This window comes from Bombina bombina, chromosome 2 (assembly GCF_027579735.1).
Source record: "Bombina bombina isolate aBomBom1 chromosome 2, aBomBom1.pri, whole genome shotgun sequence".
Lineage (NCBI taxonomy): Eukaryota > Metazoa > Chordata > Amphibia > Anura > Bombinatoridae > Bombina > Bombina bombina.
This window is the reverse complement of record NC_069500.1, coordinates 69508414-69580502: the sequence shown is the minus strand read 5'-3', so window position 1 is coordinate 69580502 and position 72089 is coordinate 69508414.

The window sequence follows — 72089 nt, the reverse complement described above, 5'->3', positions numbered from 1 at the left end:
TTTTTTCACCTCACACATTTTATTTATCTTTTACAGTGTGATAGGCTGAGTGTTTGGTTGTGATTGTGTGTGATTGAAGTGGGAGTCAGTGTGAGTGTGTGAGTGTGTGTAGTTTGAGGATGACAGGGAGAGGTAGGTCATAGGGGAGGAGGGGAGTTGCAGGGAGAGGATTATGGATAGGAGGAGCAGCAGGGTCCCCGTCAGGGAGTAAGTGGAGTGGGAAGAGGGAGAGCCAGAAGGGATGATGGGAGTGGGGTTGCCCTGAGACCAGGCACACTTAGAAGAGGCATAGAGGGTGCACATGGGGACAGAAGGGGGAAGATGGAGAGGATAGGGAGGAATCCACACCAGGGACATCCCAGGGAGGAAGCCAGACGGCCACGGACGATGAGCGCATGAGATGCCCAAACCTCTCGTTCGCAGAGAATTTAGCGCTAGTCCAGGCCATCATAGAGAACCACACTGCCCTCTTTGGCCAGGAGAAGGGCAAAGGAGTTGCCCGTCGGCGTAAGGATGCATGGCTGTTGGTCGAGGAGGCAGTAAACAGCGTGGCCCAGCAGAGGAGGACTGTCGACGGCCTAAAGAACAGATGGAATGATTGCAAGAGGCGGGTGAAGGAGAAAATGGGCCAAGAAGCCATGCACCAGAGGGGGCGGTGGTCCTCCCCAGGAGGCTGAATATAATAAATGGCAGGAGATAATATGCAGGTCCCTGAGCGTCACAGCAGTCCATGGACTTCCAGGGGCTCGTGACTCAGAGGCTGCAACATCAGCACAGCATGCTGGTGAGTAACATCCCACACACCAGTATTATATGTATTTGAGATATAACATCCTTTAATGTCACATATTCATGTACACAATGAGGAGCATGGTATTTGGCCTACTAAAAAAACATCTACAATTATATTTCACATTAAAGGGACATTAAACCAAATCTTGTTATTTCATTATTCAGATAGAGAATACAGTTTTAAACAACATCCCAATTTACTTCTATTATCTAATTTGCTTCATTATTCTGATATTCTTTGTTTATTAAATATCAATGCACATGGGTGAGCCAATCACATGAGGCATTGATGCGCAGCCACCAATCAGCAGCTTCTGAGCCTATCTAGATATGCTTTTCAGCAAAGAATATCAAGAGAATGAAGCAAATTAGGTAATGGAAGTAAATTAGAAAGTTGTTTAAAATTGCATGCTCTAGCTGAATCATGAAAGAATAAAAATGGGTTTAATGTCCATTTAATGCTACGTAACACATTGAAATTCATGATATGAGGTGGAATAGTGAAATACTAACATGTCTCAGAGTAACACAGGCCACAAGCCACATGTAGAGTTTTCAGTAAATGGACACTATAGCCATCACAATACTTTTAGCTCAAGAAAGCACGTTATGTGCCTACATCAGGCTAAAGGAAATTGTGTGACCATAGTGTCACTTAAAGAACACATTTTCTCCATCACTGACATGTACACATAACTATTGTATGAAACACATACATGTATACTTTGCATATTAAAAACCCTCATATCACAAATCACAATGTGCACATACATGTTATAGAGTTTGACATGAGAATGAGTATAGGCCCTAGCATGTATCAATGTACATTGTATGCCCACATGGACATATATATGATTGTACTAATCCCTCTCATCATTTGACTCCTCCACAGAACCTCCTGTCACCAGGGTGCAAACGGGCATGCATCCACCTTCACCACCAGTCCAAAGAATGCCTCCACCGCAACCACCAGTCCAAAGAATGCCTCCACCTCCACCACCAGTCCAAAGAATCCATCAACAAGGACAGTATGCTCCCAGGCATGAGCTGGGTTGGACTGCCTCTGTTGAGGACCCAGACGTGATGCCACCAACATTGGCAGACGAGCCCTGGCAAGATACCTGGCCGGAGGATTCATTTTTTTTGTCTTTGAGGGGGAGCCAAGTCAGCCCCAAAGGGTACATGTCTTTACCCCCCCCCCCCCCCAATATCAGGGCAGTCAGGGCTTTTACTCCAGCGTTCCATTGAGCTGCAACGGGACATGGCAGCATCTTTAAATGGAATAGTCCAAAACCAGTCTCAGATGATGAGAGTTATTTTGGATATGCAGATGCAGATTGACAACAGATGGCGGGAACAAAACCAACTGTTGGGTGTGTTGGTGGAGCACTTCACACACCAGCAGGACACTGCCTCCAGCCTCTCATCTGTCGCCAGCACTCCAGCTGAATCATCTGAATCCGCCCAACCCAAGAGAACCAGGAGATCCACTCCAGGCACCTCAGAACCCTCATCCAAGAAGCAAAGAAAAAAATAAATATTCTTATAGTTGACCATAAATCTTGTCCTCTGTTATTTACCATATAATTGTCATCCACATCCATGTTAGGCGTGTTTTAGTACAGTAATATTGTTAAAACATATAATTTGCATACAAAGAGAGAAGCGAACAACAGCTCAGTGGCTTGTTCTATGGCGATTTACCACCCGGAAGCAGCCTCTTTTAGACCAGTGTGCTTTTCACAGAAGAAAACTTTCCTGAAGTATATCAGTCTGATCCCGCCAAGTAAGGTCAGTCCAGCCCCGAAATACCAGGCAATTCTCCTCTGAACAAGGAACATGACAACCCCAGACGATCGTTTCGGCCTCCTATGGGCCTCGTCAGTGAGGTGCAGCCACATTCCTCTAAGCACACTGGGCAAGGAGTCCACGTCTGGTTTCCCCCATCACCCATAGGGAGACTTCCCCAGGGTCATAATAATTTGCATACAAAGAGAGAAGCGCTCTAACAGGAACGAACAACAGCTCAGTGGCTTGTTCTATGGCGATTTACCACCCGGAAGCAGCCTCTTTTAGACCAGTGTGCTTTTCACAGAAGAAAACTTTCCTGAAGTATATCAGTCTGATCCCGCCAAGTAAGGTCAGTCCAGCCCCGAAATACCAGGCAATTCTCCTCTGAACAAGGAACATGACAACCCCAGACGATCGTTTCGGCCTCCTATGGGCCTCGTCAGTGAGGTGCAGCCACATTCCTCTAAGCACACTGGGCAAGGAGTCCACGTCTGGTTTCCCCCATCACCCATAGGGAGACTTCCCCAGGGTCATAATAATTTGCATACAAAGAGAGAAGCGCTCTAACAGGAACGAACAACAGCTCAGTGGCTTGTTCTATGGCGATTTACCACCCGGAAGCAGCCTCTTTTAGACCAGTGTGCTTTTCACAGAAGAAAACTTTCCTGAAGTATATCAGTCTGATCCCGCCAAGTAAGGTCAGTCCAGCCCCGAAATACCAGGCAATTCTCCTCTGAACAAGGAACATGACAACCCCAGACGATCGTTTCGGCCTCCTATGGGCCTCGTCAGTGAGGTGCAGCCACATTCCTCTAAGCACACTGGGCAAGGAGTCCACGTCTGGTTTCCCCCATCACCCATAGGGAGACTTCCCCAGGGTCATAATAATTTGCATACAAAGAGAGAAGCGCTCTAACAGGAACGAACAACAGCTCAGTGGCTTGTTCTATGGCGATTTACCACCCGGAAGCAGCCTCTTTTAGACCAGTGTGCTTTTCACAGAAGAAAACTTTCCTGAAGTATATCAGTCTGATCCCGCCAAGTAAGGTCAGTCCAGCCCCGAAATACCAGGCAATTCTCCTCTGAACAAGGAACATGACAACCCCAGACGATCGTTTCGGCCTCCTATGGGCCTCGTCAGTGAGGTGCAGCCACATTCCTCTAAGCACACTGGGCAAGGAGTCCACGTCTGGTTTCCCCCATCACCCATAGGGAGACTTCCCCAGGGTCATAATAATTTGCATACAAAGAGAGAAGCGCTCTAACAGGAACGAACAACAGCTCAGTGGCTTGTTCTATGGCGATTTACCACCCGGAAGCAGCCTCTTTTAGACCAGTGTGCTTTTCACAGAAGAAAACTTTCCTGAAGTATATCAGTCTGATCCCGCCAAGTAAGGTCAGTCCAGCCCCGAAATACCAGGCAATTCTCCTCTGAACAAGGAACATGACAACCCCAGACGATCGTTTCGGCCTCCTATGGGCCTCGTCAGTGAGGTGCAGCCACATTCCTCTAAGCACACTGGGCAAGGAGTCCACGTCTGGTTTCCCCCATCACCCATAGGGAGACTTCCCCAGGGTCATAATAATTTGCATACAAAGAGAGAAGCGCTCTAACAGGAACGAACAACAGCTCAGTGGCTTGTTCTATGGCGATTTACCACCCGGAAGCAGCCTCTTTTAGACCAGTGTGCTTTTCACAGAAGAAAACTTTCCTGAAGTATATCAGTCTGATCCCGCCAAGTAAGGTCAGTCCAGCCCCGAAATACCAGGCAATTCTCCTCTGAACAAGGAACATGACAACCCCAGACGATCGTTTCGGCCTCCTATGGGCCTCGTCAGTGAGGTGCAGCCACATTCCTCTAAGCACACTGGGCAAGGAGTCCACGTCTGGTTTCCCCCATCACCCATAGGGAGACTTCCCCAGGGTCATAATAATTTGCATACAAAGAGAGAAGCGCTCTAACAGGAACGAACAACAGCTCAGTGGCTTGTTCTATGGCGATTTACCACCCGGAAGCAGCCTCTTTTAGACCAGTGTGCTTTTCACAGAAGAAAACTTTCCTGAAGTATATCAGTCTGATCCCGCCAAGTAAGGTCAGTCCAGCCCCGAAATACCAGGCAATTCTCCTCTGAACAAGGAACATGACAACCCCAGACGATCGTTTCGGCCTCCTATGGGCCTCGTCAGTGAGGTGCAGCCACATTCCTCTAAGCACACTGGGCAAGGAGTCCACGTCTGGTTTCCCCCATCACCCATAGGGAGACTTCCCCAGGGTCATAATAATTTGCATACAAAGAGAGAAGCGCTCTAACAGGAACGAACAACAGCTCAGTGGCTTGTTCTATGGCGATTTACCACCCGGAAGCAGCCTCTTTTAGACCAGTGTGCTTTTCACAGAAGAAAACTTTCCTGAAGTATATCAGTCTGATCCCGCCAAGTAAGGTCAGTCCAGCCCCGAAATACCAGGCAATTCTCTTCTGAACAAGGAACATGACAACCCCAGACGATCGTTTCGGCCTCCTATGGGCCTCGTCAGTGAGGTGCAGCCACATTCCTCTAAGCACACTGGGCAAGGAGTCCACGTCTGGTTTCCCCCATCACCCATAGGGAGACTTCCCCAGGGTCATAATAATTTGCATACAAAGAGAGAAGCGCTCTAACAGGAACGAACAACAGCTCAGTGGCTTGTTCTATGGCGATTTACCACCCGGAAGCAGCCTCTTTTAGACCAGTGTGCTTTTCACAGAAGAAAACTTTCCTGAAGTATATCAGTCTGATCCCGCCAAGTAAGGTCAGTCCAGCCCCGAAATACCAGGCAATTCTCCTCTGAACAAGGAACATGACAACCCCAGACAATCGTTTCGGCCTCCTATGGGCCTCGTCAGTGAGGTGCAGCCACATTCCTCTAAGCACACTGGGCAAGGAGTCCACGTCTGGTTTCCCCCATCACCCATAGGGAGACTTCCCCAGGGTCATAATAATTTGCATACAAAGAGAGAAGCGCTCTAACAGGAACGAACAACAGCTCAGTGGCTTGTTCTATGGCGATTTACCACCCGGAAGCAGCCTCTTTTAGACCAGTGTGCTTTTCACAGAAGAAAACTTTCCTGAAGTATATCAGTCTGATCCCGCCAAGTAAGGTCAGTCCAGCCCCGAAATACCAGGCAATTCTCCTCTGAACAAGGAACATGACAACCCCAGACGATCGTTTCGGCCTCCTATGGGCCTCGTCAGTGAGGTGCAGCCACATTCCTCTAAGCACACTGGGCAAGGAGTCCACGTCTGGTTTCCCCCATCACCCATAGGGAGACTTCCCCAGGGTCATAATAATTTGCATACAAAGAGAGAAGCGCTCTAACAGGAACGAACAACAGCTCAGTGGCTTGTTCTATGGCGATTTACCACCCGGAAGCAGCCTCTTTTAGACCAGTGTGCTTTTCACAGAAGAAAACTTTCCTGATATACTTCAGGAAAGTTTTCTTCTGTGAAAAGCACACTGGTCTAAAAGAGGCTGCTTCCGGGTGGTAAATCGCCATAGAACAAGCCACTGAGCTGTTGTTCGTTCCTGGTAGAGCGCTTCTCTCTTTGTATGCAAATTATTATGACCCTGGGGAAGTCTCCCTATGGGTGATGGGGGAAACCAGACGTGGACTCCTTGCCCAGTGTGCTTAGAGGAATGTGGCTGCACCTCACTGACGAGGCCCATAGGAGGCCGAAACGATCGTCTGGGGTTGTCATGTTCCTTGTTCAGAGGAGAATTGCCTGGTATTTCGGGGCTGGACTGACCTTACTTGGCGGGATCAGACTGATATACTTCAGGAAAGTTTTCTTCTGTGAAAAGCACACTGGTCTAAAAGAGGCTGCTTCCGGGTGGTAAATCGCCATAGAACAAGCCACTGAGCTGTTGTTCGTTCCTGGTAGAGCGCTTCTCTCTTTGTATGCAAATTATTATGACCCTGGGGAAGTCTCCCTATGGGTGATGGGGGAAACCAGGCGTGGACTCCTTGCCCAGTGTGCTTAGAGGAATGTGGCTGCACCTCACTGACGAGGCCCATAGGAGGCCGAAACGATCGTCTGGGGTTGTCATGTTCCTTGTTCAGAGGAGAATTGCCTGGTATTTCGGGGCTGGACTGACCTTACTTGGCGGGATCAGACTGATATACTTCAGGAAAGTTTTCTTCTGTGAAAAGCACACTGGTCTAAAAGAGGCTGCTTCCGGGTGGTAAATCGCCATAGAACAAGCCACTGAGCTGTTGTTCGTTCCTGGTAGAGCGCTTCTCTTTTTGTATGCAAATTATTATGACCCTGGGGAAGTCTCCCTATGGGTGATGGGGGAAACCAGACGTGGACTCCTTGCCCAGTGTGCTTAGAGGAATGTGGCTGCACCTCACTGACGAGGCCCATAGGAGGCCGAAACGATCGTCTGGGGTTGTCATGTTCCATGTTCAGAGGAGAATTGCCTGGTATTTCGGGGCTGGACTGACCTTACTTGGCGGGATCAGACTGATATACTTCAGGAAAGTTTTCTTCTGTGAAAAGCACACTGGTCTAAAAGAGGCTGCTTCCGGGTGGTAAATCGCCATAGAACAAGCCACTGAGCTGTTGTTCGTTCCTGGTAGAGCGCTTCTCTCTTTGTATGCAAATTATTATGACCCTGGGGAAGTCTCCCTATGGGTGATGGGGGAAACCAGACGTGGACTCCTTGCCCAGTGTGCTTAGAGGAATGTGGCTGCACCTCACTGACGAGGCCCATAGGAGGCCGAAACGATCGTCTGGGGTTGTCATGTTCCTTGTTCAGAGGAGAATTGCCTGGTATTTCGGGGCTGGACTGACCTTACTTGGCGGGATCAGACTGATATACTTCAGGAAAGTTTTCTTCTGTGAAAAGCACACTGGTCTAAAAGAGGCTGCTTCCGGGTGGTAAATCGCCATAGAACAAGCCACTGAGCTGTTGTTCGTTCCTGGTAGAGCGCTTCTCTCTTTGTATGCAAATTATTATGACCCTGGGGAAGTCTCCCTATGGGTGATGGGGGAAACCAGACGTGGACTCCTTGCCCAGTGTGCTTAGAGGAATGTGGCTGCACCTCACTGACGAGGCCCATAGGAGGCCGAAACGATCGTCTGGGGTTGTCATGTTCCTTGTTCAGAGGAGAATTGCCTGGTATTTCGGGGCTGGACTGACCTTACTTGGCGGGATCAGACTGATATACTTCAGGAAAGTTTTCTTCTGTGAAAAGCACACTGGTCTAAAAGAGGCTGCTTCCGGGTGGTAAATCGCCATAGAACAAGCCACTGAGCTGTTGTTCGTTCCTGGTAGAGCGCTTCTCTCTTTGTATGCAAATTATTATGACCCTGGGGAAGTCTCCCTATGGGTGATGGGGGAAACCAGACGTGGACTCCTTGCCCAGTGTGCTTAGAGGAATGTGGCTGCACCTCACTGACGAGGCCCATAGGAGGCCGAAACGATCGTCTGGGGTTGTCATGTTCCTTGTTCAGAGGAGAATTGCCTGGTATTTCGGGGCTGGACTGACCTTACTTGGCGGGATCAGACTGATATACTTCAGGAAAGTTTTCTTCTGTGAAAAGCACACTGGTCTAAAAGAGGCTGCTTCCGGGTGGTAAATCGCCATAGAACAAGCCACTGAGCTGCTGTTCGTTCCTGGTAGAGCGCTTCTCTTTTTGTATGCAAATTATTATGACCCTGGGGAAGTCTCCCTATGGGTGATGGGGGAAACCAGACGTGGACTCCTTGCCCAGTGTGCTTAGAGGAATGTGGCTGCACCTCACTGACGAGGCCCATAGGAGGCCGAAACGATCGTCTGGGGTTGTCATGTTCCATGTTCAGAGGAGAATTGCCTGGTATTTCGGGGCTGGACTGACCTTACTTGGCGGGATCAGACTGATATACTTCAGGAAAGTTTTCTTCTGTGAAAAGCACACTGGTCTAAAAGAGGCTGCTTCCGGGTGGTAAATCGCCATAGAACAAGCCACTGAGCTGTTGTTCGTTCCTGGTAGAGCGCTTCTCTCTTTGTATGCAAATTATTATGACCCTGGGGAAGTCTCCCTATGGGTGATGGGGGAAACCAGACGTGGACTCCTTGCCCAGTGTGCTTAGAGGAATGTGGCTGCACCTCACTGACGAGGCCCATAGGAGGCCGAAACGATCGTCTGGGGTTGTCATGTTCCTTGTTCAGAGGAGAATTGCCTGGTATTTCGGGGCTGGACTGACCTTACTTGGCGGGATCAGACTGATATACTTCAGGAAAGTTTTCTTCTGTGAAAAGCACACTGGTCTAAAAGAGGCTGCTTCCGGGTGGTAAATCGCCATAGAACAAGCCACTGAGCTGTTGTTCGTTCCTGGTAGAGCGCTTCTCTCTTTGTATGCAAATTATTATGACCCTGGGGAAGTCTCCCTATGGGTGATGGGGGAAACCAGACGTGGACTCCTTGCCCAGTGTGCTTAGAGGAATGTGGCTGCACCTCACTGACGAGGCCCATAGGAGGCCGAAACGATCGTCTGGGGTTGTCATGTTCCTTGTTCAGAGGAGAATTGCCTGGTATTTTGGGGCTGGACTGACCTTACTTGGCGGGATCAGACTGATATACTTCAGGAAAGTTTTCTTCTGTGAAAAGCACACTGGTCTAAAAGAGGCTGCTTCCGGGTGGTAAAGCGCCATAGAACAAGCCACTGAGCTGTTGTTCGTTCCTGGTAGAGCGCTTCTCTCTTTGTATGCAAATTATTATGACCCTGGGGAAGTCTCCCTATGGGTGATGGGGGAAACCAGACGTGGACTCCTTGCCCAGTGTGCTTAGAGGAATGTGGCTGCACCTCACTGACGAGGCCCATAGGAGGCCGAAACGATCGTCTGGGGTTGTCATGTTCCTTGTTCAGAGGAGAATTGCCTGGTATTTCGGGGCTGGACTGACCTTACTTGGCGGGATCAGACTGATATACTTCAGGAAAGTTTTCTTCTGTGAAAAGCACACTGGTCTAAAAGAGGCTGCTTCCGGGTGGTAAATCGCCATAGAACAAGCCACTGAGCTGTTGTTCGTTCCTGGTAGAGCGCTTCTCTCTTTGTATGCAAATTATTATGACCCTGGGGAAGTCTCCCTATGGGTGATGGGGGAAACCAGACGTGGACTCCTTGCCCAGTGTGCTTAGAGGAATGTGGCTGCACCTCACTGACGAGGCCCATAGGAGGCCGAAACGATCGTCTGGGGTTGTCATGTTCCTTGTTCAGAGGAGAATTGCCTGGTATTTCGGGGCTGGACTGACCTTACTTGGCGGGATCAGACTGATATACTTCAGGAAAGTTTTCTTCTGTGAAAAGCACACTGGTCTAAAAGAGGCTGCTTCCGGGTGGTAAATCGCCATAGAACAAGCCACTGAGCTGTTGTTCGTTCCTGGTAGAGCGCTTCTCTCTTTGTATGCAAGTTAAAACATATAATAATACCCCAATGCCCAAAAAGGTATTATTATCATGTTTATGACATATTCATGTTCTATAAACCACATCACATAGTTGTGTATGAAGGGTACATATAGTAATATTCACTTATAAGATGTAAATCAAGGTTTCTTACATCTAATATAAATTGACACATGGGTATCTAACTAATAATGTATTTACAGAAGGTGTGAACATAAGGTATAAACATCCATTTTCATCATTCTTAATGCTAGTCAATAAATCATAGTGACCTAAACATGAATTAAACAAATGAGAAATATACAGTAATTAGAGTGGTTAAGGGAAGGGGGTTGGGATGTAGTAGTTTCACTTACATGCAGTGGAAATCCGCAGTATGTAATTCTGCAAGACCTGATATATACACATGCAATGGTTGGTGAGGTACTGTCAAACATCATAATACATGTGAATGTTACGGTTTACTGTACTTATGAACAAGTAACTTACAGGTGAAGTATTCCCAGATGACATAATCCCTCACTTCATTCCCCCTCAGTGTCCCCCTGTCCACATCCTCAGGTACAGGAACCAGCTGCTGCTGCTGCTCTTGGTCAATGTCCCCCAATAAACATGTGTCTACAGCAATGTTGTGTAGAATACAACATGCATTGACAATGGAATACACTTTGTTGGGGTTATACTGTAAAGCTCTGCCTGTAATATCCAGACACCTGAATCTGGTTTTTAGTAGGCCTTTCGATTACATTTCTTGTTCGTATATGGGCCTCCTGGTACCTGAGTTGTGGCTCTGTAAGGGGGTGCACCAAGGGTGTTAATAGCCATGGTCTGCAGCCATACCCTGCGTCACCTGTCATGTAACATGTATTCTGATTACTACAGGTACATCATGTGCTTAAAGGGACATAACATGGATTTCATTTAAAAGATATATTTAACAAAAACATTAAATTGGTGCATTGTGAGCAATCTACTTTTATGCCAGGATTAGTCTAGACCAAAATTCTATTTTAAAGGATCAGTCAACACAGTAGATTTGCATAATCAACAAATGCAAGATAACAAGACAATGCAATAGCACTTAGTCTAAAATTCAAATGAGTATTAGATTTTTTTTTCAGACAATTTTAAAAGTTATGTCTTTTTTCACTCCCCCTGTACCATATGACAGCCATCAGCCATTCACAAACGCATACACACTTATTCTTGCACATGCGCAGTAGGAGCTGGTGACTCAAAAAGTTTAAATATAAAAAGACTGTGCACATTTTGTTAATGGAAGTAAATTGGAAAGTTGTTTAAAATGGTATGCTCTATCTGAATAATGAAAGTTTAATTTTGATTGAGTGTCCCTTTAATGATTCAGATAGAACATGCCATTTTAAGAAAATGTCCTTTTAAGTGAAAACCTATTTATAGTATACTGTCCCTTTAAAGGGACATGAAACACACATTTCTTGTTTCATGAGTTAAAAAGAACCTACAATTTTCTGCAACTTTATAATTTACTTCTATTATGTCATTTGCTCCATTCTCTTGATATCATTTGCTGACAAGCATATTAGATATGCTCATTAGCTGCTGATTGGTGGCTGCACATAGATGCCTCATATGATTGGCTCATCTATGTGCATTGCTATTTTTTCAACAAAGGATATCTAAAGAATAAATCAAATGAGATAATAGAAGTGAATTGTAATGTTGTTTAACATTGTATTCTCTATCTGAAACATGAGATAATTAATTTGTGTTTAGTGTCCCTTTAGTAGAAATATACAGACAGAATGAAGGTAGTGCATACTTACTCACCAAGCAACCAACCTCCCGAGAGTGTTCCATTTTCAAACAGCTGGAATAAGGAGGTCTGGCGCAGGATGTAGGAATCATGTGCACTCCCCGGAAAGCCTGCATACACATGTGTGAATTTTAGAGTGGTATCGCAGACCATCTGGCAATTCAATGAGTAAAACCCTTTCCTGTTAATATAGAGGAGTGGCTCCTCTTGTGAGGCCACGATACGCACATGTGTGCAATCAATTGCCCCCATGACATTGGGAATAACCCCCAGTTGATAGAAACCTTGTTTAAGATGGTTCCATTCCTGAGGGGTACGGGGGAAATGAATGTATCGCTTTGTCTGGTTATCTAGAGCAGTCAAAACCTCCCCTAGAATCCTGGAGAAGGTAGACTGCGCTAGGCCAGACGCAAGCCCCTCTGTTGACTGGAATGAGCCGGATGCCAGGAAGTGTACAACACACAACAGCTTCTGCATACCAGACAGAGCTCGGTTCCTATTCGCTTGAGGGTCAATATCATCCTTCAAGACCTCATATAGGTCAATGAGGCTTGCAGAAGTCAAGCGATATTTTTCCCTGACCTCCACTTCTGTCATCCCAAACAGGGTGACCCTAACCCTGTGTATCCTTGGTGCTCTTCCCCTCTGCTGATGCCTTCGTCTTATAGGCCCTGCTGGCCTATGGCCAGCTGCAGCAACAGCAGCAGGGGCAGCACCAGGAACAGGGACAACAGCAGGAGGAGCAGGGACAGCAGCAGCAGCAGGAGCAGGGACGGCTACAGCACCATGACCAGGGACGTCAGCAGCAAGAATATCATCCAAAAAAGGGGCTTGTAGGGGTTCCAGCACCCCTTGTGCCCCACAACGCTGTCTCTCTAAGAACGCAATATATTGCAAGGGAAACATGGTGGCTAATGAGGGTGTGCATTGGCAGGTGTTTTAAGGCTGCAGGTGAGAGGTTGTGCTGTTTGTGATTGGTTTGACACACTTGCAGGGGGAGGAATTATGAATGCTTAGAAGATGTTTAACTGTTTGAAATCTGCTGCTGATATGTATGTGATTATGTATGTGTTTGTTAAGCCCTCAGAGAGTTTCGTTGGTTTGTTAGTCAGTGCAAGGGTTACTGCGCCTGCAATTTGTGGCGAGATGAAAATGGAGTAGATTTTCTGAAATCTGTGCGCGTAAGTCTTTACGCTGTATATTGGATACCAAACTGCGCGTGTTTTGTATGTCAGTCTATGGGCCAAAAAACTATGGGCGAAGGCAGAAATATACTAGCGTAACTTCTAAGTTACGTCGTATATAGGATACCAAACCCGCGCAAAATTTGGCGTTGCCGGATTTTGGGGGCGACTATTTTTATCGGATTGCGGCCCATATGTGAGTATTCATGGTTACTTAATATAAGCAACATACATTTCTCACCTCATCATTTTTTTGTTTGTTTAATGCAAAGAATTATGGTTTATTTAGGTATTTTTAGAAATAAATATCTGAGTCTTCTATTAGAAAAGTATCAGTGGCACAGACAGGTTTAGTATAATGTAACTAAAATAAAGAACAAAGTTTAAAATGAAACAAACAAAAAAAAAGTTACATTTTTTTCCTCCACCCACACCACAAATATTTGTTTATCTTGTATTTGTAAATTGACTTTAAAATTCAACAGATGACCTTAACTATGTGTTTAACTCAACTACGAGGGTTAAACATATAAACCTTAAATAGTGCAGTAAAATGTGTCAGCATTATATGCTAATTCTTCTTACAATATGCCACTGTTACAAAAAGGAGTCGTTATTTATCATTATTATTATTATCGGTTATTTGTAGAGCGCCAATAGATTCTGAAGCGCTATAAACATAGGGGGTTTACAAGGTAGCAATTATAGGAATCAAATGGGTAGAGGGCCCTGCCTAGCGTCGCACTGTTGTAGTCAGCTCTTGTGAAGGTGATTTGCAAGCAGTTGGGCTTTTAGGTTTACATGCTAAGGGGGTTCATGGCGGATAGCAATGAAGGAGAGGAACTGATATTAGGAGAGTTTTATAGCTCTCTCTAGGTGAATAAAATAATGTCCTGGTATAAGCTGCAATAAGTTCACTGGATATTTCCATTTCTAAGTGTTGACCTCTGTGATGTATTTTTCTCAGTAAAAAAAAAAAGTTCATAATAAAAAGACAATGCTAACCTCTTCTATCATGTGACAGCCATCAACCAATCACATACTCATATCCGTATACACTGTGAATGTCGCAGCTGAAATTGAGACTCATCAGACCAGTAAATGTTTTTCCAATCTTCTATTGTCCAGGTTTGGTGAGCCTGTGCAAATTGTAGCCTCAGTTTCCTGTTCTTAGCTGACAGGAGGGGCACCCGGTGTGGTGCCCTTCTGCTGCTGTAGCCCATCTGCTTCAAGGTTCAAAGTATTGTGCATTCAGAGATGGTAACCTTGGTTGTAACGAGTGGTCATTTGAGTTACTGTTGCCTTTCTTTCATCGCAAACCATTCTGACCAATCTCCTCGTCCTCTTACATCAACAAGGCATTTTCGCCCACACAACTGCCGCTCACTGGATATTTTCTCTTTTTCAAACCATTCTCTGTAAACCCTAGGGATGGTTGTGTATGAAAATCCCAGTAGATCAGCAGTTTTTTAAATACTCAGACCAGCCTATCTGGCACCAACAATCATGCCACGTTCAAAGTCAAATAAATCCCCTTTCTTCCCCATTCTGAGGCTCAGTTTCAACTTCAGCAAGTCGTCTTCACCACGTCTAGATGCCTAAATGCATTGAGTTGCTGCCATGTGATTGGCTGATTATCCGTTCGTGTTACCAAGCAATTGAACAGGTGTACCTAATAAAGTGGCTGGTGAGTGTGTGTGTGTATATATATATATATATATATATATATATATATATATATATATATATATATATATACATACATACAGGTGGCCCTCGGTTTACAACGGTTCAATTTGCACCGTTTCAGAATAACAACCTTTTTTTTCAGTCATGTGACTGCTATTGAAAAGCATTGAGAAGCAGTGCATTGATTAAAATAGCCAGTAGGTGGAGCTGTCCGCTTGTATTGCAGCAAAGATATGCAAGCCAAGCAAGCTGAAATTAATCAGTTTAACCAGACCTAAGCTATCGAGCAGCTTGCAAAGGAACAAGATCTTCCTGTCTATAAATCAGTCCAGATTGGAATGCATAGAAAGAACTGTTTGCAGAAAAATGCAAGTAAAGTCTGTGTTGTGTGATTATTTTCATAGGTTTATAATGCTGTTTAGCAAATGTTTTTGTTCATTTAAAGGGACATGAAATCCAATTTTTTTCTTTCATGATTTAGAAAGAGCATACAATTATAAACAACTTTCTAATTTACTTCTATTATCTATTTTGCTTCATTCTCTTGTTATTCTTTGCTGAAAAGCATATCAAGATATGCTTAGTAGCTGCTGATTGGTAGCTGCACATAGATGCCTCCTGTGATTGGTTCACTGTGTGCATTGCTATTTCTTCATTAACATATATCTAAAGAATGAAGCAAATTAGGTAATAGAAGTAAATTGGAATGTTGTTTAAAATTGTATTCTCTACCTTAATCATGAAAGAAAATGTTTGGGTATAGTGTCCGTTTAACTTAGTTTAATTATATATTCTGTGTTGTGTGATTATTTTATTAGGTTTATAATGCTGTTTATCATTTAAAGTCTTCATTTCAAAGCTTTAAAAATAATGTATTAGGTGTTACTTATGCCAATTTTGAGAGAGGCCTGGAACCAAACTCCCTCACCTCCCATTTTGATTAACAACCATTCCCTCTGGAACCTAATCCTGGCGTAAACTGAGGGCTACCTGTACTGTATAGCTGTTCAGGGATGTGCACTCATAGGAGGCAGAGAAGGCAGTGCTTCCCCTGCCATATGGTGCCAGAGTTTAATTACATTTCAATAAATTAAAAAAAGAAATGGTCAAAAAAAAAATGTTACCATTTTTTTTCTCCCCCCATGTAACACTATGGAGAGGCAGGTACAGGACCGCTTCTCTATATAGAGCTGCATGGGTCATAACATTACCCGTGCTGAAGCGCCACCTGTTTGCTGTCTATATATCAGCACAGGCAATTTGAACCAATAAGAAGCAGCCCTCTTCATGCCTCCTAGCGAGGGAGCCAATCAGAGACGATCATGTTCTCCTGGTGATTGACAGCACCAGGAGAACGTGACCAGTGCTGATTATCTCCCTGTGCAAGTGCAAGGAAACCGCATAGACTGCAACTCAGAAAGGTACTGGCGAGAATTTGTGTAAAGTCGACTGCTGCCACTTGAATAATTCCAACTTCAAGATGCTCCCCTGCCGGGTCCTACTGTTGAGGAACTTGAGGACATCGATGGTTTCACTTTCAGGCCGGTAAGTAACTCAGCTTCAGTCAGAGCAGGAGCAGATGTTTTACTTGCAAGGCCCAGAAAATGTAAGAAGTTTCCTTTTTCTAATCGTATGTATGAGAAATGTTGGCAAGAACTTATGCTGAATAGCTAATAATAAGTTGCTAACATTTTCGGATTTCCTAACATGTTAAAAAACAAAAAACAAATCCGTTATAGCCGGTGGTGGGTGGAAGCAGAGCAGGCTATAACTGATTTGTGTTTTTTTTTAACATGTCAGAAAATCCGAAAATATTAGCAAATTACTATTAGCTATTCAGCATAATTTCTTGCCAACATCATGGGGCGGAGCTACCAGTGATACAGCCGGGCCCCCAGGAGGTCCCCCATCAGGGCGGCCTCAGCTTCATTAGAACAATTTGTTTTAAACTTTTTTTTATCCCCATGCCCCCCCCCCCCGTGTGCACTCGCCCGCCCCTTCTTCATCTGCCTGTGCCCTACTCCTGACAGTTTTAAATCAGTGTTGCCATGGTAACCTATACAGAAGGTTAGAATAAATTGTGTGTTACCCTGCGCAGAATATTCTAAGATACCAATATACCAGTAGGTAATGGAGAACCCCTTTCTTCACAAATAAAACAGACAGCTAAAAAAAATATGAGACCTCTTCTATATAAATTAAGTGATATCACATTTATTCAATTTTCTATATACCAATTTTAGCAGCATTTTTTTGCAGCGCCAGAGGTTTTAAATATCTTATCTCTTTTTTGAGGAAGTTATTTTATTAGCTGCCATGGTAACCTGCAATGCTCTGATTTAGAACTGTCCTTTCCAGCTGAAAGAAGGAGCTTCCTGTGTAACCAGTTCACTTGAGTACTGTCAGTCTGTATCATGGCAGGGGAGCAGAGGGTGCCAGTGTCACCATGGATAGCAAAGCTAACACCAGGCACAGAAGACATAAAGAGCTGCAGTCTGCACTCAGATAAAGAAAGGTATGTACTCAATTTGTATATGGTATTGTACTCACTCTCTCCCTCAGTGTCACCATGGCCAGCAAAGCTAACACCAGGCACAGAAGACATAAAGAGCTGCAGTCTGCACTCAGATAAAGAAAGGTATGTACTCAATTTGTATATGGTATTGTACTCACTCTCTTCCTCAGTGTCACCATGGCCAGCAAAGCTAACACCAGGCACAGAAGACATAAAGAGCTGCAGTCTGCACTCAGATAAAGGTATGTACTCAATTTGTTTATGGTATTGTACTCACTCTCTCCCTCAGTGTTACCATGGCCAGCAGAGCTAACACCAGGCACAGGAGACATAAAGAGCTGCAGTCTGCACTCAGATAAAGGTATGTACTCAATTTGTTTATGGTATTGTACTCACTCTCTCCCTCCCCTGTGTCTCTCTCCCTCCTCCCCTGTGTCTCTCTCCCTCCTCCCCTGTGTCTCTCTTCCACACTCCCCTGTGTCTCTCTTCCACACTCCCCTGTGTCTCTCTCCCTCCTCCCCTGTGTCTCTCTTCCACCCTCCCCTGTGTCTCTATCGCCCCCTCCACTGTGTATCTCTCTTCCACCCTCCCCTGTGTCTCTCTCCGCCCCTCCACTGTGTATCTCTCTTCCACCCTCCCTTGTGTCTCTCTCCCCCCCAACCCTGTGTCTCTCTCCCCCCCTCCCCTGTGTCTCTTTCCCCCTCCCCTGTGTCTCTCTTCCACCCTCCCCTGTGTCTCTTTCCCCCTCCCCTGTGTCTCTCTTCCACCCTCCCCTGTGTCTCTCTCCCCCTCAATCCTGTGTCTATTTCCCCCCTCCCCTGTGTCTCTCCCCCCCTCCCCTGTATCTCTCCTCCCCCCCTCCCCTGTGTTTCTCTCCCCCTCCCCTGTGTCTCTCTTCCACCCTCCCCTGTGTCTCTCTTCCCCCCTCCCCTGTGTCTCTCCCTCCCCTGTGTCTCTCTCCCCCTCTCCCCTGTGTCTCTCTTCTACCCTCCCCTGTGTCTCTCTCCCCCCCTCCCCTGTGTCTCTCTCCCCCCTCCCCTGTGTCTCTCTCCCCCCTCCCCTGTGTCTCTCTCCCCCCTCCCCTGTGTCTCTCTCCCCCCTCCCATGTGTCTCTCCCCCCCTCCCCTGTGTCTCTTCCCTATGGTTCTTGCACCCAGACCTGTCTGGGAATAACTGCCTGTGACTCTGGGGTCATCACAGCTTCCTGTGAGTGCCAGTGAGCACCCAGGGCTGAGCATGTTGCAGGGTCATTGGATGTTTACCCGGTCTGAGAGTGCAGTCCCCTTCTGTGTTTTTTTTATATATATATATATATATATATATATATATATATATATATATATATATACATATATATATATATATATATATAAATAAATACACACACACACACATAATAAATATATATTATATATGTAGACACACAAACATTATATATGTATACATACACACACATAGAGTATATATATATATATATATATATATATATATATATACAAACACACACAATAAAAAAATATTGCTAAACTCCAGTCACAACCGGTTATTAGCAGCAACAGCCATTTACTGCCAGCTAAATAATGTCAGCCAAATGATGTCATTATAAACTCCAGTCACAACCTGTTATTGGCAGCCACAGTCAGTAATAGTAAAGTGCCACATCTTGCCATTGTGATGTCATAATATCCCAGGGTATATAAAGAGCTGCAAGACAATATTTTAGTTATCTTTTTGTAGCATGTCTGCAAAAAAGGTTGTGCGTATTGTCATACTAATTGTGCTTCTTGTTATCATTTTCTCTTAGGTGAGGAGATGATCTGAGAGGCCAATTAGTTGATGGACGAGGTAAGGGCGGGCGGGCGGGTAATATAAATATTGTTATACTAATTGTGCTTCTTTTTATCATTTTCTCTTAGGTTGGTGGAGGAGGTTAGGGCGGGCGGGCGGGTTATAGCAACTAAACATCCCTTCAGCAGCTAAACATCCCATCAGCAGCTAAACATCCCATCAGCAGGTAAACATCCCATCAGCAGCTAATCATCCCTTCAGCAGCTAAACATCCCATCAGCAGCTAAACATCCCATCAGCAGCTAATCATCCCATCAGCAGCTAAACATCCCATCAGCAGCTAAACATCCCATCAGCAGCTAAACATCCCTTCAGCAGCTAAACATCCCTTCAGCAGCTAAACATCCCATCAACAGCTAAACATCCCTTCAGCAGCTAAACATCCCATCAGCAGCTAAACATCCCATCAGCAGGTAAACATCCCATCAGCAGCTAAACATCCCATCAGCAGCTAATCATCCCATCAGCAGCTAATCATCCCATCAGCAGCTAATCATCCCATCAGCAGCTAATCATCCCATCAGCAGATAAACATCCCATCAGCAGCTAAACATCCCATCAGCAGCTAAACATCTCATCAGCAGCTAAACATCTCATCAGCAGCTAAACATCCCATCAGCTTCTAAACATCCCATCAGCAGCCAATCATCCCATCAGAAGCTAAATATCCCATCAGCTTCTAAACATCCCATCAGCAGCTAAACTATGTGAAGATTTACACAGTATTATGCAATGATGTTTTTCTTCCTTTTGGAAAACAATGTTTAAATTATTTGTATTTATGTGATTATTTCCATTAAAGACTCTTTTCACTTTGAATATATTATTACATACTGGTTGGTCTGTATTATTATTACTATGTGTGTGTGTGGTTTTTCTTACACATTTTTTCATTTTATATTTATTTCTGTGTTAACCACATTATTGTGATTTTTGTATTTATTAAAAAATAATAATAATTACATATATAAAAAACCCTAAAACCTAAAGAGACGTAAGACTCATACATAACCTAAAGACACATAAAAATCATGCGTAACCTACAGGTATACTGCAGTAACGGTATAAACCTATAGTACAGTACTGAGGTATACTACAGTAACGGTATAAACCTATAGTGCAGTACTGAGGTATACTGCAGACACGGTATAAACCTATAGTACAGTACTGAGGTATACTTAAGTAACTGTATAAACCTATAGTGCAGTACTGAGGTATTCTGCAGTTACGTTATAAACCTATAGTACAGTGCTGAGGTATACTGCAGACAGTAACGGTATAATCCTATAGTACCAGGGCCGGACTGGGACCAAAAAAAGGCCCAGGCATTTTAGGGTAAAGAGGCCCACTCCCCCCGCTCATCATTTCTTAGTTAACCGTATACCAAACATGGAAAGTATAATACTTGTTTAAGTGACAAAAACATATTTGACAAATCAAACATGCTTTTTAAAAAAAAAAAAAAAAAAATAGTGTATAGTAGATGACAACTGTATATACAATTAGTATGAATGACTAGCACAATATTCAATTTTCGGGCATTTTAGCATGATTGTCAGTGCTATAATGGGTATTAGCAGAATAAGGCTTGTGCAATGTTAAAGGGATATTAAACCAAATTTTTTTCTTTCATTATTCAGATAGCGAATACAATTTTAAACAACATTCCAATTTACTTCTATTATCTAATTTGCGTCATTCTTTAGATAGCCTTCGTTTAAGAAATAGCAATGCAGATGTGTGAGCCAATCACAAGAAGTATTTATGTACAGCCACCAATCAGCAGCTTCGGAGCCTATCTAGATATACTTTTCAACAAAGAATATCAAGAGAATGAAGCAAATTAGATAATAGAAGTTAATTAGAAAGTTGATTGAAATTGCATTCTCTTTCTAAATCATGAAAGAAAAAATTTGTGTTTAACAAATAACAACATAGCTAATGTGAGAGTCTAACTGGAATGGAAATGTTTCCAAGTTATACAGCATATAACACTGATATTGAAGTAAGCTTGTTGATCTTTCTGTGGGTATATGTGTTTAACATGGGTGTTTGTAAACTTGCATACCAACCTGAGGATTGTATCCCTTTAAGGTCACGAGTTAATAACAGGCTTATATTATGTATGCTGTTTCCCTATTTTCACCACATCTGTGTAAAAAGCCTGCTTGTTATTGAGGCAAATAGAAGTAACCGTTTACATTAACAAAGGTGTTCGTGAACTTTAATACCATCCAGAGAATTATGTCCCTTTAAGGTTATGAGTTAATGACAGACTAATATTATATATGTGGTCTCCCTGTTTTCACCACATCTCTGAAAAAAGCCTGCTAGTTGTTTAGGTAAATTTGAGTAACTGTTTATTTAAACAAAGGTGTTTGTGAGATTAGATACCAACCAAAAATGTATGTCCCTTTAAATGTCAGGCTTATATTGTATATGCGGTGTCACTATCTTCAGAATCACCATATCTCTGTTAAAAGCCTGCTTGTTGTTTGGATAAATTAGAGTAACCATTCAAATTAACACAGGTATTTGTAAACTTTAATACCAACCAGAGGATTATATCCCTTTAAGGTCTTGAGCTAATGACAGGTTTATATTATGTATGCAGTGTCACTATCTTCAACACATCTATGTTAAAAGCCTGCTTGTTATTTGGGTAAATTAAAGTAACTGTTTGCAGTTCAATATCTTTGGCATTGTGGCTGTGTTAATTTGAATGGTTACTCTAATTTATCCAAATAACAAGCAGGCTTTTAACACAGATGTGTTGAAGATAGTGACACTGCATACATAAACAATATAAGCCTGTCATTAACTCATGACCAGATGACCTTAAAGGGATACAATCCTCTGGATGTTATGTAAGTTTACAAACACCCATGTTAAACACATATACCCACAGAAAGACCAACAAGCTTACTTCAATCTCAGTGTTTGTTATATGCTGTAAAACTTGGAAACAGTTCCATTCCAGGGAGAGGGGAGACTCTCACATTAGCTATTTTGTTATTTGTTAAACACAAGAGGATGTTATAACTTTTTTCCCCCATTTTTTATTTGATAATATTAAAAGTTTGAAAACTTTTATAGCAGTCAATGCTTTTAAAACTGTATTGACAAATGAGTTTTTTTATAGCAGGCTGCAAGAATTAAGCTGGGTAAGTCTGCAGCCTTTCTGAAATGCCAGCCGTTAAGAGGTTAACTCTGCCCTTCAGCTTAGTTGCTGCACACAGTCTGCTAAAAAAAATGTTGGAGTTCAATTCAAAGCACTGCAGTAAATGATGTCACCTTTAATTTGTTACTCCTAAAGAGATAACGGCACCTCAGCAGCACACTCTGGAGCACATCAGCATGCACATCGCAAACACAAATCATTACTTGGCCGATGGGAAGGAATGTAAGTGCTGCCAGTAATGATTTGTGACGTGTTTGCGATGTGCATGCTGATGTCATGTGCTCCAGAACAGGAAGTTTCACAAACATTGACTCCAAAGAAATAGAAAAGGTCGGGTCCTCTCTCTCTGAGAGACCAGGGTGACCTCACCTACCTGGCCACCTGCTGAGTCACAGCCTTGCATCTTCACAGTGCACTCGCAACGGCCAATTATGGCAACCCACATAGGTCAAAACAAAAAAGCAAAGTGTAAATGCACATTCAAAGTTAAGCACATAGTAACTTTTCAACACGTAATCCTTAGTACCCATTAGCTAAGCAGTTAATAATTAGAATTTCAATCATGCATATACGTTTCCTATTAGGCCTTGTACAGGCGTTATTAAGCAAGAGACTGAATCAGTTAAACCGATACTAACGTGATCTGAACTATATACAACAGTTAATTAATTACATAGACACAGCCTGCTATGCACTAAAGTATCCCATGTCTTTGTATTATATACGTCGCAGGAACATCAACTATCAATTGTCGATTACATGCCCATCTGTAAATATCCACTTTATCATTATGTAAGATGTGTCCCAAATGTGTACACACCTGTTAGGCTGTTGTAAATATCCCAATTACTTTAGTGATCAACCAGTGGCCAACATATACTACGAGTTTGCCCCTAGCTCAATTTAGCTGGACTGTCGCTATACACTCACTTGTGTACCAGGATAGTCAGAACCGTATCTAAGCAGTCCAAATCTATGTACAATCATTATTCTATACATCGCTAAACGAACTCTAACTATGCTCAGGTTATTACATCTTTAAGTATAGCACAGACCGGATCACGCACACTGAGTGGTAGACACATTGTCATAATGTGTGTATGGCGATATCTGCATGTTATAGATGTAAATATCTGTAATTAATCACCATATTGACCAATTAATAATTAAGAGTTCAAATGCTCTAATAGTTAATTGTCATATGTATCAGAAGGGTACCATATTGATCCCAGTGGGCAATTGTGTATCTTGTAGCTACTGTCAAAGTTCTACATCTCTTGTGATTCACAAATTGTGTTCAGATACAGCTCATTAACAGGGGGGCAGTAAGTGAGCATAACCCAAGCAGAAGAGTAAAGTAATATTCTACATCTCTTGTGATTCACAAATTGTGTTCAGATACAGCTCATTAACGGGGGGGGGGGGGGGGGGGGGCGACAGTAACTGAGCATAACCCAATACTGACAGGAAGTCAAAGGGTCAATTCAAATTTAAATCCATAATTTAAAACCCAGAGTTTGAAGTTAAGTGTGCAGTGTCCACATTATTTAAATTACAGTTTTTGACATTGAATATTGCCAAACATCCCTTTTTCATGGTTATTTGATTTAATTAGGTACAAACTCCATATATATGTTATTTCTGTTCAGTCAGAGGATGCAGTATCTATTTTTATTTTTCTCTGTGTCTCCTTTTATTTAAGGACTGCTGTTAACTTGTAATTCACAAATCAATTGAAAGCTGTTGCATTGTGTTTTTAATATGTGCTGCTTTTATACAAGTTTATATTAATAAAAAGGAGATAATGAGTCATTTAAAAATGCCAACTGGTAACTGGTTAAACACATAGTCAAAGGGAGACATTTAAAATTAAACTTTCATGATTTAGGTAGAGCATGCTATTTTAATAGACTTTTCTAGTTATTTATATTTTGAGAATTAGCATCAACTGTTACTGGCCCCATGTCAGCAAATCAAATTAGTTTTTGAAAGGAACATGAAAGTCATAATTACATTTCCATAATTCAGATAGACATTGCACAAAAAAAATAAACTTTCTATTTTACTTTTATTATTATGTACTTCATTCTTTTGGTATCCTTTGGTGTCCTTTGTTGAAGAGCATACCTTAGTGGGATGTGCACGTGCGTTTCTTGAACACCATATTGCAGCAGCTGTGTTGGCAGTATTGATAACTTGTCCTTTGTGTAAAATTTGTATGGTAAATTATTTCTATTTTTACAATACAGTAGTGAGTAGAGAAGATGGAAATATATCATAACTATCATTAGGTAATATTGCAAATCTTATACTTGGCGAAGTGGATATTATCCCACAATAATCAGATGTACACGCTCTAAGTATAGGTCTACAAAACTAGCATTTTCACCTGTGCCCTTAATAGTTATATAGATTGGATATTTGCTCCTATACATACCCTTATACAGGGCTCAAAAATTCCACTTGCCAACTCGTCATTGGCGAGTGGAATTTAAGCAGTGGCAAGTAAGTTTTCAACCTTAGTCAGTGACTATCAGTTCCTCAGTTCCTATCGGGCAGCAAGCAGGGTGGAACTAATGCGTTAGTAAGTTTTCACTGTTTCCCAGGCAGTGGCGGCTCTGAAGCAGCCACCTAATTAGAGAGCCGCCACTGAGTCTGATAGTCACTTTGATTGGGATTGGGGGCGGGCCGGGCCGATCAGTTCAGGATGCAGCGCTGAGCGCGCTCAATTCAAATTAAATAGCAGGCGAGCGAGTGGAGTCTGGACCGGGTTTAATGTGGCAGTGAGTGTGACGAGGAGAGAGGCGCCATATTGAGGAGAGGTGAGAAGAGCTAACTTTTGACAGGGGGAGGCACTTCAGTGAGTCTATCACTGTCATACCTGGCCAGACCGCTCCTGCCCTGTGTGATCTCTCTGTCTAACCGATTATTTGGCGCACAATCTAATCTGTAAGAGTCTTTGAAATTAACAGACACATTTTGTGCTAAGATCTTTGCCTTTGAAGCCACTTCATTAAAGCAAAGTGTCTGAGCACTGCCAACTTCCCACAATTTGCGGGATTGCGATGCACCAGAGCTTTCCAGGTTAAATGTGGGGGCCCTGTTTGAGCTCTGTCCGCTAGTGCTGGGGAAGGGAATGGATGGTAGCAGGTGGGGCTGCATGGAAGTCACAGGCTGAGGCACCGCAACATGTTCTTTTAGCAGCTCTGTCATTGCTGCTGACATGCTTGCCTCACCAACGTTTAGTTTTAATTTTCACTGCTGGGCTGGGGGCTGTTACGTTAGTCCTCCCTTGACAGTTGCATATCCACCCTCTTCTCCTCTCTAAAAGCAGACGAAGTACAGTGAGTGGGCTCTTATTGAGAGGACAGGGCAAGTGTATGTGTAAGGAGCAGCGTTTAGAGAACGGCACATTTGCTTCTGCTTGTATGTATGACTGAGTATATGTCATATACTCAGTCATACATTCAGGTAGGTAGTGTGCACAAGCCTGAGAGAACAAATACTCCCCCACTAGACTACCAGGTAGGGAAAACTTTTTTATTTATTATATTGCAGGTTCTGACCTTATATACATATTCTAATACTATTTACATTATTATTATTATTATTTATAAACTTTACATTAAAATTACAACATCCCTATCTTCAAATAAATTAAAATTTACCTTTAGAATTTAATTAAACTATATTAAACTATTAATTAACCTACCCTAACTATTATACTACAATTACATTAAACTACCAATTAAATTAACTATATTACATATTAAAAAACCCTAACCCTACTCAAATTATTTAAATATACTATTTAATCCTTATTAAAAATGACTAAATTACAAAAAACAAATGCTAAGTTACAAAAAACAAACAAACACTAAGTTACAAAAACAAACAAACCACAGTATCAAAAATAAAAACGAATTACACCTAATCTAATAGCCCTATCAAAATAAAAAAGCCCCCCAAAATAAAAAAAACCCTAGCCTACAATAAACTACCAATGGCCCTTAAAAGGGCCTTTTGTGGGGCATTGCCCCAAAGAAATCAGCTCTTTTACCTGTAAAAAAAAAAAAAATGTAAACACCCCCAAACAGTAAAACCCACCCCCCACCTGCCCCCAAAAAAGCCTATCTAAAAAAAACTAAGCTCCCCATTGTCCTGAAAAGGGCATTTGTATGGGCACTGCCTATTTGTATGGGCATTTGTATGGGCATTTTACCTGCCCAGACCCTAATCTAAAAATAAAACCCACCCATAAAACCCTTAAATAAACCTAACACTAACCCCGACGATCCACTTACAGTTTTTGAAGTTCCGCTTGAAAGATCCTTCCAGCCGGCAAGAAGTCTTCATCCGGGCGGCCTCTTCTATCTTCATTCATCCGGCGAAGTCTTCATCCATGTGGCCTCTTCTATCTTCATCCATCCGGCGCGGAGCGGGTCCATCCTGAAGACATCCGGCGCGGAGCTCCTCTTCATTACGGTCACCGCCATAAACTGGAACTTGAATGCAAGTGACGTCATCCAAGATGGCGTCCCTTGCATTCCTATTGGCTGAAGGGTTCCATTCAGCCAATAGGATTAGAGCTGCTAAAATCCTATTGGCTGTTCCAATCAGCCAATAGGATTTGAGCAGCTCTCATCCTATTGGCTGTTCCAATCAGCCAATAGGATTGAGCTCTCATCCTGAATTTCACTGCACTCTACTGCATTTTATTTCTCAGTAAATGTGTTGTTTTACTTTGGATCTGCTTACCCATATATCATACTTGGGTGCAGTTAACATTAGTTTAGTTGCCCTAATTATTACCTGTTCACAGACAAGTTTGTGGCACCCCTGAACTTTGACATCATCGGGCATCATTTGGTGGACTTTCCATAACAAATGGATTTTGTTATACCATACCTTTCTGATACCTCATATCCAATTGTGGTTTTTAAATGTGAGTTTGATACTTTAGATTTTTAGATAGTGTATCGTTTACAATAAACCGTATTACGCTATGTTTTGTGTTTGGTCTATTTCCCATATGAGACGCTGAGGATGCATTAACCAATGATGTCACAACATCACATGGACCAATCACAGTAACGCTCCAGATGTGCAAGCGCCCAACACGATCTGACCGAATCGGCTTACTTGGTAGAAGGAACCAGTCGTTTCTTCCCTGCTCCAGGAGACGTGAATACCGCACTCCTTTCAGCGTCCACACTTACCTAATTAGATTGAGGGCACGTCTAGTAAGTAGACTGAATTTATCTGTGACGGCAACACAACAACATCTGCTTCTTGTACCAATTTCATACCACAGACTTTTTGAAACTTAACAGCAATTACGTTGCTCTCTATTGTGAATATATTCACTGTAATAGAAATATTGGATATTTGCTCATATACATACCCTTATACAGGGCTCAAAAATTCCACTTGCCAACTCGTCATTGGCGAGTGGAATTTAAGCAGTGGCAAGTAAGTTTTCAACCTTAGTCAGTGACTATCAGTTCCTCAGTTCCTATCGGGCAGCAAGCAGGGTGGAACTAATGCGTTAGTAAGTTTTCACTGTTTCCCAGGCAGTGGCGTCTCTGAAGCAGCCACCTAATTAGAGAGCCGCCACTGAGTCTGATAGTCACTTTGATTGGGGTTGGGGGCGGGCCGGGCCGATCAGTTCAGGATGCAGTGCTGAGCGAGCTCAATTCAAATTAAATAGCAGGCGAGTGAGTGGAGTCTGGACCGGGTTTAATGTGGCAGTGAGTGTGACGAGGAGAGAGGCGCCACATTGAGGAGAGGTGAGAAGAGCTAACTTTTGACAGGGGGGGGCACTTCAGTGAGTCTATCACTGTCATACCTGGCCAGACCGCTCCTGCCCTGTGTGATCTCTCTGTCTAACCGATTATTTGGCGCACAATCTGTAAGAGTCTTTGAAATTAACAGACACATTTTGTGCTAAGATCTTTGCCTTTGAAGCCACTTCATTAAAGCAAAGTGTCTGAGCACTGCCAACTTCCCACAATTTGCGGGATTGCGATGCACCAGAGCTTTCCAGGTTAAATGTGGGGGCCCTGTTTGAGCTCTGTCCGCTAGTGCTGGGGAAGGGAATGGATGGTAGCAGGTGGGGCTGCATGGAAGTCACAGGCTGAGGCACCGCAACATGTTCTTTTAGCAGCTCTGTCATTGCTGCTGACATGCTTGTCTCACCAACGTTTAGTTTTAATTTTCACTGCTGGGCTGGGGGCTGTTACGTTAGTCCTCCCTTGACAGTTGCATATCCACCCTCTTCTCCTCTCTAAAAGCAGACGAAGTACAGTGAGTGGGCTCTTATTGAGAGGACAGGGCAAGTGTATGTGTAAGGAGCAGCGTTTAGAGAACGGCACATTTGCTTCTGCTTGTATGTATGACTGAGTATATGTCATGTCATATACTCATATTTCACACAAGAGGAAACCCAAACAGAAAGCCAAACAGCCACTCCTGGCTATAGTGTAGTGATAGGACCCAAAATGCAAAAGTTCACTCGACGCTATGTTTCATCAGTAAAACATAGAGGAAGGGAGATATAAAGTCACTCACCACACTCTTCAGAGCCAAATGCACACACCAGCATTGCCGATTCTATACAGCTACTCCTGTGCCGCACACAAAGACACCGGCTCTAAATCGCGCCGCTCACAGGGTTTGCGCTGGATGGCTGCATAAGGACATTGCAAGATATATTACCATTACCATATTACCATTTGCTCGATTTGTATATTTGTATATATCTCTTTTGTATATATCTATATATTTTATATGCATATATCATTATTTCTCTTATTTATTATTTTTTGTAGCAGATATTCAAAGTCAACTATAGTGCTTATATCTTGCAATGTCCTTATGCAGAAACACTGTTACATAGTATTGATTGAAATATATCTAGCATTTTTAAATTTTATAGCTACATTTCACTAAGGGTTAACTTTGTGTGTATCAGTTCACTTTAACAGAGTATATGTAGGATTCTATTAGCCTAATTGATTGGTTTTCTTACAACATTGGTCAGTGTCAACAGGGCGTTGAATGTTTTAACCTATCAGATTTGCTATTTAGGTTTTTAAACAAGACGTGGGGGTCAGCACACCAGGCTGTGACTACGGAATTTCTTTCCGAAACGCGTATGCCTCTGTGCTGCGCCCAAGTCTGACTTGACATGTGTTTTGCTGTGTTTTGGTTTTAAAGAATTGAATAAAGACTTATACTTTTACTACTGATGGATGTCGGAATCTCCTTTGCATGTCATATACTCAGTCATACATACAGGTAGGTAGTGTGCACAAGCCTGAGAGAACAAATGCTCCCCCACTAGACTACCAGGTAGGGAAAACTTTTTTATTTAATATATTGCAGGTTCTGACCTTATATACACATTCTAATACTATTTATTATAACCTGATTGTTTACATGTTTTTGAGCGCTGTGTAAAACCCCTCTTTTTTTCACTTATTTTACCTAAACACATTAGATGGGTCTATGAGGGATCTCATCTGATGTTTTAATACACTGTTTTAGTTGCGTTAATCGTGTTACACATTCAGTTTATCAGGTAAAGTCATTTTGCGCCACCCAGGACCTGTCTGAAGTGCACTATTTAGTAGTCTACTTTATATAGGTACCTTTTTCCTGCCTTTTTATTCCACACATATATATATATATATATATATATTATCAAAAATATTTAGTGAAACCAGCTCTAAGTATCACCTGACTTAATAAAGTAAAGTAATAGGGACAACCTAAGACAACTACTAGTATATGTCTAAGGGTGCTTATGAGGAATCAATTATTAATATATATATATAAAAGGAAAAGAAAAATTGAGAAAAAGGATCTGAGATAAGAAAAGGTGATAGGATTCCTTAGCCAGCACTTCCAATATTGTTACAATATAATAAATCAGAGATTAAACACCTGAGGGACTATTGAGACCACAGCAGAAGCAAGGATTGAGAATGCACAAATGTTATACAAAATATATAAATGTATTAATTAACTACCTTAGTCAAAAACATATGTATATACCTGTTACCCTTAAATATATTAAAAATACAAATCCATGGCCATGGCAGAGAGAAACTTAAATAAAACGTCTATAGTATGCATATACTCATAATTAATAAGAATTGTATCAATATAAAGCCCAGATAATTATTATTATTATTATTATTAGGTATTTGTAGAGCGCCAACAGATTCCGCAGACTCCTATCTCCTCCCACCACCTCTTCCACCCTCTCTCCTTCCCTCCTATGCCAGTGTTTGAGGTAGGACAAATCCTTCACCCAAACCTCGGCCCCTACACCTGCCCATACTCCTCCCTATGTCCCTCCTCCCTCTCTCCACCCTCTCCACTGCCTTCACCCTAGCCACCCCTCCCCACCCCAATAGGCTTATCTATCCCTTTCTCCTCCCTAACTCTAATCTAACACTAACGTTCCTAGCTTACCTACCTACACTAATTCACCTAACTAAACCCTAAATTAAATATCCCCAAATCTAACTATCTAACTTATACTGGTGGGTAAACAGTTACTCTCACGCAAATATGATAAAATATGGTATTTATTAAAAATAAAAAAAGCGTCACAAATGCACCACAAACACCTTTCACAGAGGACAAGTGAGCAATTATATATGCAGTATTACTCAGAAGAGCAGTCCCAAGCCCTGGATGGAAGTGGATAGAGAAGCAGAAACTTAACCGCTAAACTGTCCACTCTGCGTTACCAGTTGGAATCGCTCCTCCCCCAGGTGTATAAGCAAATGTAAAGAGGCACTGGAGAGTCTATTATTAACAGTTCCGATGTACGTTTCACTGGATCAGCTTTTTCAAGGAATAAAGTGCGCATGTCCATGTTCCCTTTTATACCTCAAGTTGTTGACAAACCGGAAATCGTAAGCCATGTCCTCCATATTGAAAAAGGGCATTATATCCCAAAGATCTACCGCAGGTTTGATACTTTTCCTGCTATATATCGAGTGTGATAAATGTCCTCTTTAGCATCATATATACATAGCAGTTAAGGTGGACTACACAGTTGCTTAAAATATATATACATATGCTCATTTACATTTTTTCAACACATCATAATACACTTATCACAAACAGATCTAATGATTACCCAAGATCGTATTGGATATGATCAATACCTATACAGAACTACCATAACGTTTATAGCCAACATATCTAATAGCTTTTTTACGTAAGACTAATACACATTGTTAACATAGAGACACACATATGTCTGTAGCTGAAAAATTTATATATGCACTAATGACCCAAATTTACCATCATTTATGCCCAATGTCTAAAGGGTACGGAAGTATCCGATATCTTATGCTCAATACTTTCAAACATAACTGTATTATAGGGGTGGCACCGCTCATTAGATCTATATTGCGTGCATAACATGTATTAATATTTACTGAGCCACCACCTCTGATACAGCTATATATATACTTCCTTAGATATAGTCACAGAAAAGACATCTGGTCTGTGATACATACTTCATGTTCACAGAAAATGATGTATTTCAAAATCTTTATTCAGTCCGTTGGGTATGAAGCTGTCCATAATATGTATCCACTTCATCTCTAAACGACCTAAACAATTTTGTACATCTCCTCCCTTCCAACCTTGTTCCACTCTCCTGATACCTAGAAATTCTAGATCACTTATTTTCCTATTGTGTTTTTTGTCAAAGTGTGCAGAAACAGTGTGATTTTGATAACCTTTCTCAATGTTATAAATATGTTCGTTCAGTCTGGTTTTTAAAAGTCTAGAGGTGCGTCCTATGTAGATCAAATTACACGAGCAGCGTAGCATGTAAATGACATTTTTACTATTACAGGTAATGAACTGATTAATGTCATAATTCTTTTTGCGATCTGCTGAGTGGAATTTGTTACATAGCTTCAGAGTTTTTTTCATTTGTTTGCATGCATTGCAGAATTGGCATCTTCTGAATCCCATTTGGGTTGGAAGAAGCCAATTCTTTGCAGATTTAGTATTACATACCCCTTTAGTACCATGGGAACCATTGTAACTTTAAGTTGGGAATTTTTTTAAACATTACATTCGGGCCATCACCCAGAAACTCCACAAGACCTGAGTCTCTGAGGAGGATGCCCCAATGTTTGTGAATAATATCCCTCAACTCATTATTTTGTGTGCTGTGTTGAAAAATCAGCCTATTGGCTAAATTATTACTCATTCCTCCCATTTCGTTATTATTCTTGGTCTTATACTTTAATAGATCTGCCCTATCTAAGTTTTTTCTTCCAAGAATGTATTGGAATAGTTCTTCTCTAAAAAACGTACTTTCAAGCACTAAGTTCACTTTATATTGACACTGCATATTGACACTGTGTGTAGGTAACGAGTTTGTAGAAATTTAGCATATACAGTGTTAATACTTTTTATTCTAAGTTTTGGCTCAGCAAGCACATTTTTACATTTGCATTTTTTTCACGTTTGCCCAAATTTGGGTATTATTAGATTTTGGGTACTATTAGATTTTGATAATCGATTGTTTTTAAGCAAATTGAACACTATATTTTGCAGAGCAAAGGTTAAGGACATCCACGTATTCTCACACTAAATATATCGATATGTCTCTGTTCCACAATAGACGCACTACTGCATCTTGTGCTGATGATTTTTTTGACAACACTGAACACACTGGTGAAACACTAGATAGTCTATTGAGAGAAGTAGAGAAATATATGATTAAGGAAACCAAATATCATTTGGAAATAGTAACATTGGAGAAATATTTAAAAGAACAGATCACCCCTAGGGGATTACGCATTTTTAAAAATCCCACATTTGGCCAGGATAATCTGATGTTCATGACTAAATAGAATCATATCCTAGAAGAGTGCACTAAGAAATTAATGTATCTTATCATTAGGGAAAGAAAGAAATTATTAGATGAAACTAATGAGGAAATTAATATGTTAGAACAGAAGATAATTCCTCATATGGGAAATAAAAACTATGAGGAGATTCACAGAAAGTAGCAGACATTGTAGACCTATTAAAGAAAGAAATAAAGAACACTAAAAGGAATAAGTACTTTAGGGATTATGAGGATTATAAGGAGAGGAAATAAATAAATTATAAAGCTAAAAATAAAAGGGTGAATACTCATAATAATAATAGCAACAGAGACTACAGTTATCAGAAAGAAAATGGGTTTATGCACACTAATAGGAATATGAATAAGAGTAGTACAATGAACATACAAAATTACAATACATTGGCACAGAAAGAAAGAGAGAAGTATTACACACATAAAAATGAGGATAATCCTCGCCAAGGGTACAGACATAATGGGAATCAGTATGGGATGGGGGGTAATCAGTTTATGCACAACAGGGATAATTAATATAGATCTGAACGACAGAGGAGAGATGAGAACGGTTGGCAGCAACCAAAGAACCCTTTTAAGAATCAAAGAGTACACTATCAAAATGAAACCACTACCCATAACAGATTTGACAAACTAGCAAGATTTAGCTCAGAGGATGAGGAGGTTTTTTAGAGACCGGGAAAAGAAGGTACACAAGAACGGACTCAGATCTGTTCAACAAAAGAAGGAAAAACATGGACAGGGTAGGGTATTAAAAAGGAAGCAAATAAAATCAAGATCAAATGAGAATAGAAGGACTGGTAAAGGCATCTTTAATCTATCCAATACTGTATTATCAGAGGCACAAGTATCTGTTCTAAATAAAGGATTGAATTTTGCCCCTAGTCATAGAATTAATAAATTTGACACATTCATAGGGGTACAAAAATTCATACAGAATTTGTGCATTAAGAAATATTTTTCAAGTGATCCTATAATAAAAAATAGCTCCATAGAACCTAGTAAATATAGACATGTAGAGGTTTGTAACAAATCCTCTTTTAACTCAACACAATGCAAATCAGCACCTATGGAGACTTTCCTGGAATTAGTCCATATAGATATAAAGAATATGAAGATGAACTATAAATCTAACTTGACTAGTGAGGAACAATCAGCGCTAGTATAACTAAAAGGTAATGATAAGATAGTGATTAAGCCCGCGGACAAGGGCGGAGGGACGGTGATAATGGACAAAACTAAGTATGATGGGGAGTGTCTTAGACAGCTCAATGACACTAATATATACAAGAGGTTAGATTCAAATCCAGTTCTTAACTATAAAAAGAGACTAAAGAAATACCTAGATAAAGGTCTGAAGGAGAATATTCTAAATAAGAAAGAGTACTCCTATATCAACAATAAATTCCCTAAGACCCCTACATTCTATGTATTGCCGAAGATTCACAAGGATCTACATAATCCCCCGGGTAGACCCATTGTGTCTGGGGTTAATTTTCTCACTAGTAATCTTTCGGCGTACATAGACCAATTCTTGCAAACATATGTTAAAGAAACTAAATCGGATTTGAAGGACACTATCAGTATCCTTAATCACCTAGAAAGGATTAAGTGGAATAATGAGTGGTGGTTAGTAACCAGTGATGTTACATCGTTATATACGATAATTGATAAAGAGCTTGGGATCTCATAAGTAAGTAACATACTTTCAAATGATGATACACTGGATTCCAAACAACTTGAGTTTATTTTGGAAGGTATCAACATTATCCTTGAGACCAATTATTTCTGGTTCAATCATGATTACTATCTGCAGGTAGGTGGCACGGCGATGGGCACCAGATTTGCGCCCAGTTATGCCAATTTGTATATGGCTAACTGGGAAAATCAGTACATCTACAATTCCCCATGGGCGCAATATCTGGTGTCCTATCATTGTTACATAGACTATCTATTTCTTATCTGGTCAGGGAGTGAGAGTCAACTATTGGAACTTATGGAATATTTGAAATCGAATGAATTTAAAGTAGCCCTCACTTGGAATTACAGTAAAACCAAGATAGAATTTTTGGACCTGGAGATCTACATAGAGAATGGCATATTAAAATCCAAAAAATTCTTCAAGAGTATAGATGTTAACAACTATATTAGTCTTGATAGCTGCCATCAGAAACATTGGTTAAAAAATGTGCCCAGAGGTCAGTTTGTTCGGCTGAGGCGCAATTGTAGAGATAAAGAAGTATATCAGACACAATCTAAAATCTTGAAAGAACGTTTTTTAGAGAAGAACTATTCCAATACATTCTTGGAAGAAAAAACTGAAGAAGTAACAAACTTAGATAGGGCAGATCTATTAAAGTATAAGACCAAGAATAATAACGAAATGGGAGGAATGAGTAATAATTTAGCCAATAGGCTGATTTTTCAACACAGCACACAAAGTAATGAGTTAAGGGATATTATTCACAAACATTGGGGCATCCTCCTCAGAGACTCAGGTCTTGTGGAGTTTCTGGGTGATGGCCCGAATGTAATGTTTAAAAAAGTTCCCAACTTAAAGTTACAACTTTCCCATGGTACGAAAGGGGTATGTAATACTAAATCTGCAAAGAATTGGCTTCTTCTGTCCCAAATGGGATTCAGAAGATGCCAATTCTGCAATGCATGCAAACAAATGAAAAAAACTCAGAAGCTATGTAACAAATTCCACTCAGCAGATCGCAAAAAGAATTATGACATTAATCAGTTCATTACCTGCAATAGTAAAAATGTCATTTACATGCTACGCTGCTCGTGTAATTTGATCTACATAGGAGGCACCTCTAGACTTTTAAAAACCAGACTGAATGAACATATTTATAACATTGAGAAAGGTTATCAAAATCACACTGTGTCTGCACACTTTGACAAAAAACATAATAGGAAAATAAGTGATCTAGAATTTCTAGGTATCAGGAGAGTGGAACAAGGTTGGAAGGGAGGAGATGTACAAAATTGTTTAGGTCGTTTAGAGATGAAGTGGATACATATTATGGACAGCTTCATACCCAACGGACTGAATAAAGATTTTGAAATACATCATTTTCTGTGAACATGAAGTATGTATCACAGACCAGATGTCTTTTCTGTGACTATATCTAATGAAGTGTATATATATAGCTGTATCAGAGGTGGTGGCTCAGTAAATATTAATACATGTTATGCACGCAATATAGATCTGTACCACTGTTTAATAAAAGGGGGATAAGATCTAATGAGAGGTGCCACCCCTATAATACAGTTATGTTTGAAAGTATTGAGCATAAGATATCGGATACTTCCGTACCCTTTAGACATTGGGCATAAATGATGGTAAATTTGGGTCATTAGTGCATATATAAATTTTTCAGCTACAGACATGTTGTTAACAATGTGTTTTAGTCTTACGTAAAAAAGCTATCACATATGTTGGCTATAAATGTTATGGTAGTTCTGTATAGGTATTGATCATATCCAATACGATCTTGGGTAATCATTAGATCTGTTTGTGATAAGTGTATTATGATGTGTTGAAAAAAATGTAACATGAGCATATGTATATATATTTTAAGCAACTGTGTATTCCACCTTAACTGCTATGTATATATGATGTTAAAGAGGACATTTATCACACTCGATATATAGCAGGAAAAGTGTCAAGACAGTACCTTTGATCTTTGGGATATAATGCCCTTTTTCAATATGGAGGAAGTTGCTTACGATTTTCGGTTTGTCAACAACTTGAGGTATAAAAGGGAACATGGACATGCGCACTTCATTCCTTGAAAAAGCTGATCCAGCGAAATGTACGTCGGAACTGTTAATGATAGACTCTCCAGTGTGTCTTTACATTTGCTTATACACCTGGGGGAGGAGCGATTCCCACTGGTAACGCAGAGTGGACGGTTTAGCGGTTAAGTTTCTGCTTCTGTATCCACTTCCATCCAGGGCTTGGGACTGCTCTTCTGAGTAATACTGCATATATTATTGCTCACTTGTCCTATGTGAAAGGTGTTTGTGGTGCATTTGTGACGCTTTTTATATTTTTGATAAATAACATATTTTATCATATTTGCGTGAGAGTAACTGTTTACCCACCAGTATAAAGTGGGTGTGCGCATTTCCCTGAGCTTGGTTTAAGCTCCAACAAATGTGAGTAATCACTCGTAAAAAAGTGTATAATTTTTCCTGAAAGTGGTTACAGAGTTACACTATGTTGTGTATTTTGTTTTTCCTTTGAGAACACACAGAAGAACATGAAAGCCTGGAGAATCCAGAGAGAGCGAATATATCCTTATTTATTAACTTTTATTTAACTGTTTATTCATTTTATATTGTATGATTGTAATATCACATTTATTTCACATTTATTTCTTTTGTGATATTTTGGTATATTTATTTTATACAAAGTGTTCCGTTGCCAAAAGAGCTAAGCAGCACACAATATCTTCCCCAACTGCTCATAAGATCCACCTCAACTATGGAGGAGATTGTCCCAAGATCCTTTAGAGTCTTCAATTAGTGTCACACTGTGACTATTAGGTCCTCTCCAATATACATAGCCTCCTAGGTATATTTCCCAGATTAAACATTAAAGGGATTTACCCACCAGGATCAGCGCTGTGGAGCAGACACAGCATCTGAAGGTGTGACATTCTCTCCTCAACGTTGCCTGACAGTGACCTGAGTGAAATAAAGGGAAACAGTGTAAAACGCTAACACTTGTTCCCCAAGGGATTGTTAGAGCAATTAGCTAGATATTACACAGAGCACAATCCCCGCTGCATCCAGCTGCCAACCTTCACCACTACTCTCACTGAGAGATTTACACGGTTACTTAAAAAAACAAAAACCTTCCTCTCTTGAAGGGAAAATACCTATTAATCATTTATTTCTAACACTTTCTCTGCCACCTTTATTAGTGTCAAAAGGCAAAGAATGACTTGGGGATAGGGGAAGTGGGATGGATATTTATAGCCTTTGGCCAGGGGGGCCTTTGCCTCCTTCTGGTGGTTAGGTGTTGATATTCCCAACAGTAATGAATTAAGTTGTGGACTCTCCCTGAATTTGGAAAGAAAAATATATTTGCCAGAAAAAAAATCTACTGCTTATTTGAAATTCAAAGTAGGTGTTATGGCATTGCCTTTTAATTATGCACTTGTTCTTTAATATCAGAGAAGGGTGGACAGGAACATCACAACTGCAGGCAGCATCATCAATCAGTGGAAACCACACGGCAGATTTCACAGGTGCTAATGTTCGAGACCTCTCTGTAAGATGTTGCCCACATTTATCCTGTCCCTCTCTAGCAATTCTAATAATGAAAGTACAGTTTAGCAGGCGTGTCTAATGTTATATCAATCATATTATTTCATGTAGCGAGTGTTTAGCAAAATAAGAGTGCTTTCAAAACAAACTCATGTATTCTCACCGCAGAGCACAGCACTATCTCTCTTGGAATGTGACATTTCATTCTTTCTAGATGATAACACTGCATGAGAACAGTCACAAGAATAGTCAAACAGAGTAACTTATTTCTTAAAGGTAATACTCTTAAAGGTATATAGGTGTTATATGTGCTATTCTATATATGTTTACATACTGTATATATGTTGTCTAAAAAGCAAAGTTTTATTATAACCTACTAATACATTAACTGTTTAATTACTTATTTGTGCATGAAATCATTAAAAGTTTACAATCTCTTACACCTTGGAAAAAGCTTCTGACTCCTGATGGGAGAATGCGAGTGCTGGGTTATGAGAAGCTATTAGTGTTGTGTCTGCAGCATTGCTTTGCTGTTGGAGCTCATAGTCTGCTTCATAGGTTAAGAAGCAACGGTCATATGACCTTAACTTGTCCATAACCGATCGGGATGATTGACAACCCCTGCTAGCCACCGATTGTCCGCAAAAATGCAGGGGGCAGCATTGCGCAAGCATTTCACCAGAAATGCTTGTGCAATGTTAAATGCTGACAGCGTATGCTTTCAGCATTTAGCGATGTCGGGCGGACATGATTCGCTACAGCGCCCAACACTTAATAAATCTACCCCTTAGTCTGAACTTCAAATTCCACTTTTCCTGTATCATGTGACAGCCATCAGCCAATCACAAATGCATATATGTATATTCTGTGAATTCTTGCACATGCTCAATAGGAGCTGATATCTCAAAAAGATTAAATAATGGGAGTAAATTGGAAGGTTGTTTTAAAATTGCATGCTCTATATGAATCATGAAAGTTTAATTTTAAATTGAGTGTCCCTTTAACACCAAGCTGAGAATCTCAAACAAACAACTTATAAGACTGCGAGAGATAATGCCCTAAGGGTTGTACTCTCAGCACAGGGAGCTTGAGGGGACAAATACTCTGTTGCTCTGCTCTTATTTGTATTGTGCTTCTAATACTGATGTCTTTTCCACTGAAACTACTGTTGCCTTGGGTAAGGAGATTGGCACCCTGTATAATAATAAAAAAATGTTAGAGAAGCTCAAGGTGGATATTTGAAAGGGGCTGTTGGAAATCATTACAATAGGGTGACTTTATAATTTGCATGTAAAAGCTGGTAGGGGCATTTCAAAGGGAACTCAGGAGGTTTGTTTAACCCTAACTTTATCATTATCCATAGCCCCATCTCAAACTGTAACCCCAATCTCTATACCTAAATCTAGCCCTAACCCTATACTAGTCCTAATCCCTAACCCTATCGCTAGCTACAGTGGTGCAGATGGAAACGTATTGCTATAGGTTCCTATGGAACTCACGATTGCTCATTCCCTTTTTAAAGGGACATAATACTCATATGCTAAATCACTTGAAACTGATGCAGTCTAACTGTAAAAAGCTGACAGGAAAATATCACCTGAGCATCTCTATGTAAAAAAGGAAGATATTTTACCTCACAATCTCCTCAGCTCAGCAGAGTAAGTTCTGTGTAAAAAGTTATACTCAGCTGCTCCCAGCTGCAGGTAAAAAAATTAAAAATAATGAAGAAATGAACAGCAGCCAATCAGCATCAGCAGTGCTGAGGTCATGAACTCTTACTGTGATCTCATGAGATTTGACTTAACTCTCATGAGATTTCATAGTAAGCTTCCTTTACCTGATTGGTGAAATAATATGAGAGTGCACGATGCTAGTCCCTTCAGATGTCCCAGGACAAACACACTAAAATGCTGCTTAGAAATCCTTTACAATGGGAGGTGGCTACTGAGGAACTTTTGAGGTAAAATATCTTTCTTTTTTACATAGAGATGTTCAGGAGATATTTTCTAATCAGCTTTTTACAGCTATGCTGCATCACTTTCAAGTGTTTAAACATTTGGGTATTATGGCCCTTTAAAAACAGGTAGTGAAACGACAAATACTGTTAGTGACAGTGTAAGCAGGACTTTATCAAATATTACAAAAATAATTAAAAACACACATTTTGCAGATGTTGTGATCCAGATGTGTCTTTTCCTGCAGGTTCCCTTAGCTCTACACACAAAAATATGTATATGAACCTATACATATGTAAATGTGCGTCCTGTAATCAGCCTCTACAATAGTGATGAATAAAGCTTTAATGAATTAATACCATGGGGCCGATTTATCATTGTCTGTCCGACATGATACGCTGTGTGTATCATGTCCGACAGACACCGCTGAATGCCGACAGCATATGCTGTCGTCATTTAACATTGCACAAGCAGTTCTGGTGAACTACTTATGCAATGCCGCCCCTTGCAAATTCGCGGCCACTAGCAGGGTTGTCAATCAACCCAATCGTATAGGATCGGACGGATTACAGACAGCAGCCTCAGAGGCAGCGGACCAGTTAGGGAGCAGTGGTCTTAAGACCGCTGCTTCATAACTGCTGTTTCCGGAGAGCCTGAAGGCTCGCACGGAAACAGGGGCATCAGAGGCCATTTGGTCCTTGATAAATCGGCCTCCATGTATGATAATAGACCCATGCAATAACTCCTGTGACTAATTTGGAGTGTTTTGCACATGTGAAAGATAATAGACTGTTTTCAAATAGACGTGAAATAGTTGTAAACTTGTTCAAAATGCCTTTTCGAGGACTTAACAAGTGCCTTGAGGTGTCAAATTTGAAAAGCTAAAACTAGTCTCGAAAAGGTGTTGAAAAGTGAATCGAAAATGGATTGAAATTGGCAAGAATGTTTGACCCCATAGTACAATTAGGTCTTTTAACCAGGATCAGAAAACATGTTTGCGGGTGTGAGTAAGAGCCATATACGTACTATTGTGACTGCAGCAAAAAGTGGTCTATTCAGACAGAAAAAAAGAGCAAAATGGCCACAGCTGATGAATTGTGATTAAAGGGACATTAAACACCTCAATATATAAATATAAATAGTTTAATTACATGTAGTAAAACAACTTTGCAATATACTTTCATTATTTATTTTGTTCTTTTCTGCAATTTATTCTAAATATTGCAGGCTTTCCAATTCATGCTAAATATTGAAAATCAGACACAGCTATATTCCACACAGTCATTGGTTGCACACTCTAATAAGCTATTTATAACCAATCCGAATTGGCCTCAGCATAAAAGGTAACCTAAGTTACAATATGTCGGCACCAACTGCTTTATGGACATTAGACTGTTGCCCTTATTTTTTCAATATTTAAACAACTAATATCATTTTTAAAAACAACATTTAAGCAATGATTTATATAGGGCCAGATAACAAGTGGAGCACTTAATTAAAATGAAGATTTTTGCCCTCATCAGGTTGCGCTCGTAATATTAGATGAAAATAAATGTTTGCTCTAACGTTAACCCAACAAGCGCAAAAATCAGAATTTAGAATATTGCGAGCGCATTCACGTATTCCCCCATAGAAGTCAATGGAGGAAAAAATTGAAAAAAATTGAAAAAAAACTAACATCCCACTCTCCTGCAAACATTTGTGCTAACCCAATCGCATATTCTAATATGCACAAGCCAGAACCCAACATGAAAATATAAATCTTGCATAAATATTCTTTTACATGTTTTCATCTACCTAACTGCAAAGGGCTCCAATGCACTTAATAAATATATATATATATATATATATATATATATATATATATATATATATATATATATTATGTGTGTACATATGTATTTATGTGTTTAGGTGTATATACGGTGAGGGAATTTTTTTTTTGATTCCCTGCTGATATTGTACGTTTGCCCATGGAAAAAGAAATGATGAGTCTTTAATTTTAATGGTAGGTTTATTTGAACAGTGAGAGACAGAATAGCGACAAAAACATCCAGAAAAACACACTTCAAAAAAGTTATAAATTGATTTGCATTTTAATGAGTGAAATAAGTATTTGACCCCTTTGCAAAACATGACTTAGTACTTGGTGGCAAAACCCTTGTTGGCAATCACAGTGGTCAGGAGGGATTTTGTCCCACTCCTCTTTGCAGATCCTCTTAAGTCATTAAAGTTTCGAGGCTGACGTTTGGCAACTCGAACCTTCAGCTCACTCCACAGATTTTCTATGGGATTAAGGTCTGGCTTCTTCTTGAGCCACTCCTTTGTGGCCTTGGCCATGTGTTTTGTGTCATTGTCATTCTGGAATACCCATTTATGAACCATTTTCAATGCCCTGGCTGAGGGAAGGAGGTTCTCACCCAAGATTTGACAGTACATGACCCCGCCCATCATCCCTTTGATGCGGTGAAGTTGTCCTGTCCCCTTAGCAGAAAAACACCCCAAAGCATTATGTTTCCACCTCCATGTTTGGCGGTGGGGATGGTGTTCTTGGAGTCATAGGCAGCATTCCTCCTCCTCCAAACACAGCGAGTTAAGTTGATGCCAAAGAGCTCAATTTTGGTCTCATCTGACCACAACACTTTCACCCAGTTCTCCTCTGAATCATTCGGATGTTACTTGGCAAAATTCCGACGGGCCTGTACATGTGTTTCTTGAGCAGGGGGACCTTGCGGGCACTGCAGGATTTCAGTCCTTCACGGCGTAGTCTGTTACCAATTATTTTCTTGGTGACTATGGTCCCAGCTGCCTTGAGATCATTGACAAGATCCTCCCGTGTAGTTCTGCGCTGATTCCACACCGTTCTCATGATCATTGGAACTCCACAAGGTGAGATCTTGCATGGAGCCCCAGACCGAGGGAGATTGACAGTTATTTAGTGTTTTTTCCATTTGCAAATTATTGCACAAACTGTTGTCACCTTCTCACCAAGCTGCTTGGCGATGGTCTTGTAGCTCATTTCAGCCTTGTGTAGGTCTACAATCTTGTCCCTGACATCCTTGGACAGCTCTTTGCTGGAAAGTTTGGAATCTGATTGATTGATTGCTTCTGTGAACAGGTGTCTTTTATACAGGTAACAAGCTGAGATTAGGAGCACTCCCTTTAAGAGAGTGTTCCCAATCTCAGCTCATTAGCTGTATAAAAGACATCTGGGAGCCAGAAATCTTGCTGATTGATAGGGGATAAAATACTTATTTCACTCATTAAAATGCAAATCCATTTATAACTTTTTTGAAATGCGTTTTTCTGGATATTTTGGTTGTTATTCTGTCTCTCACTGTTCAAATAAACCTATCATTAAAATTATAGACTGATCATTTCTTTGTCAGTGGGCAAACGTACAAAATTAGCAGGGTATCAAATATTTTTTCCCCTCACTGTTTGTCTGCAAATACATATATACTTATGTACACACATATAAACATACATGTATATATATATAAACATAATATATATATATATATATATATATATATATATATATATATATATCCATTTTCAGACATGTACATGTATATGTATGTATCCCTATGTTAAAGTCCTTTGCCTGCTTTTTTTCTTACACCTGAGATCTGATATCTTTGAGCCCTTATCATTTTTTTGTGCAATGTTTTTTTTAAATAATTTTTATTAGATGTGTTATTATGAGTGTAACTGTACTTTGTAATGTATTTTTGATTTGTGTTTTGTGACCCTTATTTGTTTACTTTCAACTCGTAATATGACAGCAATTTAATATGCGCACAAATGATTGCGAAAACCCGATATCGCTTGCTTTTAACCGTTTGCGCTTCACTTGTAATCTGGCCCTTAGCGTTTAATGTCCCTCTAAGGACAAAATCACATATAAATAAACTTCTCCATAAATGTTGGACTTACATTAAGACTTTCATATTACAAAACAAAATATTTTTTACATCCTAAATTATGATTACATTTTCTTTTACACAAGAGAAAACACATGGAATATTCTAGACTGGTAGAAAGTGGATACAAATGGCAAACCCTTAGATAGTACAGGTGTAACATTTTATGCTGTCATGGGGTAGAATATCTGCCCAGTTTATACTTTGACTTCAGGTTTATACAGTATAATATTATCTCATACAACTGTTTAGTTATTTTGCTATAGTGTTACCTATGTTAATCAGCATTATAAATATATAAATAAAGGTATAAATTGTTTAGTAAGCTGAGCTCCGTGTTGATAGACATTAATTGCGCTGTGTTTTAAAGTGGATTATAAAATATATATAACATACCATGGCGTTGCATTGTTCTCTAACACTTGACATATAACCTGTACAAACTAGTGCAGAAACAGAGCCAACAAGCTCATTAAAAAAAATACAGATGACATCAAAAAGGTCTTGTGTTTAAAAAAAGCTTTAGCCAAGAGCAAACAAAATCTGGGCAAAACATAAAGGGCTTTTCTACTTTTAACCATTTCATGTTGCATCAATATGACGTCTGAGCGGTTTAACTAAAGAATTAAAGAACATGAAACGCCTCTTGCTTTTGTGTGTGTCCTTTGCACACAAGGGAGGCCAAAAATCAGGTTCTGTAACCAAAATGCTTTAAATTGCTTGAACCAACTTTTCGCTAGTATTGCGCTATTTTTTTTTTCTCATGCTTGATCTAACGCTGCTCAAATTAAAAAGTGAGGGCGGCCAGGTTAGCGCTGGTATTACAAGTTGAAGGTAAAAAGTTAGTGTGCTAGCAAATGACTCCTACATGCTAACTTTAGGACTTCGGATGTTGTGACAACTGTGCTAAACAGCCAATAGGATTTCAATTTGAAGATTCAAATCAGCCAATAGGAATGCAAGGTACACCATTTTTTACTGTTGGCGGGACTTTGTATTTTTTTCCAGGTAAAAGAGCTGTTTAACTTAGGGCAATGCCCTACAAAAGGCCCTTTTAAGGGCTATTGGTAGTTTATTGTAGGCTAGGGGGTGTTTTTATTTTAGGGGAGCTTTTTTATTTTTATAGGGCTATTAGATTAGGTGTAATTGTTTTTATTGTTTTTATTTTTGATAATTTGGTTTATTATTTTTGTAAGCTTAGTGTTTTTCTATTTTTCGTAATTTAGTGTTTATTATTTTTTGTCATTTTAGATTTTTTTATTTCTTTTTCGTAGTGTTAGTTTTTTTTAAATTTGTAAGGTTTATTTTTATTTCACAGGTAAGTTTTTATTTATTTTAAGATAGTTATATTGTAATTTTAATTTTAAGTTAGAAGGGTGTTAGGTTTAGGGGTTAATAGTTTAATTTAGTTTTTTTTTATGTGGGGGGCTGGCGGTTTAGGGGTTAATAGGTTTATTTAGTAGCAGCGACGTGGGGGCCCGGAGGTTTAGGGGTTAATAGGTTTATTTAGTGGCGGCGATGTGGGGGCTGGAGGTTTAGGTGTTAATAGGTTTATTTAGTAGTAGTGATGTGGGGGGCCAGAGGTTTAGGGGTTAATAAGTTTATTTATTGATGGCGATGTGGGAGGCCGGAGGTTTAGGAGTTAATAGCTTTTTTATAGTGTCAACGATGTTGGGGAGCGGCGGATTAGGGAATAATAGCTTTATTATAGTGTTTGCGATGCAGGAGGGTCGCGGTTTAGGGATTAATAGGTTAATATGGGTGTTAGTGTGCGTTGTAACAGTTTAGTTATGAGTTTTGTGAAACATTTTTGTTTTGCAAAATCCATAACTACTGCTCTTAGATGGCAGTATTGATCGTGCCGATATAGGCTGTAACGCAAGCTTTTTAGCCTCAACGCACAACCTGTAATCCCGGCGCTATGAAAATCCCAAACCAAAAACGTAATTATTTTGAGTGAGAAATGGACGTTGCGTTACAGGCTAAAATGCTTGCGTTACAGCTATACCGTCACGACTCGTAATATGCGTTCCTGGCCATTACGCTGGAATTGCCATTTTTTTGTGTTAAAAGCGGTACTGCAACACTTGTAATCTAGAGGAATGTTAATTAATGGCATGTGTTCCTCAACCTTTTCAATGAAAGTACCACTGTAGGTCTAAAAAACACTTAAGTACCAAAATCTCCAGCAATTCGTATTGATTTAAAATCCAGACACATAGGGCCAGATTACGAATGGAGAGCAAACTTGTGCTCCAGCTAGTGCTCTATCTGCGCTATAAGTAATTTAACTTTCCACGTTGGGTAGTGCTCATATTACAGGTTGAAAGTAATGTTTTTGCGCTTGGGCGCTACTTAGTGCATGTTAAGCCCTGTACTGGAGAAGTTGCGATCACAAGATCACACTTTCCCCAAAGACTTCAATGGAGCAGAATTAAAAAAAACACCCATGGTTGCGTGCTAACCCGACCGGGCACTTTAGACAGGAAGATTTCAATAAATATATATATATCAGTGACGTGCAGTGAGGTCAGAGGCTGGTGAGGCACTAGATATGATACGACGGAGAAACACATATACAGAGGGCCGCAAGTACCCCCAACAGGGCAGGTTTAAATGATAGCTGAACCAGTGCACAGGTGACATAATCAGGTGATGGGTGAGAGCAAGCTAGTAACCACTGAGTTACTGATCAGCTGATTACTTCACCTGTGCACTGATTCAGCTATAATGAAAACCTGGCCTGTTGGGGGTACTTGAGGACCATTGTTGAGAAACATTGCACTAAAGCACCAGCTCATCGGAATTGTATTGATTACCTGGAGAATAAATCACACATACTCTGCTCACTGACACCCACACACACTCTGCTCACATACACACTCACACAATTCTGTGGCACAGTGCCAGTTACTAAGCAATTAGAATGATACACAATCTCTTCTCTACTCACTACTGTATTGTAAAAATAGAAATAATTTACCACACAAATTTTACACAAAGGACAAGTTATCAATAATGCCAACACAGCTGCTGCTGCAATATGGTTCAAGAAACGCATGGGCACATCCCACTTAGGTATGCTCTTCAACAAAGGATACCAAAAGAATGAAGTACATAATAATAAAAGTAAAAGAAAGTTTATTTATTTTGTGTGTGCAATTTCTATCTGAATGATGGAAATGTAATTATGACTTTCATGTTCCTTTCAAAAACTAATTTTATTTGCTGGCATGGGGCCAGTAACAGTTGATGCTAATTCTCAAAATATAAATAACTAGATGCTCTACCTCAATCATGAAAGTTTAATTTTAAATGTGTCCCTTTGACTATGTGTTTAACCAGTTACTTTACAGTGGCATTATTTCTAAAAACATTTCTAAAAACATTTCTAAAAACATTTAGCTGCAATAATTACATATATTTTTTAAATGACTCATTATCTCCTTTTATTAATATAAACTTGTATAAAAGCAGCACATATTAAAAACACAATGCAACAGCTTTCAATTGATTTGTGAATTAAAAGTTAACAGCAGTCTTTAAATAAATGGAGACACAGATAAAAATAAAAATAGATACTGCATCCTCTGACTGAACAGACATAACATTTATGGAGTTTGTACCTAATTAAATCAAATAACCATGAAAAAGGGAGGCTTAGCAATATTCAATGTCAAAAACTTTTAATTTAAATAATGTGGGCACTGCACACTTAACTTCAAACTCTGGGTTTTATATTATGGATTTAAATTTAAATTGACCCTTTGACTTCCTGTCAGTATTGTGTTATGCTCACTTACTCCCTCCCCCCCCTGTTAATGAGCTGCATCTGAACACAATTTATGAATCACAAGAGATGTAGAATACTACTTTACTCTTCTGCTTGGTGTCATCTGTTCTTAGGTTACCTCAGCGTCCAGTTGTCTCACATGACCCTGCTCACTGTATCCTCCTGATTAATCTATATATCCTTCATTTGCTAGGAGGCATCAAGAGGGGTGCCTCCTATTGGTTCCAATTTTTGCTGCTAATATATTGACAGAAAACAGGTGGCGCTGCAGTACAGCTTTTCCTTTGACCCATGTACTGCAATGGAGAGAAGCATTCCTGTACCTGCCTCTCCATAGCATTACATGAGGGGAAATATTTTTTTTTTTGGACTTTTTTGTTTTTGTTTTAATTAAAATTGAATTAAGCTTTGGCCACATATGGAAGGCTAGGCACTGCCTCCCCTGCCTCCTATGAGTGCATATATACACATATAAATACATAAAAACATGTGTATATACATATATATTTTAATAAATAAAATTAATTGTACATGTGTTCCTTTGGATCCATATGTAAACTCATATTTCTGAGCCCTTATAACTTTTTCATGCAAATTTTATACAATTACTTTTTATCAGATAGTTAATATGATTGTAACTGTACGGTTATCTGTTTTGTGCCACTTTTTTTTACTTACATGCCAGTTAACCAGAGCTTTTAAGTCACGCTATCCCGACATGCATTATATGCAATTGTGCCCATGTGGTCGCATTTACTTTCAGCTTGTAATGCAAACGTTCTTTAATGTGCATCCAAAATGGGCACAAAATTGCCCTATCGCGTGCGCTATAAATAGTGATCCACTTGTAATCTGACTCATAATTGGAAACGGGCAGACATCATTTCCAGTTATTAGCAAATGTTCTATTAGTTGTTTTTTTAAGGTGTTTGTAAGTTGTAATAGCTTTCAAAAGTTGTAGACTGAAAAAAATAGTGAAAAACATCCATTAATGACTTTAATGATTGGCTGGAATATTACTGTCTATTCAGGGGTGCAACTACCTCACTGGGCCCTGGGCCAAAGACTGAGGCAGGCCCTCCATTTCAACAGTAGCCTTTCTGGCTGTTTTTAATCAGCAAAAGCTAAGCTGGAACCACATAGGAGCAAGAGGAGTTTATTGTGAATGAGAATCATAATGTCTCCATGGTTAGTCCACATCAGAGGATAGGCACTTTCTATACAAATATGGTGGCTCTTCTTTTCTGTACAGCAGTACTGTGTGTTGGTCGTCTTGGAAACCCACATTTGTAAAGGCAAATCCAAGCACTTTGTTTACATTGTGACCCCTGGTGGACCCCTAGAGGTGAAGGCCGACTCTCAACTGAAACCTCTGGAACCCCTGTAGTTATGGCAATGTGTCCAATTGTTCCCAATAGACTTTTTTTTTCTTTTTCACACATGCCAATGCATTTAAAAATCATTACATAACTGACTTCATTGGGATTACAATTGAAAATCCTGCTGGACTCCAAATAAGTATGAGAAGGCCCATGTGGAATGGAATTTAGTGACCTTTTTAAATAACTCCTGTGTACAACTACTCTAGCACATGCAAGTAAGCAGCACACACAAAATAGATGCACATTCTTAAAGTGCTGGTGACGTCATGCGTGATGTTACCACTTGCACTCAGAGTGTGTGCCTGTACCAGATGTAAATGAATGTTGCTCACTTGTATTTGCTGGGACAGATGTCTACAGAACATGTAATGCTATTTCCTATTTCAGTTTGACTTAGGGTTGCCATATGTCTGGAAATAACCCGGACAGTTTGGGATTCCATTTGTGCGTTCGGGTTTGAATCTGAGTCATGTCCGTACAGCCGGGAAGGTGACATTGTGCATTTACAACATACTGCACATGCCTACAGTTATTTCTCTCTTGCGTGTGTGTGTCTTTGTTTGGGAGTGTGTCTGAGTGTGGGAGTGTGTCTGTGTGCGTCAGTGTTTTTCTGTGTGTGTGAGACTATGTGAAAGAGTGAGTGTATTTCTGTGTGTGTGTGAGAGAGAGTGTGTGTGAGAGCGTTAGTGTCTTTGTGTATATGTGTGAGTATCTATGAGTGTGTATGAGAGAATGTCTGTTAGTGTGTGTGTGAAAGTATAAACGTGTGTATGAGAGAGTGTGACAGTGTGAATATCTATATGCGAGTTTGTGTTTATGTGCTATTAAACATAGGGGCCTATTTATTAAAGGTCTTGTGGACCTGATCCGACAGTGCAGGTCAGGTCCGCAAGACCTCGCTGAATGCGGAGAGCAATACACTCTCCGTATTCAGCATTGCACCAGCAGCTGTTGTGAGCTACTGGTGCAACGCCGCCCCCTGCAGACTCGCGGCCAATCGGCCGCCAGCAGGGGGTGTCAATCAACCCGATCATACTCGATCGGGTTGAATTCCAGCAATTCCTGTCCGCCTCATCAAAGCAGGCGGACAGGGTTATGGAGCAGCGGTCTTTGTGACCGTTGCTTCATAACTGCTGTTTCTGGCGAGCCTGTAGGCTCGCCAGAAACACGGGGCCTCAAGCTCCATTCAGAGCTTGATAGATAGGCCCCATAGTGTGAACCTGCATAAAAACTTTGTGAGAGAGTGTTCGGTTTGGCCTGAACTAAAAGTGGCAACTCTAGATTGACTTTGATGCAGCCATAAACTAGGGATGAAATGAATTTTAACACATTCGTTCGTTCATTTAGAATTTTGAATGTTTGTACAACATTCTAACATTCATTTAATGTAATAGTATTTCTAATGCATTCTTAAAATGTAATATTTTAATTAAGTATGCGAGAGAGTGAGCGCTAAAAGCTAAAAAGGCATAGATAGAATATGTATGGTGTAAAAATGGTACATATTTAATACAGAAAAAAAGTTACAATAAAAATATTAAAAAATATAATTAAAACCTTCCTAAATTATCCATGGATCCATGAGATAAAAATATCGATCAAAATACAATATGTAACATAGATGCCGTCCTATACTGTAGTAGAGGTACTATAATTGTTTACTCTAATGACAATTCGAGATGAGAGTATGGGATAAGTGTAGTTAACAAGGATAAAATTATGCAGATAAGTACAAATAAGCACAAATAAAACCAAATCTTAAGTGCAGTGTCCAAAATAAACAAAATAAACAATGCAGTGCGGGTGTGATCAAAAATGTGATCAAAAAGTAATTTTGTAGATAATGCGAAGAAAAAATGTGAAGAAAAATTGTGTCCGGTGTGATTTTGGGGAGGAAAAGTCTGTCAATAAATGTCTCTTATAAATTCAAAGTGTTGCAAAATCACAGTCAATTTTTGTAGCAAAAATGAAATCCAATCTGATCAAAAAAATGTTCCAAAAAAGACTCCAATAACCGTGGTTTAAAGGTGATCAAAGTGTGAAGCAATGCACAAAATATTAAAAACTAGAAATTGTAGAAGTAAAAGGTCCAAAATGTATCTTCTGAACCTGTGAATAAATAAATAAAAAACAATAGTGCAATACCGTCTAGATACTTTATACAATAATCAGAAATGTGCTCACCAGTATGTCAACGCGTTTCGGCCCTTCTAGGCCTTTATCAAGACAATACTGTTCTGTATACCTCTGGGAGCTTTATGTGTTGGTCACTTAGATGATTGGTTCTAATTTGGTGCCAAAACTAGGGGTCCGCCCTTTCCTGTTTAGCCCAGTGTCTCATGGGAAAGACTATTTATTTTTTCTTGTTATCTATCATTGTTCTTTTATTTTATATAGTATATATCAAATTCTGTTTTATTGAGTTATTAAATGTTTAAAAAAATTTTTTAAATATTCGAAGTTTCTGGTTACGCTTATCTCACTTGTTGTTGTATAGGCTAGATATTTAAAACACTAATGATCTGAGCAGCTGATGTAAGACTAACTCGAGCAGCTTCTTTTAGACTGACTGGAATGGGGGGCAGAGAGGGTATCTGCTAGGATATTTAAGAGAAAAGGACTTCACCATGCCTCATAGTTTTAGGGACTTGTTTGTCTAATGTGTAATGAGTCATTTTTGTATATTCCTCAATAAGTTGGTATCTATTCTTCTAGGGAGCCTTAGTTCTTTCGGATTGCTAGTTTGCCTGATCTTTCAGTTATTGTGTCAGGGGACTTATTGGTATCTACAGGGAGTGCAGAATTATTAGGCAAATGAGTATTTTGACCACATCATCCTCTTTATGCATGTTGTCTTACTCCAAGCTGTATAGGCTCAAAAGCCTACTACCAATTAAGCATATTAGGTGATGTGCATCTCTGTAATGAGAAGGGGTGTGGTCTAATGACATCAACACCCTATATCAGGTGTGCATAATTATTAGGCAACTTCCTTTCCTTTGGCAAAATGGGTCAAAAGAAGGACTTGACAGGCTCAGAAAAGTCAAAAATAGTGAGATATCTTGCAGAGGGATGCAGCACTCTTAAAATTGCAAAGCTTCTGAAGCGTGATCATCGAACAATCAAGCGTTTCATTCAAAATAGTCAACAGGGTCGCAAGAAGCGTGTGGAAAAACCAAGGCGCAAAATAACTGCCCATGAACTGAGAAAAGTCAAGCGTGCAACTGCCAAGATGCCACTTGCCACCAGTTTGGCCATATTTCAGAGCTGCAACATCACTGGAGTGCCCAAAAGCACAAGGTGTGCAATACTCAGAGACATGGCCAAGGTAAGAAAGGCTGAAAGACGACCACCACTGAACAGGACACACTAGCTGAAACGTCAAGACTGGGCCAAGAAATATCTCAAGACTGATTTTTCTAAGGTTTTATGGACTGATGAAATGAGAGTGAGTCTTGATGGGCCAGATGGATGGGCCCGTGGCTGGATTGGTAAAGGGCAGAGAGCTCCAGTCCGACTCAGACGCCAGCAAGGTGGAGGTGGAGTACTGGTTTGGGCTGGTATCATCAAAGATGAGCTTGTGGGGCCTTTTCGGGTTGAGGATGGAGTCAAGCTCAACTCCCAGTCCTACTGCCAGTTTCTGGAAGACACCTTCTTCAAGCAGTGGTACAGGAAGAAGTCTGCATCCTTCAAGAAAAACATGATTTTCATGCAGGACAATGCTCCATCACACGCGTCCAGGTACTCCACAGCGTGGCTGGCAAGAAAGGGTATAAAAGAAGAAAATCTAATGACATGGCCTCCTTGTTCACCTGATCTGAACTCCATTGAGAACCTGTGATCCATCATCAAATGTGAGATTTACAAGGAGGGAAAACAGTACACCTCTCTGAACAGTGTCTGGGAGGCTGTGGTTGCTGCTGCACGCAATGTTGATGGTGAACAGATTAAAACACTGACAGAATCCATGGATGGCAGGCTTTTGAGTGTCCTTGCAAAGAAAGGTGGCTATATTGGTCACTGATTTGTTTTTGTTTTGTTTTTGAATGTCAGAAATGTATATTTGTGAATGTTGAGATGTTATATTGGTTTCACTGGTAAAAATAAATAATTGAAATGGGTATATATTTGTTTTTTGTTAAGTTGCCTAATAATTATGCACAGTAATAGTCACCTGCACACACAGATATCCCTCTAAAATAGCTATAACTAAAAACAAACTAAAAACTACTTCCAAAACTATTCAGCTTTGATATTAATGAGTTTTTTGGGTTCATTGAGAACATGGTTGTTGTTCAATAATAAAATTAATCCTCAAAAATACAACTTGCCTAATAATTCTGCACTCCCTGTATATAGAGATCTGTTTTCTGATCTATCAATCTGAAGCGTACAAGGTAGCTAGTGTGAGAACACATGCAGTCAGTGATATGCCTTCTTTTGATAAATCTTTTTGGTGGCAGAGTGACTTTGCCTTCTTTTGTTGAAACTATTTGGTGGCAGAGTGACTTTGCTCACCAGCCTCTGATGGAATATATTTAGCACCTATTTTTCATGGATACCACCTACTGTCTAATCTTTTCTCAAGACAGCAAGTGTGACAGATCCTCTTTATGATTCAGTCCCTTAGGGAAGAGACAATCTAATGTAAAGATCCATTTGGATTAATTGAATAATAGTTTTTTTTCGTAGTCACCTCCTCGCCAATTTTTGTTTATCTTCTGAATTCCGAAGAACTTAAAGTCTTTGATATTACCTCTATGTATTGTGGAAAAGTGTCTATACAGTGGAGTATCTTTGTTTAGCTTTTCAATACATAGTATACGTTCTCTTATTCTGTCCTTCAATATTCTTGAAGTCTGTCCTACATATTGGAGGCCACATGAGCAGAATATTACATAGATGACTCCCTTATCTTGGCATCTAATGAGGTCTCATATCTTGTATTCGTCCCTCTTATTATGTCCAAAAAAGTTATTTGTTTTCACTCCACTTTTACAGGACTTACAACTCGGGCACGGGAAGAAGCCTTTGATCGTTTTACCCTGGTAGTTCGTAGTGGTCCTTTTCTTATTCCTCAGGACAGTTGGGGCTAATATGCCTTTTAGGTTATCGGTCTTTCTGTAAATGAATCTCGGTTGAGGTATTAGTTTTTCGCCAATCACATCATCTTCTTTTAGGATGGCCCAGTGCTTTCTGATAATTCTTTCCAAGATATGTCTATTTGAACAATATTCCGTTATCATAGGCACATTGATGCTGCTATCTTCCCCTTCTATCATCATTTTGGTCTTGTACTTTATAAGGCTATTTCTATTTATTTTTCCAACTTCCTCTATTTTTTTCTACCAGGTTTTCTTTATTATACCCCCTTTCTAGGAATCTTTCTTTTAGTATGTCTGCTTGTTCAGCCCATTTGTCAGGGTTAGAGCAGTTTTTCCTTACCCTTAGGAGTTGTCCTTTTGGAATATTAGCCTTCCAAGTTGGGTGGTGGCAGCTCATACTGTGAATGTAATTGTTGCAGTCTACTTTTTTAAAAAAAGTCGACGTTTCAATTTTACCATTTCTGACCTCTATTGTTAGATCAAGGAAGTTTATTTTGTTGTAACTATATTCAAACGTGAACCTTAAATTTTTCAGATTTTGGTTCATCACGTCAATAGTGTATATTAGATCTTCGATTGACCCCTTCCAGATGATCAGGATGTCGTTTATGTATCTTCAGTATAGGACCAGGTCCGCGCCTGCTGGACATGAGTCCCAGGATATTTGTTCCCATTGACCCATGTACAGGTTAGCGTAGCTAGGCGCGAACCTGGTCCCCATTGCTGTTCCACAAATCTGCCTATAAAATATGTTGTTATTGCAAAAATAATTGTGACTAAAAATATATTTTATACTTTCTAGTATAAAAAGACATTGTCCATCGAGTACTTTGGGGTCCTTTGTTAAAAAAGAATTCACGGCTTCTAGTCCTGCCTCATGTGGGATGCTCGTATAAAGCGATGTTACATCGCACGTCGCTAGTATGTAATCCTCATCCCACACTATCTTGTCTAATATAGATAGTACTTGTGTAGAATCCCTCAGGTATGATGGGAGTCGTGTGACATATTTTTGTAAGTTCCTGTCAACATACTCAGAGAGGTTGCTAGACAGGGATCCTATGCCCGAGATGATAGGCCTTCTTGGCGTGTTTTCCAGGGACTTATGAATTTTAGGCAGTTGATAAAAAACTGGAGTAATGGGATATGATACTCTAATGTAGTTGAATTCTTTGTCATTAAGTATCCCCTGTGTTTTGGCCTTTGTTGGTAGATCTTCAAGTTCTGTTTTATATCTTTCCACTGGGTTATTCCGGAGTTTTTCGTAGGTTTTCTCGTCATTTAGGATTCTCCTACATTCATCTTCGTACTTCTCTTTATCCATTACGACTATGCCGCCGCTTTGTCTGCCGGCTTGATTATCAACTCGTGATTTCTTTTGAGTTTTCTTATAGTTCCTATTTGAGAACTTGATAGGTTATGTTTGATCTGCTTGACCTTTTTGGGGTTCAGGTTTTTTATATCTTGACATACGTTAGCCTCAAAGGTTTCTATTGCAGTACCTTTGCTGCTTGTCGGATAAAAGGTAGATCTGGGTTTGAGATTTGTATGTATGAACTGATCCTCTGGGAGTTGTCTTTGCTGTATGATGTTTCTTTCAAGTGGAGTCCTTGAAAAGTGACTCTTTAATGTCAGCTTTCTGACTAATTCTTTTATACCTATAAAGGTCTGGAATTTATCCATTCCTTTTGCTGGAGCGAAGTTGAGACCGTAGGATAATACTGATACCTCTTTGTCTGACAGCGGTGTGGAACTGAGATTATATATTCCTTTAGTTTTTAGGCTGGTCGATTCTTTGCTAGTACTATTGTGGCAAGATGTGGTCTGTTGTCTTTCTTTTCTCTCTTTGTTTTTTCTTAATTTCGCACCTCCTCTCTTGCCTCTGTTGGTCTTCTTTTCTGAGTGGGGCTTCTTGATTCCTCTAGGTCTATGTTCTTCCTCTTCATTGTTGCTCTCTCCTCCTTTTCTCTGGGGGGGTTGGGGACTTCCCCCTAAAAAAACTTGGTCAGAGGTAGACGCTGAGTTCAGGGTTACGGTACTAGACGGATTTTGTTTGTCCTTGTGAGGTTGGGATGTCTGGGTGTGGTGGCGTTGTTCCACCTTAGAATCATTTCTTTGTCTTGTGTTACTCGGATTCCTATAATTCTGAGGGGGGTCTTCTCTCCAACTCTGTCTCCGATATGTGTTCCTATAGTTCATAGGTGTATGCTGATCGTAGTTAGATCGGTATTGGAAGTGATTGTTTCTTCTTCCATAGTTGTAATTATCCTGTATAGGATCATTGAATGATATCCTTCTTTCATAACCATTCCTCATTGAGTAGTCTCCTACATCTGTCTGGTGGTGGTTATGTCGGTAGTTTGTGTTGTATGTTCTCATATTATGATTTGAAGGATACACCCTTCTTTCCTGGTCAGGGTATTGGTTATAACTTTCCCCCTCCAACCTTGGTTTCCGATCATATGTCCTATAATCATAGTCATCTCTACGGATGTGTTGCCTTCTCTTGTATGGGTTATACCAATATCAATAAATTCAATATTTTAATTATGCAATATTCGAAACAGAAACATTCAAATTTATATATTTGTATCTATTATAGGGCCTATTTAACAAAGGTCTGTCGTACCTGATCCGACAGTGCGGATCAGGTCCGACAGACCTCGCTGAATGCGGAGAGCAATACGCTCTCCGTATTCAGCATTGCACCAGCATTGCACAAGAGCTGCTGGTGCAACGCCGCCCCCTGCAGATGCAAGGGGGTGTCAATCAACCCGATTGCAATCGATCTGGTTGAATTGCGGCAATGTCTGTCCGCCTCCTCAGAACAGGCGGACAGGTTATGGAGCAGCGGTCTTTAGACCGCTGCTTCATAACTGGTGTTTCTGGCAATTCTGAAGACTCTCCAGAAACACGGGGCTTCAAGCTCCATACGGAGATTGATAGATATGCCTCTATGTATTAATTTACTAAATTCCCTACCACTTGAACTATTGAACTACTGAATAGTATTTGTTAAATCGAATGTTAAATTCGAAATTTTGAATGTGGACATTCGATCTAATTTTGTACATTGAAATCAAAATTGACATTCAAAAACTGTAAATAGAATTCAATTGTAGAATATTTAAGAATATTCATTCTTATCAACATTCGATTATGTAAATCGAATTTCTACAATAACATTCATTCTAAAATTCGAACACATTCGCCCATCCCTACTATAAACCTATGCTTCAGATTGGAATATGGGCAAATTACGTTAGCTTTCTCTTTTTATATGCACTGCCAAAATCTGTTTCTATATTAATCCACAATTACCCCTGGGGTAAAATTTATAATAACATTACAATATAGTTACAATAGTCATTCCCATGTCATTTTATGGACCTAGTTTACAAGGGCGTGAATATTAGTTAAATATTAACATATTCATTTAATTATTATTACTACTATTAATGATACATTTTTAGTAAATTCAGTTTTAATCCTTAGTTCATAGGGGAACTAAACCATTATTTTATTTATTGTACATTGTAAAATTGAGCATACATATTATTTTAATAATTAAGACCCTAGAATAGTTTTCTTTCTTGTCATTAATTGTATTTTAGCCATCTTTGAGATCACATGTGTAATTATTTACTAAGTAATTGTACCAATCGTTCCTATTTGAACATGTCTCTGAAGCAATTAAAATTCTTAGGCTAAAAATTGCATAATCGCTTGTAATGTGAGTGAATCAACTTGAAAATAAACATTAAAGGATTATTCATCCCTCAATTATAAAGTAGTTTGAGTAGGTATAATAGAGAGAATGTACTTATTACATATGTCATTTTGAACAATAAAGCATACTTTGCATGTGCAGACAGCTAGGGGTGTTAAGAGTGTTATTATTGATTTTGTGTCTTAGATAATTGATTTATAGTAAAAAATTGCTGAGGAAGTGTAATTATACAGAGCAATAGCCTTTAACTCATTGGCTAATCTGCAATATGGGGGCCAATTTACTAAAGTGCGGACGGACATGATACGATGTCGGCATTTATAATTTTACAAGCAGATGCCGCCCCCTGCAGATTCGCGGCCAATCAGCTGCTAGCAGGGGGTGTCAATCAGCCCGATCGTATAGGATCGGACGGATTGAAGATTGAAGGCTCGCGCGGAAACAGGGGCATCAATTTGGAGCTTGATAATTCCGCCCCATGGAATGTGATTAAGGCTCTCTGGAAATGAAAGAAAAAAAGAAAGAAAGACTGTTATGCTTATTGAGATGTAACAAAGGAAAAATAAGATAAAGTGGTTCAAAATGAGTAACACATGTCAAATTTGATAAAAAAACATTTTTTGCAATATACTTCTATTTGTAAACATGGTTCTGAAAAAGTTATCAAACATTCTGTTATATAATTTCTTGTGCATTTGAGTACCCAGCATATGCAGATAAGCCACATGCACGCACATAGAATATGAGTATATGCTCAGATCACACAATTATTGGATGTATATGAAGTAACTTAAAGGGACACTAAAGTAAAAATTTAACTTTTGTTATGCAGATAGAGCATTCAGTTTTAAAAGAAAAGAATATCAAATTGACTTAAATGATCAAATTGTGCATAGTCTTTTTTTTCTTTTTTCAAAAGAGCTTTTTTAAAGCAGGATAAGAATACATTACAGTATGCTTGGGAACATGTATTACAGCAGAAGATTAACCATTTATCTATTACAGAAATGGTTCAGTGTCTTATACAAAATTGTCAGAGACACAAGCTGAAGACCATGAGAAGATCGTAACCAGGATCCAGTAGATTAAGTCCAGTGTCCACTAGATTATTTCTGCTCTTTGGTTTTATGATTGTTTTGATTTTTATCTTTTAGTTAATATTAAACTTTGTTGCAGTCCATCAAAAATATAATGTAATGAACTTTCGTACATCCCCATAAACTGTATTATAAATGTTATTCATTGAGCATAAAAGTAAAATATATCATAACAACATATAGTATTTCATTTAGGAAAAGGGTGATCACATAGTAGTGGTGCTATAATAGGTAGATGCAGTAACTAAGAATTTGAGAAAAGAATGAGAGAATAGGAGGTTAGAAAGGAAAGAAACAAATAGGGGAGGGGTAATATATAGGTTAACAGTAGGCTAAGATATTGATGTAATTTAGAATAAGGAGTGGATGTAGTTCTCTAATATTTTGGGATTAATGATTTAGCACTATAATGCATGATAAACATTAGGGGCTAGATTACAAGTGAAGCAGTATTTTGCATTTTCGCTATAGCAAAAACTCTGCTAGGATTTTCCTTTATGAGCTAGTCGGGTTGCGCTGGTATTACAAGTTAAAAGTAAATGTTTTTTTCTCCAGCGGTAACCCTAATCGTGCTTAAAGTCAAAATTTGAAAATTGTGGTTTCGCATTCCCCCATAGAAGTCATTGGAGCAAAAAATAAAAAAACTAACACTCTACTCTCACACAAACAACATGACATATTCTCATTAGTGCAAACCCGACATGAAAATAGGAATATTGCATCTTCCAATGTTCTTTAAATGACAGAATATGTTCTATTTATTCATAAATAAATATTTCTACATACAGTATATCTGATGGTTTTTAAAACAAATATATATGTATACCTACAGTATGATTATGTATATATAGGTAGAGATATAGGGGCCGATTTATGCCTATTGTTTCCGGCGAGCCTTCAGGCTCGCTGGAAACAGAAATTATGAAGCAGCGGTCTAAAGACCGCTGCTCCATAACTTGTTCGCCTGCTCTGAGGCCGCGGACAGAAATCAACTAGTTCAAATACTATCGAGTTGATTGACACCCCCTGCTAGCGACCGATTGCCTGCAAATCTGCAGGGGGCGGGATTGCACCAGCAGTTCACAAGAACTGCTGGTGCAATGATAAATGCCGACAGCGTATGCTGTCGGTATTTATCGATGTGCATCGGACATGATACGTTACATTGTATCATGTCTGCTCGCACATTAATAAATATACCCCTTATACATATATATATATATATATATATATAAATATCTATTTATAGATACATAAAACATAATCTGCTCTGTACAAAACATTGGAATGTGGACTATTTACAGTAAATACATAGTTAAACCCTTTATTAAATATGAATATTGCATAATTATGCTTTAACATGTTTTCATCTATTTAATGGCAAACGGCTCAAATGCACTAATATATAGGTCTATATGTGTGTACATATATATATTTATGTGTTTATATCTGTATTTATGTCTGTAAATACATTTATACACATATAAATACATATACATATAAATATACAGTATATATACATACATATACATCTGTAGACATTTATATTTCCCCAATCCTTGTCTCTGATAGGATTTTGGAGTTTTTTATTCCATTGTTTAATAGAATTTGGGTGGGGGAACATCTTTAGGGAGCAGTAATAGGCAATAATTAATTGTTATTAAGTTTTTTGGTGAGGTGGATGCTAAACACAATGTCTCCAGCAAGATAAGAGTTGTCCCTGATTTTGTGGGCCAAAACTTCTATTGTAAGTGCAAAAAATAACTGAGATAGTGGGCATCCCTGACGTGTGCCAATAGTTATATTAAAAGGGTTAGACAATATATTATTTAACTTGACCTGTGAGGAGCGTGTTGAGTATAAAGAAAATATGTTATTAATGAATCACTGACCAAATTTAATCTTCAACAGGGTAGCCTTCAGAAAAATCCAGGTAATCCTGTCAAGGGTTTTTTGTGTTGTTAACCATAATTCATAAGGAGAGAAGCCTTGATGGTATTATCATTGGCCTCTCGGTCAGGAACAAATCCCACCTGATTAGGGGAGACCAATTTTGGTAAGGATTTGTTTAATCTGTTAGCAAGGATTTTTGCAAAAATGTTTATGTCATTGTTAAGAAGCGAAATCAGCCTAAAGTTTTCTGGTCTATCTATTGACTTACCCAGTTTTGGGATGATAGTAATGTGGGCTGTTAGCATAGATGAGGGAAATTCGTCAGATTTCTCTAAAGAGTTAAACAATGTAGTCAGATGTGTTGCTAAAATATTTTTATCGTTTTTATAATATTTTGAGCTTATGCCATCAGGGCCATTGGCAGATGTTGAGGAATTCCTCAATGGAGTTGGGGTTATCCAACTGCTCTGCTTCCTCCTCTCTTAGTGATAGTAGGGATATGCCATCTAGGTAGGTGGTCATATCATCGGCTGTCAGGCGACAGGTACTATCATCATAGAGCAAACGAATGTCCTCTTTTAGAGAAAACCTAATAATGTCTAACAGTTGAACTGTACTGTACGTAACCAAGGTCAGATCTGAGGTTGACACAAATTGATATAGTTATGTGCATGGATATTTAGAGATTTGTGAGGTCAGTATCCTCACTGCTGATTCGGTAGTGTGTAGTTAAAAATGTAAATAGTTGCTGGGCTGAATGATGTTAATATTCATAAGTCAGAGAAGTACGAGGATACTTTGTAACTATAATTATGTAGATGTGTCACTGAGATCACAAAGGTGAAAAAAATGTCTTAGTGTGCTGCAAATAACATAGTGCAGAACAAAGGAACAACTTGGCTACCTTAACATTAAACAAAACATTAAGGGCAAGATTACAAGTAGAGCTCCACTGGTATTACAAGTTGACAGCAATGCAACTCAAGCTTACGTTCGTATTGCTGGAAAGCATGGCTTTCACAAGAACATAAACCCTTTTTATTATCAAATAAAAGAAATAAGAAATGGTGTTTGTAATACTTAGCGAGCATAGAGTTTTTTAATCGATGTATGTCCATCACGTCTGCTGGTGGTTCCTATTCTGGGGGAGTCTTTGTTTTTTCCCTTCATCAGGTTTCCTTTGGATATCTCTGGATGGTATGGAAGTACACTCAGTACTCTTGAGAAAGCCGCCAGGAAGGCGGAGAAACGCGTTGAGGCTCTGAGTATTTGTGACAGCTGCAGTTTTGAGAGAGGAAGTGGAAGTTAAGTCAAGTCAGCTTGCAAGAAAATGGGTGGTGACGTCACACTCCGGTATCGTTGATACTGCTGAATAGTACACATCAAGGCTCTTCAGACTTTCTTGGTATCGCCGATACTGCTGAATACACATCAAGGCTCTTCAGACTCTCCTCATTGTGATCACCAAGCAGCTACAAGTTTTTACTTGTGAAATGTGCATTATACTTCTATGTTTGTTAGTAGTTCCAACTTGTGTTTATTAAAGATTTGTCTGTCGGATCTCACACTATTCTGTGGCATTCTGTTTATTTCAGTGCTCCAGATTCCTCCTGTGATGTGGTATGGAAGATGTGATAGTTATACCCAGTTGTTTGCAGAATTCGTGAAGATCCGATTGGGTGCTATACATAAACTAGTTGCCATTTTTATTTGCTATTATGCAAACTGTGAATCTCCATTTGTAAGGGATTTTGTTAGCCTGTAAATCTGTAGTTATATATTTAAGGTCTCTCATTTTTTGCAGTGTGGTCGGGCTCAGAACGGGAAAATAATTTGTAACGGGATTCCTGTATGTGTCACTTTCCTGATGAATCTTGCTTTTTGTAAAATTTCATCTTTGTCCTTAAATTTAAAGAATTTGATGATTACATCTCTTGGGAGTGCTTTAGCAGAAGGTTTGGGTCTGAGAGCCCTGTGAGCTCTCTCTAAAGGTATATCTGCCCTTTTAGAGTGCGGAACAGATTCTGGAGATATCCATCAAGTGACGAATTGCTGACAGACTCAGGTATTCCCCTGATTCTGAGATTATTTCTTCTGTTCCTATTATCAAGGTCTTCCACTTTAGATAGAAGGAATTGGGAGGTGTCATCATGCTCTTGTAAAATGTGCATATTTTCTTGTAGGTTACATTCTTGTATACTTTGAAGTGTACAATAATGACACTAATCACTTATGCAACCAATATATGTCACTGCTTTGCTAGCAGCCCATTTTCTATATTTAAAAATATTATACCAACAGATGTCAACAGAGGACTTCTGGCTGCCTGGGTAGGAAATAGTTAGTTGCATCTGGTATTACTCAGCAAAATCCCCTCCTTGTATACACTAAAGACTGCCTAGTAATGTACCTTTCTATCAGCTGATCTTATCATGTGACATCGGTCAACTGGCGCAAGGGAATCCTTGTGTTTTATGCAGTAAAAATATTAAACTCTTTAACTGCCAGAAAGGGTTAAATGTATTGAGTTCTAGGGCAATCTTATTTTTAGCATAAGCAATTGCAAATAGATACCATCTTTATACAGAGAATTGGAACATAGTCATGTTGTATGGGACAAGCTAAACAATAATAATGACAATACCCCCAAATAACTTGACTAGTTCTAAATCTTCATGCACAAAGAATATTCTACATTTTCTGTTTTCATGAACTAATTTTATATGTGCAACAATAGCTTTTAAAGTGTATAATTTCAATATTATAATAATTATACCTGTGAATTACACAAACTAATCTTCAATAAACTATTGAAAAATACAGAATGGACAATTTTCCAGTTTAGTGGGAAATCTGGATTTGTTAGTGTTTGTGCAGACATATACAATCAATATTGTTAGTCCTGTCTGATAAACACAAATTAAAGGTGCATAAAACCCCAAAAAATGATTTCATGATTCAGATAGAACATGGATTTTTAGACAACTTTCCTATTTTCTTCTATTATAAATTTTGCTTCATTCTAGACCAAAGAATATATATTAATATTATAATATAAAACCATTATACATTCCAAATATGCTAGATGCGTTAAAGCTGTTTTGGAAAACAATGAGCTAACATGAGGCTCACTGGATGTACAAGGTCTCCTGTGGAACTCATAAATGTTACAATTCCAATAAAAACAATTTAATTTGCTTTGGGGCATTCTCTTTACTTCTGCATTCGAAGGCAAAAATTACTGTAGTATGTTGTTAAATTGAAAAATAAATATGAGTTTTATTCATCTTTGATCTTGCTTTTTGTAATTTAACAAAGAAAGGGAATTTAATTTGTAGCTTTTTAAAGGTGTTTACCTACATAAACTATTATAAAATAAAATATTCATTGTATTAAGTGCAACAAAAGTGTTTTTTCTCTTTTTGTTTCATATTAGATTTCACATTTTCATGTTTTAATTCATAGTAATTTATGCAGGGAATCAAGAATCTTGTCTAAATAGCTACAAATGAAATTCCTATTCTTTGTTGTGTAAAATTGATTCTAAAAAGCTGTCAAGGTTGTGTCAAATACATATTTGTAAGCATTTTGAACATAAAGAGACACAGCATGGAATTGTGTTGAAAAATAAAAACATAATTTATTCTTATTTGATAAATTCCTTTCTTTCTTGGTAGTGAGAGCCCACGATCCTTACTCTTGGGAATTACATCACCTTGCCACCAAAAGGAGGCAAAGACAATCTACACATGAGCTTTAAATATCCCTCCTACTTTCTCTACTGTCCTAGTAGTACATCTAGCCAAGGATATGAGAAAAGTAAGACAGATAGTAGAGAAAAATAGGGGTACAAAAAAGGGGACTGCCGCCACTAGAAACAAAAATGTAGTAATATGGGTGGGTTTGTGTACTCTCACTACCAAGAAAGAAAGAAATTTATCAGGTTAGAATAAATTATGCTCTATTTCTTATGGTAGTGAACGTTCATGATCCTTACTCTTGGGAACCAATACCCAACCTGTGGAGTCCATGAAAATCAGGTGGGAAAAGAAAGGCAGGCCTCTATTTGCTGAGATCTAAACATAGGATCAAATTCTGTTACCCTGCCTTGGGTGATATACACTGGCGAATGACTCACCATAGAAGAAGAACTAGAACTCTGAGTAGGATTCTGTAAAACAGATGCGAGATAAGACCTACATAATTGGGCAGGAGGGCATACCATAACCAATTTGCTTAATAGGTATTTATTAGATGGAAAAACAATATCTGAAGCTACTAACCTGCAATCACCAAACAAGAACCTGGCACAGTAAAGCACTAACGCTATACCACCTGAAAACAGCCCCCAAAGAGAATAAAAGTTCCCCTTAGAGAAGGACAACTTTTTTAAATATGGGCTGTTCCCTACAGGAAAACCTAGACTAAACTGTCTAAAGTCAAGATGAAAAAACGCAGTGACGCAGTAGCATCTAGGAACCGCAAATACATTTTCTTAAAAATTACATATATTAATATATATACAGTGAATGTTGAAAAGAATCAACCACCCCTTGAAAATAATCACATTTTGTTGCATTGCAGCCTAAAAAAAAGACAGACACAGTTTTTGTTGATTCAGTTGTAATTACTCAGTGCAACTTATAACATTCAACTGAAAGATATAACACCAACATGTCAGGCAAAAATAAGGACAATTCAAAAACAGAATCATTGAGTTGCAAAAAGAATCGCCCCCTCCTAAAATTAAACTCAATCATGTGTAGCTAATCACCTTCTCAACGGCACACACAAAGCCATTTGACCTTCAACCGTGATCAGCTGTGGGCATATTAATTAGCTCAGCATCAACTATGGGTGGCAAGGCACTGTCAAAAGATCTCCAGGATAATGTTGTGGACAGGCACAAGTCAGGAGATGGATACAAGAAAATATCAAAGGCTTTAACAATGCCTAGAAGCACAGTGAAGTCTATTATTAAGAAGAAGTGGAAGGTATTTGGTATAACACAGACACTCTCTGGATCAGGACGTCGCTCTAAACTGGATGAAAGAGCCAGGAGGAAACTGGTCAGAGAGGCTACCAAGAGGCCCACAGCAACACTGAAGCAGTCCTGTCTATCCTGTTATGGGGGTGTTTCTCTGCAGCAGGCACTGGAGCAATTGTCAGGATAGAAGGAATAATGGATGGGGCAAAATACCATCAAATTCTTGAGGAATATCTGCTACCCTCTGCTAGGAAGTTGTCAATGGGAAGAAGATTTACCTTCCAACATGACAATGACCCAAAGCACTCAGCAAAAATGACCACACAGTTGTTGAAGGAGAAAAAGGTGAATGTCCTTGCATGGCCTAGTCAGAGCCCAGACTTAAACTCCATTGAATATCTGTTCTGTGGCATGACTTGAAGACTGCAGTCCACAAATGGTCACCAACGGTACAGGAGCAGTTCTGCAAAGAAGAGTGGGCAAATATTGCACAGTCTAGATGTGCAAAGTTAGTAGAGACATATCCCAACAGACTAAAGACTGTACTCAAAGCAAAAGGTGGTTGAATATATTCTGACACAAGCTTGTGATCCTTTTTGCAACTCAGTGATTCTGTTTTTGAATTGTTTTATTTTTGACTGACATGTTGGTGTTTTCAATTGAAGGTCAATTTTGACTAATTAGTGCCCGGTTTTTAATAATCCTATTAAAAACAAGGGCACTTTAATTTATCAAAATTGACATTTCAAACGTTTTCTTCAAAAACGTACTTTTTAATCCTGTGAGCCACTGCAGTGCTTCCTCCGACCATCGCAAGCCCTCTTTGCGGGTCCAAAATGACAAACGCTGTGTTTGGAGGAAGCCGGATTTGTCATTTCTGATGTAAGCAGAGGCTTCTTCCACAGCTATCTTCCACTGTACATGTTACCTCTGATATTACTACACCTGGGGTATTTTAATTTGTGTTCCTCACCCTTCAAAACATTTCTACTGATGCCCATGGTGCCTCCATCATACATCTGGTGAAATTTTCCTGAGCATACAACATTCTACACAGTGATTGGTTATGTAAAAGCAAAAGTTAATTTACTTATTTCTCTGAATAGCCACAGCAAATGAGACTAAGAACATGGTATACACTGGGCTTTTCAAGATGTGTACTATAAAATGACAGTTATATTATTTAACATAGTAGATGAGGTTGAAAAAAGACTGAAGTCCATCGAGTTCAACCTATACAAATCTAAAATATATACAAAAAGCTCCAGTTAAGCTTAAATAATCCCACTAAAAGGTGACCCATTTAATACTAGCAATCATATCCATGAATTTTGTTTATAGACAGAAATGTATCCAAACAATTTTTAAATGTATCTAGGGTATTGGCATTCACTACCTCCTTTGGTAATGAGTTCCACAATTTTTTTGCTCCTACAGCGAAAAAATGTTTCCGTTGCAGGAGATTAAATCTCCTTTCCTCCAACCTTAAATTGTGACCTCTGGTCACAAACTATTTTCTTTGAATAAACAGAGCTTCTGCCATCTCTGTATATGGGCCTTGAATATATTTATATAAAGTTATCATGTCACCTCTTAAGCGCCTTTTTTTCTAAAGAAAACAGACCCAGTTTGGCTAGCCTCTCCTCATAGCTTAAATTCTCCAATCCCCTTATTAGTATTGTGGCCCTTCTCTGAACTTTTTCTAGTTCTGCAATATCTTTTTTTGCGATCGGTCCCAGAACTGCACTCCATACTCAAGGTGAGGTCTTACCAGGGATTTATATAGTGACAGAATTATGCTTTCCTCCCTTGAATCAATGCCTCTTTTAATACATGCTAGTATCTTATTAGCATTTAAAGCCGCTGCACTGCATTGTGCACCCATCTTTAGCTTGTTATCTATTAATACCCCCAAATCCCTTTCCTCCTGTGTTTGGCTAAGTCTTGTCCCATTTAAATAATACGTTGCCTGCTTATTTTTACTTCCAAAATGTAGAACCTTGCATTTTCCCGTATTACATCTAATTTTCCATTTACCTGCCCATACTTCTAATTTTTGCAGGTCCCTTTGTAACGAACGTTCATTCTGCGCTGACCTAATGACCTTGCTTAACTTAGTATCATCTGCAAAAATAGAGATGTCGCTATTTAATCCTTTCTCCAAGTCATTTATAAAAATATTAAAAAGAATAGAGCCCAGTACTGATCCCTGGGGGATTCCACTAATTACCTTTGTCCAATCTGAGTAAGATCCATTTACTACTACTTGTTGCACCCTATCTTTTATCCAGTTATTTATCCATGAGCTAACATTTTCAGCTATTCCCAGTCCCTTAATTGTGTGCATCAATCTCTCATGTGGCACTGTATCAAACAGTATATCACATCAATTGATTCCCTTTTATCTATATTTTTACTTACTCATAGAATCCTCATAGAATCTAATTAGATTAATTTGGCATGATCTATTTCTCATAAAACCATGCTGATTAGAACTCATAATCTTGTTTACACGAATATGCTCATCAATATAATCAATTATAATCCCTTCAAATATCTTCTCCACTATTTATGTCAGACTAACTGGTCTATAGCTTCCTGGATCATCCCTACTTCCCTTTTTGAAGAGTGGCACCACATCAGCTTTATGCCAATCCTGGGGTACCATGCCTGAGGATAATGAGTCTTGAAAAATTAAGAGCAGAGGTTTGTCTATAACAGTGCTAAGTTCCCTTAACACCATTGGGTGTATTCCATCTGGGCCTGGAGTTTTATTTACCTTAATATTATCCAATTTGTTCCTGATATCCTCTATACATAACCCAGTTAATGGTATGGGCTGGCATGTTCTATTTTGTTCCAAAGTATCATCCAATGGTTCTTATCTTGTGTATACTGAAGAAAAAAACTGGTTTAGTATCTCAGCCTTCTCCCTGTCACTGTTAATCATGCTACCCTCCGCGTATTTTAATGTACCTATATTGTCTTTCTTAGATTTTTTGCTATTTATGTACTTAAAAAACCTTTTAGGGTTAGACTTAGAATCCTTTGCAATTAATTTTTAATATTCAATTTTGGCTAATTTGATTGCTTTTTTGCATGCTTTGTTACAGTCCTTATAAATATGGAATTTTGAGTCTGTACTATTTTCTTTGAATAATTTAAACGCTCTACGTTTTTTCCTAATTTCTCTTAACACATTTATATTCAGATAGAAAGTAGAAAGAGGGCGCCACAATAGCGTGATACCGTCTGGATATGTAGGTATAGATATAAGTAAGTATTATGCTTACCAGATGGTGTGACACTGTGCTGTGACCAGTGCAAGAAAGCAGGCTAGCACTTATCAGTGGCTAGTACACTGTGGAAGCCAAGCTCCAAAGGCACTTGTCCTAGTTGAAACTCTGAGTGTGTCTCCTGTTGGCTGGACTTCAGGTGCTGCAGAGGTGTAATCTTTTGTGTGTTGTTCAGTTGGTATTGATAAACCACAACACAGACAACTTCAATAAAATGGCTTTTAATACTTATGACGCGTTTCTCAACCTCAAACAGGTTGTTAATTCACTTTTTTATCTGATGAAACAACCTGTTTGAGGTTGAGAAACGCGTCATAAGTATTAAAAGCCATTTTATTGAAGTTGTCTGTGTTGTGGTTTATCAATACCAACTGAACAACACACAAAAGATTACACCTCTGCAGCACCTGAAGTCCAGCCAACAGGAGACACACTCAGAGTTTCAACTAGGACAAGTGCCTTTGGAGCTTGGCTTCCACAGTGTACTAGCCACTGATAAGTGCTAGCCTGCTTTCTTGCACTGGTCACAGCACAGTGTCACACCATCTGGTAAGCATAATACTTACTTATATCTATACCTACATATCCAGACGGTATCACGCTATTGTGGCGCCCTCTTTCTACTTTCTATTTTAACAGTTGTTCCACACTCTCTGGGATCAAGAGGAGCAGCCCTACCCACGTAACAGGAGGATACCTTTATCCCTTCAATTTACTACCAGTCTATGGACATTAAACAGGACTAGTACGGTAGACTTGATCTACTATATTTTAAGTGTACTACCTGGTTTTATATTGATTATTGCTTTTTTATATTTTAAATATCAGCGCTCTTTTATATCCCTTTATTGGGATATGTTCACATTTATATTCAGCCACATTGGCTTGGATTTTTTATTTTTATAACCATATGGTATTTGTTGATATGTATATTTATTTAACAAAGTTAAATCGTTGAATTTTGCTTTCTTAAAATTAAAAGTCTTGGTTAAAGCTTTAAGACACTGCTTATGAAAAGAGATTTTTTAAATGTGACCATGTTATGATCACTGTTACCCAAATGTTCTTTGACTTCTATGTTTGATATTATATCTGTATTATTTGATAGCATTAAATCCAATATAGCGTTACTCCTAGTTGGCTCCTCTATTAATTTTGACAAGAAGTTATCCCTGAGAACATTTAAAAAACAGAATTTATGTTTACCTGATAAATTACTTTCTCCAACGGTGTGTCCGGTCCACGGCGTCATCCTTACTTGTGGGATATTCTCTTCCCCAACAGGAAATGGCAAAGAGCCCAGCAAAGCTGGTCACATGATCCCTCCTAGGCTCCGCCTACCCCAGTCATTCGACCGACGTTAAGGAGGAATATTTGCATAGGAGAAACCATATGGTACCGTGGTGACTGTAGTTAAAGAAAATAAATTATCAGACCTGATTAAAAAAACCAGGGCGGGCCGTGGACCGGACACACCGTTGGAGAAAGTAATTTATCAGGTAAACATAAATTCTGTTTTCTCCAACATAGGTGTGTCCGGTCCACGGCGTCATCCTTACTTGTGGGAACCAATACCAAAGCTTTAGGACACGGATGAAGGGAGGGAGCAAATCAGGTCACCTAAATGGAAGGCACCACGGCTTGCAAAACCTTTCTCCCAAAAATAGCCTCAGAAGAAGCAAAAGTATCAAACTTGTAAAATTTGGTAAAAGTGTGCAGTGAAGACCAAGTCGCTGCCCTACATATCTGATCAACAGAAGCCTCATTCTTGAAGGCCCATGTGGAAGCCACAGCCCTAGTGGAATGAGCTGTGATTCTTTCGGGAGGCTGCCGTCCGGCAGTCTCGTAAGCCAATCTGATGATGCTTTTAATCCAAAAAGAAAGAGAGGTAGAAGTTGCTTTTTGACCTCTCCTTTTACCGGAATAAACAACAAACATGGAAGATGTTTGTCTAAAATCCTTTGTAGCATCTAAATAGAAGTTTAGAGCGCGAACAACATCCAAATTGTGCAACAATCGTTCCTTCTTTGAAACTGGTTTCGGACACAGAGAAGGTACGATAATCTCCTGGTTAATGTTTTTGTTAGAAACAACTTTTGGAAGAAAACCAGGTTTAGTACGTAAAACCACCTTATCTGCATGGAACACCAGATAAGGAGGAGAACACTGCAGAGCAGATAATTCTGAAACTCTTCTAGCAGAAGAAATTGCAACTAAAAACAAAACTTTCCAAGATAATAACTTAATATCAACGGAATGTAAGGGTTCAAACGGAACCCCCTGAAGAACTGAAAGAACCAAATTGAGACTCCAAGGAGGAGTCAAAGGTTTGTAAACAGGCTTAATTCTAACCAGAGCCTGAACAAAGGCTTGAACATCTGGCACAGCTGCCAGCTTTTTGTGAAGTAACACAGACAAGGCAGAAATCTGTCCCTTCAGGGAACTTGCAGATAATCCTTTTTCCAATCCTTCTTGAAGGAAGGATAGAATCCTAGGAATCTTAA